The 60948-nt window shown below is 34.9% G+C and overlaps 1 long non-coding RNA gene and 1 pseudogene across 1 annotated transcript; both read right to left on the reverse strand.

Annotated features, from left to right (window-relative positions):
- Positions 1–13832: 13832 nt before the first annotated feature.
- LOC100683192 lies at positions 13833–15115 on the reverse strand (annotated as a pseudogene).
- Positions 15116–43214: 28099 nt separating this feature from the next.
- On the reverse strand, positions 43215–59261 carry LOC111093620. The gene is made up of 4 exons (XR_005382850.1): positions 59158–59261; positions 53262–53317; positions 44062–44222; positions 43215–43356 (listed from the first exon to the last, which is right to left on the reverse strand). It is a non-coding gene; the product is annotated as an uncharacterized LOC111093620 (long non-coding RNA).
- Between the last annotated feature and the right edge of the window lie 1687 nt (positions 59262–60948).

The following is a 60948-nucleotide window of genomic DNA, read 5'->3' on the forward strand; positions in this document are numbered from 1 at the left end:
TGTTCATTGGCTGCCGGAGGAAACAATAGGGGGGATGAGTTGTGTTGTTACTTTAATATAAAAATATATACATAATAGTGAAAGTCTCTCCATTTCCAACCACTCATTCTCCTTGAGTAAATGTTAATAGCAGTTTGTTATGTATCTTTCTAGACATATATCTTTCAAAATTAAACATTAACATGTACATTTAACCATTGATAAGACACTATAATTTCTGCTCCGAAACAGGCATATTTTCTTTAATTGTTTTGATAGCTGTCTCCTTCACAACGTGCCCCAAGTTTGAATTCCAACTAGACTGCTTAATAGTTTTATGATTAAGGTAAGTTCCTTTGTCTCTCTAGACTTTGATTTCCTCATTTGTAAATGGGATAATAATTGCTGAGGAGAATCAATCAACCTGGGATGAGTTAGGGAAACTTATACTCTATAAGTAGAGTTACTATGCATCCTTGCTTTTCCTATTATCCCCAATTATTAATAGTGCCCCTTTTCACTCTCAGAAATGTTCTAGTTTGAATGTTAAATGATATAGCCATACTTACAGGGTTGTTGAGAGGATTGAATAGGATAATGTCTGGTGTATTGTAAGAGTTCTATGTATTGAACCTATGATAAATTATATATATAGGGTTAAATCAACATATACATAAATCGCTTTAATGTTTTTACCTTCATTTACATATTTGACTATTAAAAACAAATTAGATATATGTAGATACATCTACACAATATATATCGGACATATATCTGACACAAAGTCAGAATTATTTCAGATCCAATAGATTTTAAAATTGGAACACATACGACAGGATCAAAACCAACTCTATGGTATGATTAAAATAGATTTCATAATACTTATTGAACAAATTTCATTATCTAACTAAAATATTGCAATATATGAACAGAAGCCATTATTGAACTGACATGCAATGATTGCACTTTCCATTTTGTCTATATGTCTTATATAAAAAAAGAAGGAATCTTTATTAGTTTACATCTCTTCATTAAAAAGTAATTTTGGTCTTCTGCAAATTTAATGTGTTTTTATTTAAATGAAAACACAATGGACAGATAATGCCAGTATTCAGGAATTAAAGTACCCATTTGGGGGGAAAAAAGGCATTAAACAAGCAAAAATGAAAGCCACAAAGGGGGAAAGTGTAATAATTAAAATTTTTCTTGGTCTGCAAGAAGTGCCTTTAATGTTTGTACCTTACAAATAGGAGGAATGAAGGGGAGACAGTGGGGAGGAGCGAGAATCCTCAGATGAGTGACATACACCTTCCCTCCCCCTAGAAGGACCCCACACCCGCCCAAATCAAACCTCACCTCACCTTAGGAGATATTTCTGTGTGCAGAAGGTTAGGTGGGGAGATGAAAACCACAGAAAGGAATTCTAAACACTTTCAGATATGGGGAAGAGTAGGGGAGGGAGGAGACGGTGGGGGAAAGAAAGGGGCAGCAAATGGACCCCGGCTGTGTCCGCCAACTAGGCCAGCACCTGTCATCCTGTGGCCAGGGAGGGGGTCCAAGACCACCACACTCTGGAGAACGAAACATGCTCGCCCTAGCACATGCACACCCAGCACGCATGCACACACAGGCTCCACGTGCATCGGCGTCCCAGACGCACAGGGACCCCCACGGACACACACAACGTTCAGGGTACACACACGGACGCACAGCACTGCCACATGTTTGCCCCAAGGCTGCAGAACGCAGGACCTGGGGAGAGGGAGGGAACGAGGTGGCCTGGAGCTTCACTTCTCAGAGGCCCTCCTCAGGGCCGGGGACCCCCACTCCCAACTCCTCCACGACTCAGGCCACGGGCCCACACTGTCTGGGTGTGAACTCTGCACCGGCCGAGGCTGGCACCCTTCGCTGCACACGCAGAGGGGCGGCGGGCGGGCTGCGAGGCCAGCAACACGTCTGGCCGACTGGAGGGGAGCCCTGGCAAGGTCCCGGGCTGCAGCACGGTGAGCCGAGCCCCCAGAAGTTTCCCCGGCTTCATCCTCAGGGTCAGGAAGGCGGCGTGGGGGAAGCGGGCCTCGAAGTGCCCATGCCCTGGCCCTGCCGCGTGGCCGGAACCAGCGCTGTCCCCATCCCGCCCCGTCGCGCAGCTTCCAAACACTCTCACCTGTTGCCGGACACTGTTGCTTCTCTCCTGTTGCTTTTCGCCCAGGTCGCTCCGAGCGTCAGGACAGCACGGAAGGCAGCGCCCCGGCGCCCCCCTGAGCACCTGCTGCCTGCAGGTGGGTGTGAGGCGGGTGCCCAGCGCCCCCTTGGCCGCCCCCCCGCGACGCGCGTTGAGGTAATCGGGGCCGTCTCCAGCAGCTCGGAGGCCAGGTAACTCTTGCAGGCATCCAGAGGTACAGTTCTTTTTTTTTTCTTTTTTTAAAGATTTTATTTATTTATTCATGAGAGACAAAGACAGAGGCAGAAGGAGAAGCAGGCTCCCTGTAGGGACTCAATCCCAGGACCCCAGGGCATCACCACCTGAGCCGAAGGCAGACGCTCAACCACTGAGCCACCCAGGTGTCCCCAGACGTACGCTTCTTGTAAATTAGAAGTACTGATCATGCGAAACCAGGTAACATTCAAAAGTAGACTTTTAAATTAGTAAATTAATAGACTACATAAAGGACTAGAGAAATTGTCACAGCAAATGCATGAAACTTGTTTTGAATTTGTCTAATAGAAATAAACATTCAAGAAATGATGATTAATGATTTTGTAAAGCACCCAATGAGGGATGTATTGAAGGAATAGGTCATGCTTTGTAGCTTTTGGAAAAAGGAGAGACTATTCTGAGCTGACCTCTTCATTAACATTCAAATAAAGTGGAATAGGATTGTAGCAAGAAGAGCAAAGGCAAGATAATAAAAATGAAGACAAGTGATTCAGCTTAGATTGGTAGGTCAAACATGTAAAATTTAGAAAAACAAAAGTAATAACTTTGCTGTGTTTGGCACAGGAGTGAACAATACTTCAGGGTAACTAAACATTTAAATATTAACCAATAGTTTATTTATTATTATTATTATTTTTTTTTAACCAATAGTTTAACCAAAAAATCTTATTTAACTCTATTGGGAAGGCAAGGAATTGGAGAAAGATGAAGTAGAGATATAAAGGAATTAAATTCTCAACTGTCGGATCCCTGGGTGGCGCAGCGGTTTGGCGCCTGCCTTTGGCCCAGGGCGCGATCCTGGAGACCCGGGATCGGATCCCACATCAGGCTCCCGGTGCATGGAGCCTGCTTCTCCCTCTGCCTGTGTCTCTGCCTCTCTCTCTCTCTCTGTGACTATCATAAATAAATAAAAATTTATAAATAAATAAATAAATAAATTCTCAACTGTCAAAACATGAATTCATTGGATACTATTTAAGATCAAAAATCAAAACAGTAGTATAAACATGTTGGTAAATATCAGAAGAATGTAGGTGGTAGTCAATTTAAAAGATAGGAAAATAAGGCAGGGACTGCTATGTTTCATTTTAAGTATATTATTGCTCCTGATTATTATTTTATTCATATTTTATAAAAGGGAAGTATAATATAAAAAAGGAAAGCCAAGTAGAATTCTAAATAGTTAGTACTTAGATTTTTCTGCAGTAAAATTTTAGTTAAGAAACTCAGGTGAGGGACACCTGGGTGGCTCAGAGGTTTATTAGCTCCTGAGTTCAGCCCGGGGTGTGATCCTAGAGTCTTAGGATCGAGTCCCATATTGGGCTTCCTGCTTCTGGAGCCTGCTTCTCCGTCTGAGTGTGTCTCTGCGTGTCTTTTTCTGTGTCTCTCATGAATAAATAAATAAAATCTTAGAAAAAAGATTGCAAACAAACAAAAAAAAAAAAAAGAAAGAAAGAAAGAAACTCAGGTGAAATTGAACCTGGGAAAAACACTGGATCCAGATTCGTTATACATCCTGAATATTAGGATTGAGAGTTTATTTCACAGGTAAAAAAATAGTAATAAAAAATTTGTTATATTAAATATGTTTTAAAAGAAATTTCTCAAAGTCACAAAATACTTTAGTCATTGGTCTAAATTCATAACGTATTCCATTACTTCAGCAGTAGCAAACAAATCAGTTTTTATGTTTCTTATAAAAATAACTCTTTTTATTAAATTTATGTTACAGATTTGAGTATCTAGAGCTTTGGAGTTTATTTTATATAATGGTTCCTTGTTTCATATAAGTTTTCATCATCAAAGTTAAAGTTTTGTAAGATCGAAGTATTTCTAGGTCACAGTAATAAGCAGAATGAAACACATCTGGTACAGGACAGTTTTTCCAGATATAATAGTTCAGAGTCAGACAATCTACAACCATAACTGCCCAATGAGAGATTTATCCACTTAGATAGAAGAGCTAATGTGGTGACCTGCATCAAATCAATCTGTATGTCAGATCCTTTCCATCACAGTAATGAAACATTAAAATAATATACTGCAAGTTACTGTATGTGACTTCTAACCTTTGCATTATTATCCAGGATTAAAATGTAATCATCATTATCCTCCTACTTATCCTTAAGTCTCTCTTCTAATGTCCTTTGCTGCCAAACAATTTTCAAATTTGTTGTTTAGTCAGCTTCTTTATAACTTTGAATGTCCCACTTCATCTTATAACTGTCATTAAGGTGTGATTTCTGCCCTGATAGGAATGGGGTCTGTCAAGTTAGTATGCAAGGTCTTAAAAGAAAAGAAATTTTGATGGTCTCTCATGGACATTCTGCATAGAGAATTTGAAGGCATAGGTAATGTCTCAAATATTTCTGCTGTTTAATTTTATTTATAATTTATATTCCATATTCAGAACCCCTCCCTCATAATTTTTGAATCACTATCTTATTCTTCAAATGTTAATGTACTTTAAGGGTCAGAAATAATTTTAGTGATTTACCTTCTAAAATGCTGTTATTTCATGTAGTTTCTTAGATAGACTCTGTTCTTTGTCCTCCTCAATTTTGCGGTTCTAGTTTAGATTTTCATGCATTATTTATACTAGATCAAGTTGCCAGGACAATTCCATTAGTAATTAGAAAGAAAAAACAATTATTTTGTATATGAACTTGTTTTGAATTTCCTTTTGAAGATTGCAAAACACTTTTAGTTCTTAAATCCTTACCATATTTCTAGAGTTAGATGGAAATTTGTTATTAGTACTTTACAAATTCAGTCACTGAAGTACAGAAAAAAATCAGTAAGTTGCTCAAGGCTTTGACTTTCCAAGTAGTATTTAGGGCTCATGTCTTTATATATCTCAATGAATCCACAGAACCCCAGCTAATCATTGAATTATTGAGAAAATTATAACTTATAATGCCAACTTATTATTGGGAATCTCTGAAAATAAAAAGGGTTACAGATTTCTAGATAGTTTCTTTTTGAAACTGAATTCTAAAAGGGAACGACTCAGTTTCTACTCAGAGATACAGAGATCTAGAAAGATTATCATTCTTAAGCTTTTCAGCAACAAAAAAGCGAAAGGAACAGGAAATTCACAACTTTTTTTGACCTGTCAGAGTGTGGAGGTGCAGAGCACAAAATCTTTTTTCTTTTTTAAAGATTTTATTTATTTATTCATGAGAGACACAGAGAGAGGCAGAGACCTAGGCAGAGGGAGAAACAGGCTGGCTCGCTGTGGGGACCCTGATGTGGGACTCGATTGCAGGACCCTGGGATGACTCTCAGGACCCTGGGATCATGACCTCAGTCAAAGGCGGATGCTCAACCACTGAGCCACCCAGGTGCCCATGCAGGGCACAAAAGCTAAAGACAGACAGTCATTTGCAGGTATGAGACAAAAACAAACCACTTGCTTAATTGAACAAACTGTTCCTGGACTCCTATTAAAAAAAGAAAAGGTAGGATGCTTGCCAAATTGCTGGATACCAGATATGCACAAACTCCATCTAATACAAAAAGACAGGGAAAAACTAGGGAAATTGCAACATGGGAAAAGAGAACAAAAGCAGAGGACACAGAAGAGCACAGAAACCAATGTTGGAGTAGGAAGGAACTCTGAGACCTTTCTCCCTTATTTCCAAGGAAAAAGAGCTTTCATCTGTTGGATAAGGACAAGTTGTCACCTTTAGACACTGGTGAAAATGCATTGATTGTAGCTGAGGAAAAGGAATAGGCGATGAACCTTCTAACATGGGAAGTTAATGCTGGCTCAAAGCTGCACTGGAAGGGAGAGGGATGTTGAGGAAATTGCAACCTGGAGACTCAGAGATAGACCTTCTTAATATTTAAAATTAATTATGGGCACCTGGGTGGCTCAGTGGTTGAGCATCTGCCTTTGGCTCAAGTTGTGATCCCAGGGTCCTGGGATGGAGTCCCACATCAGGCTCCCTGTGGGGAGCCTGCTTCTCCCTCTGCCTACGTCTCTGCCTCTCTCTGTGTCTCTCATGAATAAATAAATAAAATCTTAAAAAATAAATAAAATTAATCAGAATGATATAGACTGTTTCTACCCCCACGACCAAATGAAAAGTGTTGAATAAATGAAGAGATACTTGCAGGAAACAGACCATCTTTGAGGTGTAGCACAAAGAGAAAGCCTAAAGCTCAAGTGGAACAGATATTAGGGGGAAAAATTTGGCAAATTAACTCCTACACTAAACAAAATAATCCCTGAAGGAATTTGAAGCCTATGGTTTACTGAAATTAACCATAGCAACAACAAATTTAAAACCCATTCAATTCCTGGTTAGATTAACTCAACTCCATCCACTGAAGGCCAAGCAGAAGGAAAAGCATTACCATTAAATGACATAAAAACTCTGTTACAATGATAAAGAGTTTGAGGTTCTACCCTACTTGTAGGCCAACAAGTTAGCCTGTCAAAGTTCATGAACACTGGCAGAAGATACAAGATTTCTGGTCTGAGCAAGGGTAATCTTTTCAACACATGGTGATTATAGAATTGGATATCCATATGCAAAACAAACAACATCCTGTAAACATGCTTTATACTTTCCAAAATATTAACTTCAAATGAATATCTGTGTGACTTTCAGTTTGGCAAATAGCTTTCAGATATGATAGCCCCCCAAAAAATTCATAACAGAAAAAAATGATAAACTGCATTATATTCAAATTAAAGACATTCTTGTTATAAAAGACACTTGATATATAGAGCAACTGGAACTTTCATACATTTATGGTGGAATTATACAACCACTCTGAGAAAATAGTTTGTCTATTTCTTATAAAATAGTTTGGCTATTTCTGACCCTATAATCCAGCAATTTTACTTCTTGCTGTTTGCCCAGGTGAATTAAAAATTACTCCATACAAAAACTTGTAAAAAAATATTTGTAGCAGCTTTATGGATGATCACTAAAAACTGGGGAAAAAAAAAAAACAGAAAAAAACTCTGAAGTGTTTAAACAAATTAACAGACCAATGGTACCACTCTATACAGTGGAATGCTACTTAGCAACAAAAAAGAATGGATTGTTTTAAACAACATGAATGAATCTTAAATGCATTTTGGTAAATGAAGGAAATAGGACTTCAAGGCTTGATATTTTGTGATGTTTTCATTTCACTATGAAAAGGCTAAATTAAAGGGATGTATTATTGATTTCCAGAATTTGGGGTAAGAAGAGCACAGGGTAATTTTTGGGGTAATGGAATTGTTTTGTATTGTTGTTGATAAATACAGAACTCAATGAGTTTGTCAAGCCTATAGAACTATACAAAAAGGTGAGTGAATTTTACTCTATGCAAATAAAAAAATCTACCAAAATATAGAGGAAATGCAAGGAGGAATGTAGACTGTGACAAAGGAATCTAACATTATTTCATATAAAGAACATAACAAATTATGGGGGTGGGAAAGAAAGAATCTTATCTAAGTAGCTTTATAAAATAGTGTTTTGATTGGATGTGCAAGCTAGAAACAAAAATAATGGTATACAAACTCTAACTCATAAAGCTACTTCTCATAAGGGCATGGGTTAGAAATCTTGAAACTACTTTATATCTATATTTGAATGAGTAAACAAATATATTATAGATAAGGAATATTGCTAGAGATAGAAGTAAAAAATAAGCAAAGAGTAAATAGAAAAAAAAAAAAAAACACCCCTGTGGTCCCGAGGCAGATCAGAAGTATTAGTATGGGAAAAAAATTATATATATATATATATATATATATATATTCATATATATGTGTGTGTGTATGTGTGTGTGCAAGCATACACACACGTGTATGTATAAATATATGTACATGTTGGGGATTCAGGGGTTTGTATGCATACATGTATTTCCTAGCTCTGTTTTCTGAATGAGCCTACACATAATGACATTCCAGTCCCAATCAGTGAACATATTGCCAGAGGCTGATTTCTAAATAACATTCTACAATAAAGGACCCAGGGCTTCTTAGAAAAGTGGTGGATTTTAAGGATGATACAAGGAAAATATGTTATTTCTGGAACATTTGTAGTCCTAGAAAGTATGGGAATTTCAATGAAAGAAAGAATGGGATCTGTTAAAAAGACACAGGAACCCATCTGAAAGAGCACCAGTGTTCAAAGCTGGAATGATTAGATCAGTGAAGATATAATGGTAATATTTAATTGAAACAAAAAAATAAAAGAAATACTTGTATGTCTAAACTAATGACCAAAACAAATGATGTAATGGTGAAGGGCCAGCTCTTCCTTACAGATTTCCAATTACTGAATTTAGAAAGAACAAGGGAAGTAGAAAAGGTCATTAGAATACCACAGTGATAATCACTATAGACATGAAACACCAGCAGTGGAAATTAAGGAGAAACAATATATATTTAAGGAGAAATGGGATATGAGCATTGTCTCAAAATATTTCCCCAAATAAATATTATTTAAGAAAAATACAATTGTAACTGTACTAGGTAGACATCTGGCAGATACCACCTTCACCAGGTAATAAGACATATTATCCGCATGCATACCTGATATTCATGAAGCGGTGAGGATACCTCATTGATGTGGTGTTCTTTCTCCAAATCCATAATATCAAAAAACATCCAAAACCCCAAATTTGGGAGCATTCTATAAAATACCTGAGCAAAGCTTTTTAAAAGTGCCAAGGTCGGGGCACCTGGGTGGCTCAGCGGTTGAGCATCTGCCTTTGGTTCAGGTCACAATCCCAGAATCCTGGGATTCAGTCCAGCATGGGGCTTCCCGCAGGGAGCCTGCTTCTCCCCCTGCCTATGTCTCTGCCTCTGTTTCTCTGTCTCTCCATGAATAAATAAATAAAAGATCTTTAAAAAAAAAGTGCTAAGGTCATAAAAAGCAAGAAAAGACTTAGGAACAGTTACATAATGGAGCAGAGTGAAAAGACAAAGCAATGTAATGCAGCATAGGATCCTAGATTGGATTTGTGAACAGAAAAGAAATGTCATTGAAAAACTAGTAGAAATCCGAATAAACTCTGTAGTTACTAGTATTGCACCAATGTTAGTTTCTTACTATTAATAACTTCATTATGGTTATGTAACCTATTAATATAGGGTGAGCTGGGAGAAGGGAATATGGAAATCTCCTTACAATTTTTACAACTCTTCTTTAAGTTTAAAATCACTTCAAAATAAAAAGTTAAAATATTAAGTTTCTCAGTGCTGAATTTACTTTCAAATGAGAATCTTTCAGAATCTGCTGTATGCTCTTCTGCACAAGGCACTCTGTATTAAACATGATAAGACCATAATGTTCTGCAGTTAAAGGACCATGCATTTAAGATAAATATTTAAGTCTATGCAATATTTTGTTAAATTTTAGATTATAATAGCATACTTCATGCAACTCAAACCATGTCTTTGTTGACTATATCATTTCAAGTTGATCTGGATATATAACTTCTTTTTTTTCCCAAAGTTTTTATTTAAATTCCAGTTAGTTAAGTGTTATGATAGTTTCAGATGTACAATATATTTATTCAACACAAATACCTGGTGCTCATAACAATAAATGCCCTCCTTAATCCCTATCACCTATTTAACCCATGCCCCAAACCACCTCTCTTCTGGTAACCATCAGTTTGTATTCTATAGTTAAGAATCTGTTTATTGGTTTTCCTCTCTTTTTCCATATTATGTTCATTTGTTTTGTTTCTTAAGTTCCACATAGGAGTGAAATCTTGTGGTATTTGTCTTTCTCTGACTGATTTATTTCACTTAGTATAATATTCTCTAGTTCTATCCACGTTGTTGCAATGGCAGGACTTCATTCTTTGTTTATGGTCTCTTTGAATTGGTATTTTTGTATCCTTTGGATAAATACCTAGTAGTGCAATTGCTGGATCATAGTATAGTTCTATTTTTAACTTTTTGAGGAAACTCTATACTTACCAATTTGCATTCCCATCAAAAGTGTAAGAGGTTCCCCCTTCTCCCCATTTTTTCCTTTGGATATTCTTTCCTGCTTTGTTGAAGTTTAGTTGACCATATAGTTAGGGGTACATTTCTGGATTCTTTATTCTGTTCCATTGATCTATGTGTCTGTTTTTGTTGCCAGTACCATACTGCCTTGATGAGTACAGTGTTGTAGTATAGTTTGAAGTCTGGAATTGTGATGCCTCCAGCTTTGCTTTTCTTTTTTGGGATCACTTTGGCAGTTTGGGGGTCTTTTCTTCCATAAAAATTTTAGTTTTGTTTGTTGTAGGTCTGTGAGAAATACTGGTGTTATTTTGATAGGGATTGTATTGAATGTGTAGATTGCTTTGGGAAGTATAGACATTTTAACAATATTTGTTCTTCCAATTCATGAGCATGGAATGAATGCTTTTCTACTTCTTTGTGTTTTCCTCAATTTCTTTCATAAGTGTCCTGTAGTTTTCAGAGTATATTATAGCTTCTTAAGAATGTATCATGACTACTATCCACTTTAAACATCAAGGCTCGCTGAAGTCAAAGAACATTGGATTTGAAGTCAACAACTGAAGTTTTATTCCTACTTTGCTGCTGATATGAACTGTCACATGATTTTGCTTTAATGAGTTTCAAATTAATACTGAGTTGTAAACTTTTTTTTTTAATTGAAGGGGATTGCAATGATCTTTCTTGGTCACTAAAGATTTATAAAAAATAAAAAGTATTTTCCGAATTATTATATAAGATTTCTGAAAATATGCAAAACCTATAAATATAGAAAAAAAATCACCATGTATTTATTTATCTTTGTTCTCATGCCTATGTTTACATTATAGGAACCACCCTACATAAATGACTTTATTACTTACTTTTTTCCATTAATATTGCAACAGAAAAATTTCCTGTTATCACAAGATTTTTGCAAGCAAATTTTAATTGCTATATAATAAATACTAGTACAATGACACATGCATATATGTGCACTGTTGACCCTTGAACAACAAGGTCATTGGGCATACTGATCCCCCACTCAGTCAAAAATCCTTGTATAACTTTTGACTTCCCAAAACCTTAAATACTAATGTCTTACTGTTGACTAGAAGCCTTACTGATAATGTAAGCAGTCAATTAACACATATTTTGTTTTTTTTTATTTTATTTTTTATTTTTTTAAAATTTTTATTTATTTATTCATGAGAGACAGAGAGAAGCAGAGACACAGGCAGAGAGAAAAGCAGGCTCCATGCAGGAAGCCTGATGTGGGACTTGATCCCAAGACTCTAGGATCATGCCCTGAGCTGAAGGCAGACACTCAACCACTGAGCCACCCAGGCATTCCCCATATTTTGTATGCTATATGCATTATATACTGTATTCCTACAATAAAGTAAGTTAGAGAAAATAAAATGATACAAAGGAAATCATAAGGAAGAGAAAATACAATTATAGTACTGTACTGTATTTATAATAAAAACTGTATATAAGTATACCTGCATGGTTCAAACCTGTGTTGTTCATGGGTCAACTGTATATATCTATAACCTCTGAATATTTGAGTGTTTTCAAGCTTTTTCTTATTCTAAGCAATCCCTCAGTGAACCTGTATATATTTTTCTGTAGTTGGGTTATTATTTTCTATTTGGAATTAATTAATCAAAGGGTGTTACAGATGAGTTTCTCCAGAAAGTTGGCTTTGAGACAGACTGGTGTTTAGGAAATACCCCTGTGGGGCAGCAAAGGGAAGGGTATAAAGTGGAGGGAGAAGCTGGGTTGTGGTATATTTTTAAAGTAATTTCAGGAAAATTAATATCAAACTCTGAAATTGAGATGGCCCTTCAGAGTTGTCCTGAGTTGGGGTGAGGGGCCATGCCTTTATATGAGAGAATAAACTAGTTATAGATACAAGTGCCCAAAGGAAGAGAATGAGACTAGGCAGCAAGTTTTCTTCAACAGTTAGTCTTAAAGAGGATTGTTTCCTGGCAGCACTTCTTTTCCTGAGGGACATACTATACCACAGGGTTCACCATAAGGGTAGTCACAAGTTTCAGAGTTTTTTTATACCTTCCAGTAAGTAGTTCTCCAAAACTATTGTACAATTGCAATGAGCACTGCTGTATTAATTAACAGCTATAAGTTGCCTTAAAATAATTCACATACATTTCTTAATCTGTTTAGTTTGTCTATGGAATTTCATGTAAGTATTTTAAAATATTACCTTTCTTTTTTATATACTCACTTTTATTTGCATTTTATGAAATTTTTAAATGTACTTTCTTTTTTTTTTAAAGTAGTTAACAAAAATTTATTCAACTAGCCATCAGAATTACAGATTACAACAGCCAACAAGATAGATAATTTTTTGCCAAATTCACAGAAATTGAAGATCATTACCTTCAGTTCTGGCAAGGACGCAGAGAAATCCAGCGCTTTTTGTACATTGCTGAGGACACTGAAAAGTCATTTGGCAGTACCTGCCAAAACTTAGAACATACATAACCAGGAGAACCCAGTGTACAGAAAGGAAAGTGTGTTATTTAATGAAAAATACTTTTGTCTCTAGGAGCAAAGAGGAAAAGCAATGTGAAGGTCACCAGAAGAATGGTGGAATACACTGCAGTATATACGTATGATGGAATGTAATGCCCAAATCCAAGCAAGGCCTATCTATGTTAAAATAAATTGTTTTTATAGAGAATGATCCCGTTTCTTAGAAATTCCTATAACAATTTAGATGCATGTCTGTGTTTATAGAAGGCATGAAGGATACATCCCAAACTGTTGGTACCTTCTGATGGATGGGATTGAGCTTGTAGGAGAGGGGGGTAAGGAGTAAATTAACTTTTTAAGATACTTTTGTATGTTTTGAGGATCCATTTTTATTTGATCAATAAAATGAAAAAGTAAAGTAGGATTAGAATATAGAGTTCTTATTTTTCCAAGTGAAAAAATTGATACTAGCTACAATTGATAATTTAAGAAATAGTGGTAGAAGTAAAAACTACCTAAGAGTTATGGCAGCAACTCAGAAGAAACAGAAAACGGGGGTCTAGGGGTTAAGTGGAAGACTTTTAAGCAGAACGAGGCTGCATATTCTCCATGCTTGGGCTTATGAGCAGTATGCCCTACAGAAGGGCTTTAAATGCCTTCATGACCATAGTAATCCATATTAAGAAAGCAAAGCCAGATACGTAAAACAGCCACCACACAAATAATAATTATCTATGTGATAAATTGAAAAGCACTTCTTATACTCCCCATCAGACCTTTAACACAACTTTTAGGTTATCCTCAAGTAGAAAAGTAGCCACATTCAAATGAGTTAGGGTATAAGTAGTTAAAAAGGACCACAAGCTTTATTAAAAGTAAGTAAAGGTAACATAATATATACAAATGGCACATGGTGCCAATTTTATTTGCAGATATTACAATACTCCAATGCATGTTTACAAGTTACACCTTTGCCACAGCCTCGGTTAAATCTTGAACTCCTGCAGAATTTAGCTGTGTCAGAGTGCTGATCTTAGCATGCTTAGAGATGGCATACTTGTTCTTGATAGTCATGTGCTTTGTAAGTCCACGATTCGCCATGACTATATTCTTAGCCAGGTGTTGCATAACATTTAGAAGGGATTCTTCAGTGTATGACAGATAATGCTGTAGAGTTGGTGTCCATTCACCGTTATCGAGAATTTTCAGCGCTAAGCAGAAAGCTCCTGCTGCAATCTGAGAAGGAGGAAAGTGCACCATATCGTAGTCCAACATAGATATATGTTCCATCAGGTATTCGGCCAAAGTATGTTGCTCAACATCAACTTCTCCAATCTTAGGTGCTCTCCGAAGGAAATGCAGGGGTAGAGGGCGGCCCAGACCAAAATTTAAAGATCTTAGAATCTTCATTTCCATCTGTCTGATTTGGTGTTTAGTGTGTTTTCAGTCACAAAGGCAAAGTCACCAATTTCTGGAGGGTACATTTCCTCATATTTGCTTGCAATAAACATGGCAGTGACACCAACCAGCTGCAGCATCTTCTTGGGCACACAGTTATTCTGCATGAACCGATCAATAATGGAAAGAGTCATGTACATGGTCTCCTGCAGTAACCTGAATTTCATCTGAACCTGTACTAGCCAGTCAATTAGGATGGCTCTCATGTTTCCAGTGACTTCACGACCCAGTAGGTGTTTTGGTTTGACTGCTTGTTCTTCCTCAAGTTGTCTCAGATAAGCATAAATATCTTTCACATATTCACTACAAAGGTTTGGATCAGCTCCATCTTCTGCACCTACATCGTTCCCTGCAAGAATTACATCAGAGAAAGCCTGACACAGATATTCTTCTGCAGAGGCACATCCAGATGTTTCCATTGGGCTTGGAGAGGGAGTATCAACCAAAATAGGCTCGGGAGAAAGTTTTTCTTCTTTAACCAGCTCAGGTTCTGGCTCTGGTTCCAGCATAGGTACAGGGACAGGCTCAGGTGCCTTCACCAGAGGCTTTGGTATTTTTTTAGCAATGACTTTTCCAGGAACCAAAGTTTTTGCTTCCTTTTTCAGAGGCACTTTGGCCTGTGGTTGTTCACTGACTTTGTTACCAATATCTCCCAGAGCAGTTCTTGGCCTCAGGCCGGGCTTGGAGGCTGCAGTAGAGGACAGAGGCACCCACTTTGCCCCTGCCATACCGATCTTCGCCTTATTTTCAACATTTACTTTTGTGTTCCTGGTGACCCGGAGCGCCATGGGGAGAGGAGAGCGCGGGAGCCACTGACGAGCCAGAGCTGAGGCCTATGGGTCAACAGCCATTCCTCCGCAAGTACTAAATATGCTTTCTTATCCCAAAATTAGAAAAAAATATCTTACTATATCTTTACTACTTTATAGTTTATTTCCATATATAATCTCACAGAAATTTATTCTTGTATGTAATATAACATAGGAAATATATCTTGTTTCCAAACAGGTAGCCATTTCATGAATAACCAAACCTTTCCATATTGATTTGAAATGTCACCTTTATTACATAGTAAATTCTCATATACACATATTCTCTATGCTTTGCATTGATCTATTTGCCTATTCCTCCATCAGTACCACACTTTCCATTAATAAAGATTTATGGTGCAAGTCTCTCTACATTCTTCTTCTTTTTTTCTCATTATTTTCTCAGCTACTTCACACATTTAATCTTTGAGATGAAATTTAGAATCAGTATGTCAAGTTATAAAACAACCACAAACAAAAAAAGCAAACAAATCAAAAAGAGATTTTGGATGGATTTTCATTCAATTTATGTATTAATTTGGAAAGAATTGGCATCTTTACAGTACTGAGTCTTTTCCTTCAAGGACATGATATCCATTTCATTTACTCAGGTCTTCTTTTATTTTGTCATGGAATTTTTCGGCTGATTTGGTATTCAGCTCATGCATAGATGAGAAATAGAATAACATATCTGTATAAACTGATTTTAGAAAGAGTTTGTGTCAGGATGACCTAGAATGTTGGCAGTCTGTTTCTGTCTAAATGTCCAAACTATAACATCTGTACCTTTAAATGTTTATATAAACTTTAGTCACCCCCAAAGTATAATCCTTCTTCACTTGCTTTGTTTGTTCTTAGATTTAGTATTATTTTGCGTAATAATTTTTGTATACAGCAGTATTTTGGAATCTCTTAATTCAAGAGCATTCACTGATTTAATTAAACTCAAAAAGCATAATAGGTTACTTGAATCCAAGGTTTCTTTTCTATAACAGTGTTCTTGGAGTTTTCTTATTCACAAAGGTAATTTTTAAACTATTATCCCTCAAATCTCTTCTGTTTCAAATTTAGGATAGATATGATTCCCAAAATAAAGTTTAATGTTCAGTTCTGTTTCCTTTTAATAATTTATATTTTATTCTAATATTAAATTATTTACTGTATTTTATGATTACACCATCAATAGGTTTCTTGTGAAAATTTTGGAGAATATAAACAAGCTCTTACCTCAAAATAAATTTGCTAATAATAGCAAACTTGAGAAGCCATTCTTTACAGATTGGAGTATTTCTCTATCATTCTTATATACACATGAATAAGGAGTTATTTTTGTGCCTTTAATAGTTTTTTTCACCTAAAGGTATATTACAAACTTTTCTATGACACTATTTTTAGACATGATCTTTTAAATTGATACATAGTATTCTACCCTATATTGTCATCTTTTATTGAGCTAGTCCACTAGATGTGGCTATTAGGTTGTTTTCAATCTTGTTTCTCATAAACAATGCTGGATATGTTCAGATGTTTATTTCATTAGTATCACTTCCTAACATTGAAATTACCAAAAAGAGAATATGGTCATTTTGTGCTTTGGATGTATATTGCCAAACTGTTCGCTGGGAATTTGGTATCTGTTTACAGTTTCATGTATATATATTTGAACTCTCATTATGTCCCAGACTCTTTTGTAGCAATAGAAACATAACAGTCAATGAAACAAACACATCTAGGACATCTTGGACATCTTGGAGCCTGCATTCTAGGAAGGAGAAGGAAACAATCAGATAAATAAGATTCATATATACCCACATTATATAATTGCTATGGACTGAATTGTCTACTCTCCCCAAATTCAAAGTTTTAATTCTCAATGTCTGTATTTGGAAAAAGGGCTCTTTGGAAATAATTAAGGTTAAATAAAATCATTAGAAAGGGATCATGACAAAACATGAGAGACTCCTAACTCCGGGAAACAAACAAGGGGTAGTGGAAGGGTAGGTGAGCGGGGGGATGGGGTGACTGGGTGACGGACACTATGGGGGGCACTTGATCGGATGAATGCTGGGTGTATACTATATGTTGGCAAATTGAACTCCAATAAAAAATATACAAAAAAATTTTTAAAAAGCAAAAAAAAAAAAAAAAAGGAAAGAAAAGAAAAGAAAGGGGTCATGATCTGACTGGATTGGTGGCCTGATAGGATGAAGAGAGAGTTATCTCTTTCTCCTTGTGTTCACACTGAGCAAAGTCCATGTGAGTGCACAGTGAGAAGGAAGCAGCTATCTGTCTGCAAGCCAGGAAGAGGAATCTTACCAGAACTTGACCATGTTGACATCCTGATCTCAGACTTCCAGCCTCCAGAACAAATTATCATACATTGGGTGTATTAAACACCTGACATTTTCTCACAATTGTGGAGACTAGAAGTCTGAGATCAAAGTGTCAGCATGGTCAGATTCTGGTGAAAGCCCTCTTATTGGCTTGTAGTCAGCCACCTTCCTCTGTGTTTGCATGTCCTTTCTTTAATGCATTTAATGCATGCACATAGAGTGAGCTCTTCTTTTTTAGAGCCCATCATCAGGGCCTTATCCTCATGATGTCATCTAAACCTAATTATCTCTCAAAGGCTCCTCTTCAAACATAATGACATTGGGGTTTTGGAAAGAAAAATAAAAAAACAAATGTTTGTATATGTTATATTTGAGATGCTTATTTGACATTTAAGTAGGAATGTGGGTTGGATATATAAGTCTGGGAATTAGTGAAGAGGTAGAAGCTGGAAGTCTTCAGAATATAGAGCGCAAACTGTGACACTGAATGATCACTAATGGAGAGAATTAGGGTAGAAAGGGTAAAATATCCCAGTGATTGAGCTCTGGTCCACCTTTATATTTCTAGTATGGAGAATTGAGGAGGAACAAGCACGGAGTAGGAAAGAAAGGCCAGCGTGATGGTAGGAGTGAATCCAATGAATGAAAGATCTTGGAAGCAAGTGAAAAAAAAGTGTTCCAAAGAGAAATGGCCAAATGCTGCTTGATAGAGCAAATTCAATGACCATTTCATTTATTATTCATTGGAGGTTATCATTGATAACCCCTATAAGAGCAGTTTCAGTGAAGCAGTGGCAAATCCTACGTGAGGTGGATTCTAGAGAAAATGAGAAAACACATGTATAGACAATGCTTTCAGGAAGTATTGCTGTAAAAAAGCACTTGATAATTGGAGTCAGTATCTAAAGAGAAATATTTTTAAAAAGTGATGTTTTAACTTTTTTTCTCATGTGTTTGCACATTTTTTATTCCTTGAGATGGGAAGAAATATATCTGATAAGAATGATCCAATGGAGAAGGAAAATGGATGATGTAGAAGAAAAAGAAGTATTGTCCTCAAATAAATGAGAGAGATGAAGGGACGATTTATTGGCAAAGAGTATTCATCCATAAAAACAATGAGACAAGAAAGAGTATATGGGTTCTGATGAAATCAGGTGAATGATCATGCTTTTCTTAAATATTTGGCAACGTTGAGAATGATTTCTTTTAAAAAATAGGTAAAAAACTCAAGTCATCCAGTTGGAGATAGGCCTTGAAGCTATAAAGCCAATGATCTTGAGATTTGCGCCAACATTTGGTCAAATAAAGAAGTAATCAGAAATTTGATGCCTTGCATTAAAAAATGAGAGAATGAAGCAAATTCACAGAAACAGCAAAAAATCCCCAACACTTTAAAAATTGACTGTTCAAACTCAGAAATTAATGACTTTGATACGACATTCTCAGCTCTTCATTGTACATTTAGCAATTAGGTTCCATAAGAGTCCTATGTATCCATCTAAACTTGAGCTAATTTGCCTAGAAGTCTATGCTTGATATCATATGGCCCAAAACTAAGTCATGTGGTATGTATTTGTGTGTGTGTGTGTGTGTGTGTACACATGCATGCCCAAATGTTGGTTGGTCTTTAAATTTTATTATGGAAACTTCTGCTTCTGACTATGACAAAATAGAGCACACCAGACCATCTTAATGACAGCAAATATAAAAACTAGAGTTAAAAAAAAAATCTTCAGTTTGTTTGCAGACATCAGAGAGCAATCAAGACAGCCAGATCTTGATAGGTGCAATTTCTGCAGAGAAGGAAACATATTGAGATGACATCTACATTTCCTCTTGGAGCACTTGCTTATTCTAAATAATGGACATAAATGCCAAAAATAAAGATGTATCCTAGAGCCTGTGGCAATCTCTGAGGGCTATGTAGATAAAAATTAGAGCTCAAGCCTGCCAAAGCAATCATGATATGAAAAGTCAAAATCTTGGGTAAAAGAAAAGTATTAAAAAGTTAGCCTGATATCTTTCCTGCAATTTTACTTTGAGTCATTTGCAGATTTTTAAACTGCATATGCCCAGGGCAAGTTATTTGGAATCTAAACAGAGCATAGTTAATTAAAGGATAAAAAGTTAAGCAATGAGTGCAAGAGATTATTTGTCTGGAGAGACAAAAGTTGAGCTCTCAGGACTAAGTATAGGAGACCTGGTAAGCAATCCAGACTTTCAGTTGAGATTTCTTCTTTGGTATTGCCCTAACAATAAGAGAAATCCCCAAATATGTCAGTTTCCACAAAACAAGATATCTAGCTAGAACTAAGTCATGGTGATCCTCCATATTCTATGCATTTTCCAGAAGTAAATATATCAAAACCAAAGCCAAAGCACAAATTATAAAATCATCCATGGACAAAAGACCCATTACCTTCAAGGAACAATAATAAAATTAAAAGCCAACTTTTCATCTGAAACCATGGAAGCCAGACAGCACAATGACATCTTAAAGTGCTAAAAGAAAAGAACTGGCAAACTAGAATTATATGCTCACTGAAAATATACTTCAAAGATCAAGTGAAATAGACATTTTCAGAAAACAAAAAAAGAGAAAATTTGTAGTAATAGTCTCTCACTAAAAGAAATATTAAAACTATTTTTCAGGAAGAAGGAAGATGATTTTGAATTGTTGTAGATTGTAAAAGTGGCCAAAATGTTGCAGAACCTCCCATCAAGGTCTGAGTCGATTTTACCCCAAAGTGAATCTATTTGCTAGGTTGTTATAAATTGAATTATGTACTCTTCCAAGTTTATATATTAAAGCCTTAACCCCCAGTACCTCAGAATGTGACCTCATTTGGAGACAGTCTTTTTATAGGTTATCAAGCTAAAGTGAGGTCATTAGTATGGTCCCTAATCTAATATACCCTTGAATAAAAGGGAGATTTGGACACAGAGGTATGGAAAGACCATGTAAAGAGACACAGGGAGAAGATATTGACAAGCCAAAGAGATAGCCCTGGATAGTCTTCCCTCACAGCTCTCAGAAGGAACTAACACTGCCAACACCCTAATTTGGGGCTCCTACCCTCCAGGATTGTGAGAGAATAAACTTCCATTGTTTAAGCCATCCAGTCTGTGGTACTTGGTTACAAGCAGCCCTAACAAACTGATATACAGGTGCACTGCTTTTGGTCAATGGAAACTGACAGACACAGAGGCTAGAAAAAGGACATGAATTGCTCTCTTGCCATCTTTGAAACTCTGAAACCAGCATGTGAAAACTGGTGGGCCAGCCTAGTGGAGGATGGAATTCCACATGGAAAAAAGTCTCAGCTACAACTTTCCAACTGAGGCATATCCTGATAATTTCTGGACAGGAAACAGGCCATTCTCAATCACTCTGCAATCAGTTGACCTACTGACCACAGCATAAGAATAACCTAGCTGTTAGCTAAGCCAGGTCACAATCAGACTGATACACAGAAACTTGAGCCTAATAAAATAATTGTTTTAAGCCAACCACTAAAATATGAGGTTGTCTGTTTCATACCAAAAATCTAAGAAGTACACAGGAGTAAGAAAATTCAGGAAAAGGTGAAGATCTGTGGAAAAGGTAAATAAGTAAGTAAATAAAATTATTTTGATTGTCTAAAATAAATTAATAATGTCTTGTGGGCTTGAAAATATGTATCAAATAGGATAAAATGCAAAATGCCCTCAAAGTGTCAGGATTATAAATAAATGGTAAAGTGTTATTAGGTTTTGCCTTTATGAATTCTGTATTTGTTTGTGTTTTTAGGAAGATTTTCTCTGCAATGGCATAAATATTTGGCTGTTTTTGGTTTTTTATTTATGTGATTATGGGAAAATATATATATATCTAGATATTTTCTTCTAAGACATCTATTTTGTGTATCTGTTTTTATTTAAATATTCAATAATCTTTTTCAATTAGCTACAGCTTATTTTGAGGAGTGATATAGAATGCAGATGTTTTCAAATAGTTAACTAATTGTCCTAGTACTTTTAAAATATTATTCTTTTTAAATACACTTAAGATATCTATTAAGATATCTATCATATCTATGTATATATTAAATTTTATTTGTAGGGGTGATATCATTTAAAAACATTTCTTTTACTCCCCACAATAAGCCATATGTCCTACTAGTAATACTGCACAATTTCCACTGAATTTTCTAATGAACTTCAATTCTCACTGACATCCTTTAGGAACAGACCCTCATCACTTCACATTTTATATTCTCTACCGGATCTTCCTATTAGCAAAAGGCTAAAATAAAATACTCTTCTCCTTCATATGCCATCTCTCAACTTACAAACTTAACTCATTCTAGATCATTAATTAGGCCTACCCTTGAGGTGCTTGCATAAATTTTGCTTAGCTTACCTGTTGGAAGCAATTCCTCCTGGGTCTGTCATGTTTCTGTATGCCTGAACAGAGGATTGGCAGTTTTTGTTTCCAGACTATTGTTTCAAGGATATTTGTATAGCAAACAAACTTGAAAGATAGAGATGGTATCTCCTGGGGCAGAAATAGGTGTGTTTGTTGTTTGGGATAAAAAGGATAATATTCCCCTCTAGAATGAAATTTAGGCAGGTATTCTAGTAGCCCCCTTTAAAGATTAGAGTTTCCTAGGTTCAGGGTTTCTTAACAGTGACATAAACTCACTGCATCTACCTGGGCTGTTCACATTATATCAATGGGACTGGGAACAAGCAGAACCAAAGCAAACATGAAGTTCAAAATCCTGTTACATGAATAAAAAAAGTCTTTTTTCTCTGACTCAGGAATCTTGTGTCTTGCCAGGAGCCATAAAACTGTAGTAGGCTAACTTGTTAGCTTGCAAGTAGGGTATAATTCCAGGCTACTTCACTCAAGTAATAATACTCTTATCTGTGGAATTAGTTTCATAGTCTACTATTGGACTTCTAAAATGGTATGTTCAAAATCATTAGGTTCCAAGGTTGAAGGACACTACAAACATTTTCTTTTGCCATTTCTTTTTTATTGAGTTATAAGTGCCATATAACTGCAAATTTAAAGTGCACATGTTGATTTGATACATTTAGATATTTCAGTGTGTTTACACTGTAGAGTTAGTGAACCCTCTATTGTGTCACATAATTATCATTTATTTTTTGTTGTGACTACATTTAATGTATTTCCTTTAGCAACTTTGAAGTGCATAAACAGAGACAAATAGGCTCATAGCACCTTCCCTAAGTTCCCAAGCACAGTTTGGTATTTCAAACCAGGATAATTCAAACATGCAACAGCTGGTCTATTAAAATGATGCATTATTAAGATAATTGTTATGGATCTCTCTGGCCTTAGATATTACATTCATTGCTTATTTCAGCATTACCAATCTTCTGATCCTTTTGTTTTTTTTCCTCTCTGTTATTCTTTACATGATATTGTCTCATACATTTGAGATGATTTCTTAATATTCTCAAAGGCATAGCCTGAATTTACCCTCAAGTGCTTTAAAGTCTTGACTATTGATGGCATACATTCACCTTGCTCAGGTCCTGAGACTACACTTTAGCATTGACCACATGTGGTACAGTGTGCTCTATGTTCTTAGGCATTGCTATCTGTGAAAATAGTTTGTGTGCATATATGCATATATGTGTGTACATATATTTAAACCATGTATAGTTATAAATGCAGTTATAGTTATATAAAATCCTTAATATATTTAATGAAGACTTTTTACATGGACTTTGTCACTTAATTAATATACCACCAGTAGAAGATTTTATGCTCCCTTTTACAAAAAGGAAGGATTATAAGGCTTAAAATAATTGTTTTTTCAAAGGTATATAGTTATTCAATGATATAGTCTTGAATATAGGACCTCAAATTCCAAATGTCAGAGTTAAATGTAATCATGATTTATATTAATTACTTTGTACTAAGCATTATACTAATGGCTGAGGATACAAAGAGGAATAAATCAACTTCTTTGCCTTTAGGAGATATTGGAGAGTGTCTTCCTAATCTATATTTATCCATTTATATCAGCGACAAGTTTTCCTTCACAAATTCTCAACAGGCAGCCTTTTTATTAGAAGAAAATATCTGTATTACTTTCTCTGAATCATGTAGCATTTAAGAGTGAATATGAGTGAATAGTAACATATTTGTGAGCTGTGAGTGACCAGTCACCAATCTTGGCTTCGAATGTAGGTGTCTTATCAGCAAATTGTGTGGTCCTGACCAAAATCTTAAAATTTCTGAGTATCTTTTATTCTTGGTGATAAATATGAATAACTACTAGAATAGTAGTTGATCCCTGCACAGGCAAAGATGGTCTCTGCCTCAAGGACTTGATTTTAGGTTAAACAGGTTATGTGGATTAAGGAGTGCACTTGTGATGAGCATCGGGTGCTGTATGAAAGTGTTTCATCTATATATTGTACACCCCAAACTAATATTACTCTGTATGTTAACTAACTGGAAGTTAAATAAAGACTTGAAAAAAAATAGCACCTCCTGGTACACTTTTTCATTTTAAAGCCCCTTTCCCAGTTAACAGAAACTGCATTGTAAATATTTTACATGTCTATTTTCTGTTTTCTAGAATCTAGGTAGGCATCATGAGGGCTGGGACTTTGTCTAGCTCTATTGTTTTCTCATGCACAGAGAAGTGTTTGACAGATAGTAAACATTCAGTATAAATGTGTTGAATAAACAAATAAGTTGATATATGTAGAAACTAAATGAAGTGTATACAGGATGCTGAAACACTTTCATGGTATTTTATTCTAATTTTATTCTTCTCTCTCCTTCTCCTTTTATTACAGATGAAGAATTATTCACAGGTGGATAACATAGGTAAAAAGATTATAAATAATAATAGAATATTATGGAAGTATATCATTTTTAGTCTTCTGTAATTTCATTTAGTTTTCACAAATATTTCTTTTCTTCTCCTTCCCTTCCTTCTGCAAATTTACATTAAGTACTCACTGTTCTTTTGTGGTGAGCAACTTCTCATTGCTAGGGTTTCAGTATGCTGATGTGGTTTTTAATTAAATGAATTGGGAAGTTAGACAAGTCAATGATGCCAAGTAGGACCAGTAAACAATCCCAAATTTCTCCAGGAAAAGGATTTGATGCAATTTCAATAGCAGCATAATGGAGGTACAAGAAACAGAGGTTTCCCAATGGGAATAAAGAAGTTGGAACAGAGGTGGAAAGTATTTTGTATGTTCTAGAAACTGTAGTAAGAGATGATGGATTAAATGGTGAAGACCCAGGAATGAAAATGAGAATATTTTCCCACTCCACTATTAAGATGAAGGATGTACTATTGGCAACCTACAGTAATGGACCCCAGGATGGCCTGAGAACAAAGCACGTGATTGAGGACCTGGCAGACCTAAGAATCTGGTATTGGTTTTATGGAACTACACTTAGCCAAGGCTTTGGCAATTTGAGAAAGGAAAACGTCTGTACCCTGAACAACATGAGTCACAGAGGTAAACATAATATTTTTTTTTAAAAAAGAAATATTCATTTTCTGTGTGTAATATCTGATGTAATATTTTAAATTATCACCATCTCTTAAAATACTTCTATAATTTTTGTTTTGTTTTGTTTGGAATTCTTGCTAGGGAGTATGTTAGTAATATCTCAGCAAAGAGCCTTAGGTATAAATTCTATTCCATTCTTTGTCTGGAACTAAGCAAATGTTAGCTAGTCACTCTCCCTTCATTACCAATTTAAGTTTGGAACTAGGTTTTGATTTAGAGGTCATTAAATTTGTTGGTGGTCACAGAACTTTTAAAGAACTGTTTAAGCAATACCTACTGGTTTTGGTCCAGGAAAATTCATACACACAGGCATAACTTTTGTCATATAATTTCAGAAGGACTAGAGACCTTTTAACACCTATCCATGAACCTAACGAAGACTCTAAAATGTTAGTTTCTTCTGTGGGAAAGGTGAAGTCCATGATGCTTTAGTTGTGATTAAGCAGTTACACCCCTATATGTCTTGTCAAGAGGTGATTTCTCCCTTTTGGTATCATCCTCTAGGTTTCCTGAATTTCCCAGGACATTGTCACTTACACTTTTTGTTTCGATGGTCAGTTACTTGCTCTATTCCTGGATTGTAATTTTTGTTCCTCTGGCAAGATGTCTAGACCCCTTTTAAGAGTTGGCACTAATAAGTATGTACTATTTTATTTTTGGAATCTGGATGGAGCCTCATACGAGGGAAAGCAGGATACCCCAAAATATTTAGGCTTTAGTAGATTATTATGAAATCTAGCAATTGTATACACATGTGTTAACAAGCTGTCTAATATGGTTGTGCAGGATGTTTAATGTATAGAGTAAATCCCCATGTAGGACTATGTATTCTAGATTACTCTGAAATGTTTTCTGCTAAATCGTGCAACTCTATTTTGTCTGTTCAGCCAGATCTATGCATTTTTAAGCCAGTATTTTAAACCATAGACATAAGAATGAGAGAATGAACATTATATTTAATAAATTCTTTCTCATTGACTAAAACTCAATACTGTACATTTCACATAATATATTTGGTGTCATTAACTTTTACTTATAGTAATAACTTCAATAAACCAAAGACACTTCACTTAATTACAACAAATTTTTCCAGGTGGTTAAAAAAATAAAAATCAAAAACAATTAGCAAAATCCTGATTATTACATTTGTTTTTTATTTTTCCCTTAGCAACTAAGGTTAATCTTTAGCATATCATATATTTCATATTGGATCTGTTCATATTATTAACGTATTCCTTTTGATTTTTATGTCCTTTAAAGTGGCATTAAACATGAACCGTGAAGGTGCCTGGGTGGCTCAGTTGGTTGAGCATTTGACTGTTGATTTCAGCTCAGGTAATAATCTCAGCATTGTGAGAATGAGCCCAATGTCAGGGTTTGCACGCAGGTGGGAATCTGCTTGAGTTTCTCTCTCTCTCTCTCCCTTTCCTTTTGTCCCTCTCTGCTTGCTCATGTGTGTGTGTGTGCTCTCTTTCTCTATAAAAAAAAACAAAAACAAAACAAAACATGAACCATGATTTGTATTTATGGTTAAAAAGCATCCCTGACCTTCATCTGTCACATTTACTGAATGAAAACATTTTAACATTTTAACTCAAAATGTTTACCTGCTTTTAATCCAATCTAATAATAGATTTATTTGGTATGTATGAAAGCTGCTTATCATAAGCAGTGGTAGTAAGTGTACAGGGAGATAGTACAGAGAATTGGATTTGAATCCTAATTTTGTCTCTCAAATAATGAGAACTCTTTGGGTGGTCACTTACATAAAACCCAACTGAAACTGACTCAAACAAGAATGTAAAAAATTAAAATGGAGGAAGTATTTATTAGTGTTCATATTTTAGCTACAACTCAATTTAGGAGTTCAAATGCTATATTTATATATTTTTTCCTGTGGTAACTTACTTTTCATCATTGGTTCAATTTCTCTGGCTTTGTTTTCATTAGGCAATAGCTAATAGCTCCTGGATTCACTTTTGTGTTCACCGGGATTAGGAAGAACATATTTCTGTGGTAGATCAAATAAAATTTAGACTAATTCTTTTAGTGGTCACAAAGTCCTTTAGTTTTTGTTTGTCTAGGAAACTCTGAATGATAGCCAAAAGAGAGTGACACGATATATTCCATGAGCTGAATGGGAAAAATATGCAACCAAGAATATTTTATACAGGAAGGTTATCATTCAGAAAGGTAGAGATACAGAGTTTCCTAGATGAACAAAAACTAAAGGAGTTTGTAACCACTAAATCAGCTCTGCAAGAAGTATTAAGGGGGACTCCTTTGGTGGGGAAAAAAAGATCAAAAGTAATAAAGACTAGAAAGGAACAGAGAACATCACCAGAAACACCAGCTTTACAGTAAGACAATGGCACTAAATTCATACCTATCAATAATCACTCTGAATGTAAATGGACTAATACTCCAATCAAAGACATAGGGTGTCAGAATGGATGAAATGAACAAACACCCATCTATATGTTGCCTATAAGAGACTCATTTTAGACCTAAAGACACCTGCAAATTGAAAGTGAGCGGATGGAGAACCATCCATTATACTAATGGATGCCAAAAGAAAGCTGTAGTACTAATACTTATATCAGACAAACTAGATTTTAAACCAAAGACGACAATAAGAGATGAAGAACCAAAGACAGTAATAAGAGATGAAGAAGGGGATTATATCATAGTTAAAGGGTCAATCCATCAAGAAGATCTAACAATTGTAAATATTTATGCCCCTAACTTTGGAGTACCCAAATATATAAATCAAGGTAAAGAAACTCATTGATAATACAGTAATAGTAGAGGACTTTAACATTCTACTTACAGCAAGGACAGATTATCAAACCAGAAAATCAACAAGAAAACAGTGACTTTGAATGACACACTGCACCAGATGGACTTAACAGATATATTCAGAACATTTTGTCCTAAATCAACAGAATTTACATTCCTTTCAAGTGCACATGGAACATTCTCTGGAATAGATTGCATACTGGGTCACAAATCACCTCTTGACAAGTACAAAAAGATTGAGATGATACCATGCATCTTTTTAGACAATAACACTATGAAACTTGAAGTCAATCACAAGAAAAAAATTGGAAAGACCATGAATACATGGAAATCAAAGAACATCCTACTAAAAAATGAATGGGCTAACCAGGAAATTAAAGAAGAAATAAAAAATACATGGAAGCAAATGAAAATGAAAAAAAAAATCATAGTCCAAAACCTTTGGGATGCAGTAATGGCAGTCCTAAGAGTGAAGTATATTGCAATACAAGCCTACCTCAAGAAACAAGAAAAGTCTCAAATACACAACCTAACTTTACACCTAAAGGAGCTACAAAAGGAACAGTAAATAAAGCCTAAAGCCAGCATAAGAAGGGAAATAACAAAGATTAAAGCAGAAATAATATAAAAACAAACAAGAACCAGTACAATAAATCATTGAGTTTTAAAACTGGTTTCCTGAAAGAATTAATGAAAGTGATAAACACCTAGCCAGACTTATCAAAAAGAAAAAAGGACCCAAATAAATAAAATCACAAATGAGAGAGGAGAGATCACAATCAACACCACAGAAATGCAAATAATTATAAGAGAATATTATGAAAAGTTATATGCCATTAAACTGGGCAATCTAGAAGAAATGGACAAATTCCTAGCAACATACAAACTCAATGTGTATAGCAGCATTATCAACAATAGCCAAACTATGGAAAGAGCCCAACTGTCTAGTGAATGATTAATGGATAAAGAAGTGGCATATATATACAATTCAATATTAGTCAGCCATCAAAAAGAATGAAATCTTGCTATTTGCAACAACATGGTTAGAGCTTGAGTGTATTAGGCTAAGTGAACTAAATCGGTCAAAGAAGGGCCAATAACATATGAAATTCCATATGTGGAATTTAGGAAACAAAACAGATGAACATAGGGGAGAGGGAAAAAAAACGAAAGAGGGAAAAGACATAGGATACTCTTAACGATGAGAACAAACTGAGGGCTGATGGAGGTAGGCAGATGGGCTGAATGGGTAATGGGTATTAAGGAGTGTACTTATGATGAGCACTGGGTATTATACATAAATAATGAATCACTAAATTCTACTCCTTAAACCAGTATTACACTGTATGTTAACTAAATATAATTTAAATTAAAATTTGTAAGAAAAAAATTGAAATGCTCTAATTGGATATGCCCAATTACCCCCACCCCAAAACTGAGAGAGGTGGGAGTCAGCTCTATTTAAAGTTCATGGAACTGATGAATTGAACCTGGGAAGCCACAATCTCCAGAGGAAAATTGCTTTAATAGTACTCAAAAACAAAGCAAGAATGATGCAGGATTTTTTCTTTCTTTTTTTTTTTTTTTTTTTTTTTGCCAATGTATTCATGCTACAAACCATTTACTGTCTGTGACTTTGGGCAAGTTATTTAATTCTTTGAACTTCAATCTTTCTAACTATCCAATAGAAATAATACTACATATCTTTATGAATTTTTATGACTATTATATGAGATAGGTTTTATACATCCATATATATATCACAATGATTAATATATAACAAATTCTCAATTAATATTAGCTTTCTCTTTTTATGTGTACTTTCCTAAACTGTCTGCTCTCTTATTTCAATGTCAAATGTATTGTGTGGTTATATTTTATCCAAAACATAAAAATCTCTTAGAATCTGGATTAAGCCTGTTAGAATATCCCTTTATCTCATCATCCTTTTTTCATTTTCCTTCCTTTCTTCATTCACTTTCTTTCCTTCCTTCCTTTCTTCCTTCCTTCCTTCCTTCCTTCCTTCCTTCCTTCCTTCCTTCCTTCCTTCCTTCCTTCCTTCCTTCCTTCCCTTTCTCCTCCATACTATCTCTGTAATAGCTATAATTATTACATTAATTTTTGAGAGCAAAGAGGATGAATTACAAGTGCTAATCACAAATATTGCATACTTAAAGCAGTCTGAATATCGAGTTTAGTGTTAGTTTTTGTGAGCAAGAACATTTAGAATCATCTCCCTAATTTGAACAACTATAATACCAATGTTTTCTAAATGAATAATTTCCTGTTTTAATATAATATTATTTGTACTTATCCTAGGTCAATTCATGGTAGTTTACATTATACTTAGCTTAAAATGTTCAGAGAAATGACCTAAATTAAATCAGTAATTCTTTCTGTGCCACTGCTATTAGGTTCAATTACTTGAGGACAGAGAATTAACATTATGGCTAACAATAGTTACTTATATAACATTACATCTTAATGAGGTTGAAGTGTTAACATTGGCCAGAGTTATGCCATGAAACTAGTACACATTAATTGAAAACTATGTTATAATCACACCTCAAATCAAATAGTCCAGACTCTGACAAGGGCATAATTCAAAAGTGAAGTCTCATCGCATCAACTGAGAACACTGCAAATGAACCTTGAAAGTTTTCACAGATTCATTAATTCTTTAACACAATTATGTGAAAATTAGTTTGAACTTCAAACAGCGATTTTTAACAAAACATTGTCCATGCTATATGAGAGTTACTATGAAGGGAATGATAGATACAAACTATAAAAAGTAAAGATTTTTTAAAAAATATTTTATTTATTTATTCATTCATGAGAGAGAGAGAGAGAGAGAGGCAGACACAGGCAGAGGGAGAAGCAGGCTCCATGCAGAGAGCCCAATGTGGGACTTGACCCCAGGACTCCAGGATCAGGCCTGGGCCAAAGGCAGGCGCTAAACCGTTGAGCTACCCCGGCTGACCTAAAAAGTAAAGATTTTAAAAAGATAATCTTTGCTTACAACAGTTAAGCTCACTTAGTTTTAATTGCATAAAATAATGTAACTTGAATTTGAGCAAAATATCTACCTATTGAGTTTAATTTTTTTCCTGGATATTTTGAATGTATATTTTAGCAACTTGTTTCTTCATATTATGCATATCTTCTAAGAGAATGCTTTAATACATTACAAAAACACAGTTTTTAAATAAAGTGCAATTCATTTGTTAAAGTATTGTAAAACTTGAAAACTCTGACTTTATAAAGTGCAGAAAGACTTGTTTTTATGTAGAAATATATCTTAATTCCAAATCAAATGCCATTTTGTTATACCTCTTTTACTTTATCTGCAGAAGAATGAACTATCACTCTTATTTTTAAAAAGATTTGCAATCTCCTGTATTTAGAACAGCAATTTCATGGTGATTCTGCTGTTATTTATTGATAGCATTAAAGGTGGGAGTGGGTGTTGAGGTATAGTTGGGGCTCCTTAGGACCTCCTTAAAATTTGTCTGTGATTGGCAAGTCTCTGTTTCTTTCTATGTGTTATTTTTCAAGAAACTTCTATATTGGGGAATTTATACCACCTGATTTGATAGCCTATATCTCTTCTTTTTCTCACTTTCTTTGGTCTTCATTTTTAAGTTCTATATTCTAGCATATTCCCTTGCTTTTGTCTCCCGAGCCGTCTACTGATTAAAAATAAAAAGAACTAACAAACTATTCTGGAAATTTTGTTTTAAAACATGTAAGATCAGGGGATCCCTGGGTGGCTCAGCGGTTTAGCGCCTGCCTTCGGCCCAGGGCGCGATCCTGGAGTCCAGGGATCGAGTCGAGCGTCGGGCTCCTACATGGAGCCTGCTTCTCCCTCTGCCTGTGTCTCTGCCTCTCTCTCTCTCTATGTCTATCATGAATAAATAAATAAAATCTTAAAAAAAAAGTAAGATCAGGGTGGGTGGGGTGGTCCAGTTAGTTAAGTCCAGTCTGACTAGGCTTAGGTCGTGATCTTTGGGTCTTGGGATAAAGCCCCACACTATGCTTCTTGATCATCAGATAGTCTGCTTGTCCCTCTCCTTCTGCCCTTCCCCTTTCTCTTCTTGCTCTTTCTTTCATACAGATAAATAAATAAAATCTTAAATATATATATATATGTATATATAAATGTAAGATCAGAATAGCCAAGTCAATCTTCAAGAATAAACTTGCTATATTGATAGTATCAGATATTAGTACCTAGTATTAAGCTACAGTAGTGAATATAGTGTGATACCAATAGAAGAGAAGACCAATAAATAAGGACTGATATTCTACAAAGAGACCCACACATACATGGTTATTGATTTATGACAAGATAGTATTGTAGTGTCAGGAAATGGGATATGTTTTCATTTACCAATAACTATAAATATTGAATATTTATGTGAAAAAATGTTGATCCTACTTGATACTGTATTGCAGATCAAAATGTGATCAATTAAATTGTAATGTTTCTACAAGAAAACAATGAAAGATATTTTAATACATTAGGATATGTAAAGATTTTTTAAGAAAACATAAAAAATACAGGCAGAAAATTGGTAAATTGGTCAACATTGAACATCAAGAATTTTTGTACTTCCAATGTCATCGTGGAAAGAATGAAAATTCAAGCCACCCATTGGGAGAAGATATTTGTCATCTATTATATGACAAAGAACTCATATCCTGTATATTTAGAGAAAAAACTCCTACAAATTACTAAGAAAAAGAGAAAATTCAAAAGAAAAATAGCAAATAGTATGACTAGATACTTTATAAGTGGCCATCAAAATGACTGATAATCATATTGACTAATGGTAAATTTGTTAGTCCTTAAGGAGATATAAATTAAACTCCCATTATAATACTACCATATACCTATTAGAATTACAAAAAAACAAATAAACACACAACAAAAAAGCTGACAACAAGTGCTGACAAAGATGTGGAGCAAACAGTTGATGAGATTATAGTTACTACAATCATTTTGGGAAGCAACTCGCAGTATCTCCTAAATTAAACATTTGCATATGCTTCGAAGCAGCAAATCTCCCAAGTATCAATGCAACAGAAATGTGTGTAAATGTGCAAAGACAAGCTTAATTATGTCCACTGTTTATAATGGCTCCAAACTGATAGCAAGTCAAGGGAGTAGAAGTCATAAATTGTGGTATATTCCTACAAGGGATTACTATTCAGCAATGAAAGTGAACAAAATGATAACTGAGCAACATAATATGAAATACAAAAAGTATTAAGCAAAAGAAGCCAATCACAAGAGTTTATATTATATGAATACATGTAAAATGAAAAAAATAGGCATATCTAATTAGCATAGTAATATTTGCTGGGAAGAGAGAGATACTGGAAGGGAGGATGGCAGGAACTTCTGTGGTCCTGATAATATTCTATCTCTTGATGTTCATATCATTATAGGGATGTATTCACTTTGTTAAAATCATTGATTTGCACAGCTTTTGATTAGAGCACTATTTTGCATATATATTATATTTGTTTAAAACATTATATGAATTTCTAAGACATCTCTTTACTTATTTCTTTTTATTTTTCATATGAGCGTGTTCTTGTTTTATAGATGTACTGTCTTTTGGATCTCTTGTGCAGAGTGAAATTTTAAGATGCTAAACCCTCATATATTCTAGGATTTTGTTTCCTTCAGCTTTTTTCTATTTGTTTACCTTTATCATTTTTTTCCTGCAGTCTACATCAGATATGTGTTGATGTACAATTTCTATTCCTATTTAAAATGAAATAGTGGGAAGCATTATAATGCACTTAGTGTACATGGGAAGTCTTATTTATCTGCAAAGATGGGGTTAGGGCAGATGAGCAATTAACAAACTATTATGTTGGCATTTCCCAAGAATACAATTAGGAAAACTTTCCTTTGAAACACATTCACGTGGACTCCTCTGTTTCTTCTTCCTAAAAAAAAAAAATAATAATAATTTTGAAAATAACTATGTTTTTGCATTTGTCCAAGATTAATGCTTAGACACTGTTTCCTTCCACTCCTGATAGTGAGTGCTGGTTTTATATTTAGGTGTAGGACCTGTAGGCAAGAGACTCTTGAATATTGTTGCAATTAATTCCCCAATTGTAGTCCTACATCTTATGTTTGCATGACAGCTTGTCCTAGAAATTTTCCAAAAATTTTATTGGGAGAGCGGTTCTCTACTTTGTTATAATCCCTGTACTCATTCTAATTTACAAAACCTTCGCTTTGATTCTTAGTCACTGCAATTCCATTCATAAGCCCTTTCCAGAAAATATTTGAAATCTTTCATCTTTTGGTAATCTTTCATTATTATAGGTTTATACTTCTAGTATCTTCTTACTATTATCTTTATAGTATTGTTGGAAGGAGAGTATAAATGTATGGACTTTATAACCTTGAGGGCAGCCCTAGTGGCCCAGCAATTTAGTGCGGCCTTCAGCCTAGGGTGTGATCCTGGAGATCCAGGATCGAGTCCCACGTCAGGCTCCCTGCATGAGGCTGACTTCTCCCTCTGCCTGTGTCTCTGCCTCTATCTCTCTCTGTGTCTCTCGTGAATAAATAAATAAAATCTTAAAAAAAATTATAACCTTGAATCACAAGGCAGATAAAAATATGTTTAAACACACACACGTGTATGTGTATGTGTTATAGTTAAAAGAGAATTGTAATTAGTCAAAAGATAAACCTGGATTTAAGCTTCACTATAGCCATATATCAAGTAGTCAATCTTGACTAAGTACCTAACAGTTTGGAGCTTAATGTGTTAATCTAAAATATGGAGATCTAAAAAATGTTAATCTAACACATGAAACATAATGCATAAACTTTGAAATGCTGCGTAGTTGTGAATGACTTATTTTGTATTTGTTGAAAATGAGTATCATTAAGCAAAAATATAAAAAAGCACCATATTGTATAATTAAAAAAAATTTTGGTTCGTATTCAATACAGTAGTAATTGGTGAGTCATGCAGATTTTATTCTTCCTAACAGTACTAATTATAATAATGAAGTTATTCTATCCATACCATAATATTTTCCTAAACCAATTAAGAAAAAATATTAAATTATAGTCTCTCTATTTCTGTTCAGTGTATTCAAATACCTTTACATATTGCAAAGCTCTTAAGATTAAAATTAGTGCACCATGTTTTTAACTCAGGAGATTGTCAGTATAAGAATAAAAAATATGACATATTTAATACATGAATAATGTGGGGGCTTTGTACTCTGTTAAATTAGGTAAAGGAGAAGTATGCTTCCTAGAATTCTGTCCCCTGTGTAGCTCTAGATTAGTATTGTTCACAGGAGAAATATCTGTAAAGTTTGAAAGGCAAAAGGGAAACAGCAGCCATGTGCAGCCTTGGCAGGTTAGTGTTGGCACTACAAATTTGAGTTGTCACACCTTTGATTAAAATACTTTTGTGACTTCCCAGGCTTTTAAAATATTGTACAAAATCTTTTATAAATATTACAATGGATTTCACTATCGATACCTAAAATCTTGTTTTAAATTTCCCTCCCAATCAGTCATTGAACTCTAAACAACCTGTCCTTAATTTAGTTCCTTGTATAAGCCAAGCATTTTGTCACCTCGGTTCTACAGTCACACATTTCATGGTCCTTCTGCCTGGAAAGATTTTATCTTCTGTTTTTGTCAGTCAGTCTTACTCCTGGAAATTCTTCAGGACTCAGCTCTGGACCCCTACTCTAAGCCAGTTTCTATTCCCTTGTTATACAAGGTATAGATCTCATTTATGGCACTTTGTAATGAGAAAAAATTGTACAATATTTTGTTTTATATGTTCTTCCTTCTTAGAAGCACAAATTGAACTGGAACTGTGTTTCATAGCAACATCTTCATAAGATTTGCTATACAGGCAAATAAATGAAGAGTTTCACGTCTACTCAGACTAGTTATAATTGTTAGAAGTAGAAAGATACATATATTTCCCATAGTGTTATGTTATATAAAAATACTGGGAAACTGTGTCTTTCTATACACACACATGCACAAACATATACACCATACCCTAAAGTTCTGACACAATTAAAATATAGAAATAGTGTATTTTTCTGTTAACACAAAATACACAAAAAGTCATAATGAGGAAGGGGAGGTTTTTTTTTTTTTTTTTTTTTTTTTTTTTTGGAAAGGGAGGTTTTAAAAACAAATATGCTAATATTTTCAAAGGAAAATAAACATAATAGTAAAAGATCATGCCATAATGGATTTTAATTTCATGTTTTATATTATTTTATAATAGCTTGCATGAACTCCATAGCACTGACATGCTAATTAACTTCGCATTGTATTAATGTTATGTAGGTAAAGATAGCTCATTAATTAAAATTAAATGAATATAGCCAGTTACCAAGTATCAATTATGAAAAAAATTATGAAAAATACCTATCAAACATACAAACTTTGTTTTCAATAACTACCTTTATCTTTGAATATTTATTTCAATTTTTCAAGTTCAATAAACTGATACTCTTAATATGTGTTGGTGGATCTCAAATCAATGTCTTATGAAAAAACACATTGTATTTACATTATAATTAGTTTCTACTACATGACTCAAACTTCATAGAATATGTGAATATAAAGAAGACTTAAATACATTTCCGATGTCCAATACTTTATATTAAAATTAAAAAGCTATGACTCCCATGTTGGAGAAACTAATATATTGTCATTGGTAATGGAATAATTTATAGTTTCCAGTTAATAGGCTCATAGTTCAGGAACTAAGCAAAATGGACTATTTTCAAATGCATTGCTTTATAATAGTGAGAAAATTTTCTTTCTCAATGAAAGTATACCAAAATCCCCTAAAATCAGATAAAATTCTTATAAACATTATATTTGTGTTGCTTACAGAAACAATTTAGAGTCTATAAATTATTCATATAGTACAATCTACTTGATTATTCTTTCTATAATACCTCCTCCTTATATAAAATTAGGACTTCATTATGGTAGTGATTCAATGCAATGAATTTCAGTGCCTGAATGATAGTGTGTCTTTAATTATGACCCACGTGTAGGAAATATTGCATGAAGGTAATTATTTGTCTCACAATGAAGAGGTTTGAGATGATCTAATTGATAGTAATGTATGTGCATTTGAGGGGTTTGATTAACATTTTTATTGATCAGCAAGATTGGAATTTAGTAACTGACTTGACAACATCGATTCCACTATAATTTACTAATCACTGCTGTTATTCTAGAAATGTTATTAGTAAGTTGTGGCACCATATATACACCTGTAATTAAGTCACTCATTCAATAAACAAATTTAGCCTCTACCACTATATTAGATGCTGTTTTAAGTTCTGGAAATACAATATTAAATAAGACTAAGAAGTTCTCTCTCACAATAATGCTGCCAATCTAATAACATATACACATAAAGTTTAAATAATAATGTAAGAAAAATGAAAGAAATAAATATTGATAAAAGGAAATACAATCTTGGGAGATGGTTCTAAAATTTGCCACAATACTTGTTTTCTTTAATTCTGACACATTATATATTTTTTAAAAATTTAAATTCAGTTAGCCAACATATAATACATCATCAGTTTCAGATATAGAGTTCAATAATTTATCAGTTGCGTGTAACACCAAGTGCTCACCACATCACATGCCCTCCTTAATGCCCATCACCCAATTACCCCATGACCCCCTACCTCCCCTTCAGCAATCTGTTTGTTTCCTATAGTTAAGAGTTTCTCATGGTTTTTCTCCCTCTCTGATGACTGTCCATTCAGTTTTCCCTCCCTTCGCTTATGATCAGCTTTGCTATTTCTCACATTCCACATATGAGTGAAACCATATGATAATTGTCCTTCTCTGATTGATTTATTTTGCTCTGCATAATACCTTGCAGTGCCATCCACATCAATGCAAATGGTAAGTATTCATTCTTTTAGATGACTGAGTAATATTCCATTGTGTATGTATCTTCTTTGCTCATTCCTCTGTTAATGGACATCTTGGCTGTTTTCACAGTTTGATTTCTGTGGACATTGCTGCTATAAACCTTGGGTGCCTGTACCCCTTTGGCTCAATACATTTGTATTTTTTAGGTAAATACCTAGCAGTGCAATTGCTGGGTTGTAGGGTAGCTCTATTTTTAACTTCTTGAAGAACCTCCATACTGTTTCCCAGAGTGGCAGTACCAGCTTGCAATTCCATGAACAGTGTAAAGAGGGTTCCTTTTTCTCCGCATCCTTACCAACACTTGTTGTTTACTGTCTTGTTAATTTTAGCCATTCTTACTGACATGAGGTAGTATCTCATTGTGGTTTTGATTTGTGTCTTCTTGATGCCAAGTGATGAGGAGCATTTTTTCATGTCTATTGGCCATTTGTATATCTTTTTGGAGAAATGTTTATTCATGTCTTTTGCCCATTTCTTGACTGGATTGTTTGGTTTTTGGGTATTGATTTTGATAAATTCTTTATAGATCTTGGATACAAGCCCTTTATCTGGCCTGTCATCTAAAAATATCTTCTCCTGCTCCATAGATTGCCTTTTAGTTTTGTTGACTGTTCCCTTTGCTGTGTAGAAGATTTTTTTTTTTAATTTATTTTGATGAAGTTCCAAAAGTTCATTTTCACTTTTGTTTCTCTAGCCTTTGGAGATATGTCTAGCAGGAAGTTGCTGTGGCTCAGGCTGAAGAGGTTGCTCTTGTCCTCCTCTAGTATTTTGATGGATTTCTGTCTCACGTTTAGGTCTTTCATCTATTTTGAGTTTATTTTTGTTTCTGATATAAGAGAATGGTCCAGTTTCATTTTTCTACATGTGGCTGTCCAATGTTCCCAAAACCATTTGTTGAAAAGTCTGTCCTTTTTCCACTGGATATTCTTTCCTGCTTTATCAAAGAGTAGTTGACCATAGAGTTGAAGGCCCATTTCTGGGTTCTGTATTTTGTTCTATTGATCTATGGGTCTGTTTTTGTGCCAGTACCATACTGTCTTGATGATTATAGCTTTGTAATATGGCTTGAGGTCTGACATTGTGATGCTACCAGCTTTGGTTTTCTTTTTCTGCATTCCTCTGCTATTCAGGGTCTTTTCTGGTTCCATTCAAATTTTAGCATTATTTGTTCCAGCTCTGTGAAAAATGCCAATGGTATTTTGATTGAGATTGCATTGAATGTGTAGATTGCTCTGGGTAGCAAAGACATTTTAACAATATTTATTCTTCCAATCCATGAGCACGAAATGGTTTTTCATCTCTTTGTATCTTCCTCCATTTTTTTTCATAAGTGTTCTGTGGTTTTTAGAGTACAGATCACTCCTTTGGTTTGGTTTATTCTTAGGTATCATGGTTTTGGGTGCGATTGTAAATGAGATCAGTTCCTTAATTTCTCTTTCTTCAGTCTCATTGTTAATGTATAGAAATGCAACTGATTACTGTGCATTGATTTTATATCATGCCTCGTTGCTGGATTCCTGAATGGGTTGTAGCAATTTTGGAGTGGAGTGTTTGGGTTTTCCACATAAAGTATCATGTCATCTACAAAGAGTGAGAGTTTGACTTCTTCTTTGCCAATTTGAATGCCTTTTACTTCTTTGTGTTGTCTGATTGCTGAGGCCAGGACTTCTAGTACTATGTTGAACAAAAGCGGTGAGCATGGACATTCCTGTTGTAATCCTTTTTTAAAATGTATTATTTATCTATCTATTTATTTATTTACATTCAATTTGCCAGTATATAATATAACACCCAGTGCTCATTACATCAAGTGCCCTCTTTAATGCCCTTAGCCCAGTTACCCTATTCTGTTGTGTTCCTGATCACAACAAAAGCTCTGCTTTTTCCAACTGAGAATGATACTTGATGTGGGCTTTTCATATACAGCTTTTATGATATTGAGGTATGTTCTCTCTATCCCTACACTATGGAGAGTTTTAATCAAGAAGGGAAGCTGTATTTTGGCAAATGCTTTTTCTGTATCACTTGAGAGAATCATATGATTCTTGTCCCTTCTTTTCTCAATGCGATGTATCACACTGATTTATTTCATGTATTGAACCATCCTTGCAGCCCAGAAATAAATACCAGTTGGTCATGGTGAATAATCCTTTTAATTACTGCTGGATCCTATTGGCTAGTATCTTGTTAAGAATTTTTGTATCCATGTTCATCAGGATATTGGTCTGTAATTCTCCTTTTTGGTAGGATCTTTGGCTTTGGGATCAAGTTAATTCTGGCCCCATTGAACAAGTTTGCAAGTTTTCTTTCCATTTCTATTTTTTGAAACAGCCTTAGAAGAATAAGTATTACTTCTTTCACTGTTTGGTAGAATTCCCCTGGAAAGCCATCCACCTTTGGATGTTGGGACTTTGTTGAGATATTTTTGATTACTACTTCAATTTCCTTGCTGGTTATGGGTCTGTTCAGGTTTTGTATTTCTTCTTCAGTCTGGTAGTTTATAATTTTCTGGGAATGCATCCATTTCTTCCAGATTACCTAATTTGTTGGTATATAGTTGTACATAATATGTTCCTAAAATTTTGTTTCCTTGGTGTTGGTCATCATGTCTCATCCTTCATTCATGATTTTATTAATTTGGGTTCTTTCTCTCTCTCTCTCTCTCTTTTTTTTTTTGTGATAAGTCTGGCTAGGGGTTTATTGATTGTATTAATTCTTTCAAAGAACCAAGTTCTAGTTTCATTGATTTATTCTACTGTTCTTTTGGTTTGTATTTCATTGATTTCTGCTCTAATCTTTATTATTTCTCTTCTCCTGCTTGGCTTAGGTTTTATTTGCTGTTCTTTCTCCAGCTCTGTTATGTGTAAAGTTAGCATGTGTATTTGAGGCTTTTCTAATTTTTTGAGTAAGGCTTGTATTCCTATATACTTCCCTCTTAGGATTGCCTTTGCTTCATCCCACATGTTTTGAATAGTTGTGTTTTCATTTGTTTCCATTAATTTTTAAAATTCTTCTTTAATTTAGTGCTTGACCCATTTATTCTTTAGTTGGATGATCTTTAACATCCAAATATTTGAGTTCTTTCCAAATTTCCTCCTGTGATTGAGTGCAAGTTTCAAAGCATTATGATCTACAAATATACAGGAATAATCTCAGTCTTTTGGCACTGTTTGAGAACTGATTTGTGACCTGGTATGTGATCTATTCTGGAGCATGTTCCATGTGCACTCAAGAAGAATGTGTATTCTGTTGCTTTAGGATGGAATGCTCTGTATATATCTTTGAAGTCCATCTGGTCCAGTGTGTCATTCAAAGCCTTTGTTTCCTTGTTAGTTTTCTACTGAAATAATCTGTCCATTGCTGTGAGTGGGCTGTTAAAATAATCTATTATTGTATTATTATCAATGTGTTTCTTTAATTTTGTTATTATCTAGTTTATATAATTGGCTGCTCCCAAGTTAGGAGCATAAATATTTGTACTTGTTAGGTCTTCTTGTTGGATAAACCCTTGCTGTATGATATAGTGTCCCTCTTCCTCCCTTACTACAGTCTTTGGTTTAAAATCTAATATATCTGATATAACAATTGCTACCCCAGCTTTCTTTTGATGTTCATTAGCATGATAAATATATCTTCATCCCCTCACTTTCAATCTGAAGGTGTCTTTGGGTATAAAATAAGTCTCTTATAGACAGCATATGGAGGTTTTGCTTTTTTATCCAGTCTGATACCCTGTGTCTTTTGACTGGATCATTTAGCCCATTTACATTCAGAGTAACTATTGAAGGATATGAATTTAGTGCCATTGTATTACCTGTAAAGTCTCCATTTCTATATATTGTTTCTGTTTTTCTCTGGTCTATATTTATTTTGGCCTCTCTCTTCACTTATAGGATCTCCTTTAATATTGGTTGCAGGGATAGTTTAGTGATCACAAATTCTTTACGTTTGTGTTTGCCCTGGAATCTCTTTATCTCTCCTTTCATTCTGAATGACAACCTTGCTGGATAAAGTATTCTTGGATACACATTTTTCTCATTTAGTACCCTGAATATATCATACCAGTCCTTTTTGGCCTATCAGGTCTCTGTGGATAGGTTTTCTGCCAATCTAATGTTCCTGCCCTTGTACATTAAGAACCTCTTGTCTCCAGCTGCTTTCAAGATTTTCTTTTTATCTCTGAAATGTGCAAGCTTCATATCATATGTCAGGGTATTGATCTATTTTAATTGATTTTGAGGGGTGTTCTCTTACCTTCTGGACTTGAATGCCTGTTTCTGTACCTAGATTAGGGAAATTTTCAGCTTGACTTGCTCAAATATACCTTCTGTCCCTCTCTTTTTCTTTCTTCTTCCTCTGGGACCCCAAGAATTCTAATATTATTTCACTTTAATGTATTGCTGATTTTTCAAAGCCTCCCCTTATGTTTGTTTGTTTAATTGTTTCTCTCTTTTCCTCAGCTTCCTTTCTTTCCATCATTTTGTCTTCTATGTCACTGAATCTCTCCTGTCTCACTTACCCTAGAGGTTAGAGAAACCATTGTAGACTGCATCTCAGTTAAAGTGTTTTTTTTTTATTTTGGTCTGGTTATATTTAATTTCTACACTAAGAGATTCTCTAGTGTCTTTTATGCTTTTTTCCAAGCCCAGCTAGTAGCTTTATAATAATTATTCTGAATTCTATTTCTGACATTTTACTTATATCCATATTGGTTAGGTCTATGGCAGAAAGTATTTACCTCTGATTCTTCTTTCTTTTTTTAAGATTGATTTATTTATTTATTTATTTATTTATTTATTTATTTATTTATTTATGATAGACAGAGAGAGAGAGAGAGAGAGATTGAGGCAGAGACACAGGAGGAGGGAGAAGCAGGCTCCACGCCAGGAGCCCAAGGCGGGACTCGATCCCGGGACTCCAGGATTGTGCCCTGGGCCAAAGGCAGGCACTAAACTGCTGAGCCACCCAGGGATCCCTTCTGATTCTTCTTTTGCTGTGAATTTCTCCTTAGTCAGTTTGTCCAGAAAGGATTAGGTGAACAAGAGACAAAATAAAAAAATATCAATCGTGAGCTCAGCAAAATACACAGTAGACATATCTGAAGAAGTCAGAAACCAAAAAAGCAAAGAAAAAAGATAGGGAAAAGAGAGAATAGAATTACATAGGTGGATAAAATAGTGTGGTCCAGTTGGTCCTGGGTGTATTTTGGTCTGTTTGTTAGAGGACCACTAATTCCAAAATTGTGTGTGTACACACACACACACACACACACACACACACAAAATAACATTGAATACAGTGAAAGGAAGCCAAAAATGAAGAATAGTTATAAAATTTATTTATAAAATTTAAATGTAAAAATGAAAATTTAAAAAAGACTTAAAAAAAATGTTCCTGCTGGTCTTCTAGGGAAAGAGCCTGGTGCACTGATTCTCAGGTGTATTTGTGTGGGGGGAGTTGCACCATCCTGTACTAGGGGGCAAGGTATAAGCTGCTTCATGTTGCTTTACATAGCTTTTGTTCCCTGGAGGTTTTCCATGCTGCTTTTGAGAATGAAAAAAAAAAAAAAAGTAAAATGGTGGTGCCCCAATCTCCAGCCCCATAGACCAACCAAGATCTCAGCTCCCATTCTTCAGTGCACTCTCAGGGAAAAGCAGTTAAGCACCTTTGTGTGTGCTAAACTCTGCAGATTCCTGCAGTGTGCACCTCTGCTGATTCTCCAAGAAGAGGGAGAGAGGTCTCCCCATGGCCCTGGGGCTCACTGGGCCCTTGCTCAGGGAGCAGTTACCTGTTTGTGTGTGTACCCACACTGCTCCTCCCTGGGAAGGAGCAGCATCTCCCAGGGATTGTTGCTTGCTGGGCCCCTGCTTGGAGAGCAGTTGCCAATCCTGCTGCAGTTCATGGTTTATGGCAACACCTAAATGAGAGGCCACTCTGGGGCTTACTAACTCTAGACAGCTTCCCCCACTCCAATACTTGGGAACTCTGCTGAACTTACACACTCCCATTCTTTCTGTGACTCTGGGGATCCTGGGAACACACTGTCCCACCTAGAAGATACTGCCCTGTTTTGCCACCTGAGCACATTTCAGGCAGTGATGTCCCTCACAGGAGCAGACTTCTAAAAGTTCTGATTCTGTGCTCCACTGTTATATCACTTTTCAGTAGCAGGTTTATGGAGGCTCCCCCACCCGTGGTTTATCTTCCCATATAACCCTTCAGATTCATGTCTCCACACCACCTACCTTACAAAAAAGTAGTTGTTTTTCTACTTGTACAATTCCAGCAATTCTTTTCTTAGATCTCAGGTTGAATTCACAGGTGTTCAGAATGATTTGATAGATGACTAGTTGAATTCAAGGGACCAGATGAAACACATGTCCTCTACTCTTCTGCCATCTTCCCCCTGTCCAGCACATTATATAATTTTAAATGAAATTTCATTATGCTCACATTTTGTATATACAGTTGACTCTTGAACAGCATGAGTTTGAACTATGTGGGTTCACTTATACATCTTTAATACAGTTCAGTTATGTAGATGTATTTTCTCTTCCTTATGATTTTATTAATAGCATTTTCTTTCCTCTATCTTACTTCATGGTAGGAATACAGTAAGTAATACATAGAACATACAAAATATGTGTTAATCAAATTTTTATGTTATTGGTGAGGCATTGGGTCAACAGTAGGTTATTAGTAGTTAAGTTGTTGTAGAGACCAAAGTTATATGCAACATCTAACCTCCACATTAATCAAGCATCAACTGTATATATATATATATTTGTATATTTCCATCTATATTGAATACAATCTCAGATGGATCATATCATTTACATTGTCTATCCCTGGTACTCTCTTGAATGCAGAAAGTACTTAATAAAATCTAATTCAGATTTAAATGCTTAGAATCCTTGGGCAAATGTGTGAAAACCAGAAATATGCTTACAAAATTACTTATGTAGCTAAGTACTACTATATTAGTACATCAGCTATGTGAACCTACAGCCATAGGTTGATGATGCATTATCAGTATTATCCTTCTTTTTTAAGGAGGGTAAAGAGCAGGCATAGAGTGATTAAAAGATAAAATTTGGCTGAAGTTAGGTTGTAGAGAATTGGAATATGAAAGACCCACATAAAACAAGGGGAGATACTGAGCTTAAACAATAGGGCTGATCAAGAAATGATAATGAGGAAGCCAGAACAGAAAACAGTGTGGTATCTAGCAGGGGCATCAGGGGTGTTGAAGCTAGGTTTAAAAACCAGCCAAAAATGTCTAGTTATTCTGGGTGATACTTTTTCTAGATTTTTAGGGCTTAAATTTTTGTGATGGAGTCCTAAATATTTTCTTTTGAAATACCTTATGTATTATCCTCCCTTAAAGAGAGGAAGTGTAGAATAGTAGATCCCTTGTGGTCTTTGGAGTCTATAGACTTGGGTTTGCAGCCTTGTTTAGCTCTAGGGATCCTTGGCAACTCTAACTCCAGTTTCCTTACTCATATTATTATGTCTAAAATTATGTTTTGGGGAATATTATTGGATTTAAGTATTCACATAGTGACTTGCATAAAGCTGCTATGTGAAATTCTATGTTTAAACCAGTTAAAGAATAATTTATTAAATACTTTCTGTATTGAAGGACTTATCTTAGATATTGGCAGTTGCTCAATAAATTTTTATTGAGCTATTTTATTTTTTTGTATTCATTTTATGTGCAGCTTCCCTGAATAATATTCATTGTGAGTTCACATATACTTTGTTTTGTTTACTTCATTTTTTTACTTTGTTTTTATCATTTATTTATTTTTTAAAATTTGAGTATAGTTGATACAATGTTACATTAGTTTCAAGTGTACAACATAATGATTTGACAAGTTATACATTTGCTGTGTTTACCACAGATATAGCTACCCCAAGTGTAGCTACCATTATATCACTATTACAAAATCATTGACCATGTTCCTTATGCTCTCCTTTTTATTCCCATGATTAGAAGCCTGTATCTACTACTCCCTCCACCCATTTTGTTGAATGACAAACCATCAGTTTGTTTTCTGTATTTATAGTTCTGATTTTGCCTTTTGTTTTTTTATTCATATTTTTAGATTCCATTTATGAGTAGAATCATGTGGTATTTGTCTTTCTCAGTCTGACTTGTTTCACTTAGCATAATACCCTCTATGTCCATCCATGTTGTCTCAGATGGCATAATCTCATCCTTTTTATGGGTATGTAATATTCCACACAGTTTTAACCCTGAAGTATTCATAATATATCTGGTTTACCATCCATATTCTCCATCCTTTTAAGACAAAAGAATATACAAAAGAACTTTAAATATAACTGGGATATATTTCAAAAAGATATGTAGGAGTTTAGAACTTAATTTCTTCTAAATGTAGGGGATCCCTGGGTGGCGCAGCGGTTTGGCGCCTGCCTTTGGCTCAGGGCGCGATCCTGGGGACCCGGGATCGAGTCCCACGTCGGGCTCCCGGTGCATGGAGCCTGCTTCTCTCTCTGCCTGTGTCTCTGCCTCTCTCTCTCTGTGTGTGTGTGTGTGTGTGATTGTCATAAATAAATAAAAAAAAAAAAACTTAAAAAAAAAAATAATTTCTTCTAAATGTTTGTACATCATGATAAAACACATAGGGAAGAATATGAACAAATGATGAGAAGCAGGATAATTTATTAAGAACATTACCTAATCAGAACAGGAAATATTATTTTATTTTATTTTATTATTTTATTTTATTTTATTTTATTTATTTTATTTTATTTTTTTAAGATTTTATTTATTCATGAAAGACAGAGAGAGAGAGAGAGAGAGAGAGAGGCAGAGACACAGGCAGAGGGAGAAGCAGGCTCCATGCAGGGAGCCTGACCTGGGACTAGATCCCAGGACTCCAGGATCATGCCCTGGGCCTAAGGCAGACACTAAACCACTGAGCCACCCAGGGATTCCCAGGAAACATTATTTTAATTGTTCATTAAATCAATTTCCAAGTAAGGAAAAAATACGTGTGCTGAATTAATCATTTTAAAAATACACTTCAGTTTTTTTCTAATTTTTTTTTTTGTAGACCATTACAGAAATTAGTGTGTAGTATTCGAACTTATGGTTAATTTAGTTATTAAGGACAGGATTCTCAGTGATTCTCTGTGAAGTCTTTATCTCTCAAAAACTTGAGTTTTTGCTCCTTAAAGACCTCATCTGAGCTTTAATTAGACTGCCAATGATCATCCATCTACATTTTTAAAATAAAATCATTAACACTGATGTTAACTGGGGTCTTGTTTGTCAGAAATATTCTTTCTTTTCTTCTCCTCAGTACTTTGTTGATTTGTGTTGGACACCAATTTTATCCCAATGCTACTGAAATATTTCATTAGAAAATTTTGATATCTTAAGTGTACTATAATACAAATAAATAAATGCTTTCATTTTTACCTTTCCATGAACTTGGAAAGGGAAGATTAGTAAGAAATCACATGAAATTAGGTATTTAAAAATATTTCATCAAGTTAAATTACAGAGAAACCTTAGAAGGTCTGGATTTGGGTAATTCAAATACCCTCGTACACACATCCTGCTCTATGAAGGAATTATGGTAAATTCAAGAGAATGAAAAGTTTCAATGAACATATGTAGATTCAGAAATACTTTGATCCTATCTGCACTTTACAGTGCCTTTGTATTGATAACAATGAAACTGACATCTTTAAAACACTTTGCACCAAAAAATATGGATACTTCATTTGGAATGAAAGAAGAATGAAAGAATAAAACATAGTACCAGAAGGTGGGACATAAAAATTTTATTCCTAGCTTTGCCACTAACAGATTTTATAAGATCTAATTTATCAGGCCTGAAGACTGGGAATCTTCATTTTTAACAGACACTTGGGTGATACTGAAAGAGATGTATATTTATTTATACATAATTATATTTACTTCTCCTTTGCTGAAGGAAATTGCCTTACCTGTCTTGCTAGTTAATTCTTTTCTTTTCCTTTTTCTTCACCTCTTTCCATTCTTTTCTTTGCTTTTCTCTCATTTTTAAGTAATCTCTATACCCAATATGGGATTTAAACTCATGGCTCCAAGATCAAGAGTTCCACACTCTTCTAAATGAACCAGGCAGGCACCCTGCTGGTTAATTCTTTTTAATTTTTGAAATTACAAATTAGGAAAAGGAGAATTGAGTTATATGCATAATTCAATCAAAAATGCCTTGAAATACAATTCTCAAAGAAGAGAGTCGAATGTGCAATCTTTCAGTAATCCTAACTTCCAGCAGACTTTTAGCAGGATCACACTTATTAGATGAAAAATGGGTGACTCAAGTCTGGAAATATATTATCAATATATATGAGGTGAAATTAGTTATACTTTAAAGAAACTCTTCCGTTTAATTTTTATGAAGGAATAAAAGTCAAACAAATAAAAATGTGTTAAATATTTGCACTTATTACTATTAGTAAGTGGACATATTTCTGGTTAAAATTTTCTGTGTCAAAATTTCAGTTAGGGAGGAGCTTAGAAGTCATTTAAAAAAATTCTTTCAACAGTACATTTGATAAACATCTCAATTCACTTGCATTTTTGATGAATCAGTAGAATATAAAGTCCATGAAAACAAGGTTTTCTTTTATTTATTTATTTATTTTTTTTTTTTTAATTTTTATTTATTTATGATAGTCACAGAGAGAGAGAGAGAGAGGCGCAGAGACACAGGCAGAGGGAGAAGCAGGCTCCATGCACCGGGAGCCCGACGTGGGATTCGATCCCGGGTCTCCAGGATCGAGCCCTGGGCCAAAGGCAGGCGCCAAACCGCTGCGCCACCCAGGGATCCCAAGGTTTTCTTTTAAGAAGCTAACAGTTGAGAATTAATCCCACGTAGATCACCTAAGGCAGGTGGTGAGAAAATAATCTGAAATTTAAGAAATTGAATCAAATTTTCAGTGTGTCTTCTCTGTAGTTATATGAAAAGAATAGATTGTCATGCTCTTCATTGGTCTTCAAAAAAAAATAGAGATAGCTCTTAGATTTATTTCAGAAATAAAAGAGGTCTAAAGTACACAAATTAACCTATTAAGTGTAGATGCTGAGTATGTTAGTATGGTCAGAGATATCAAATTCAGCATATTCATTTTGGATTTTATGATTACCTAAATCATAAAAGTTCCATGAAGATTTGTATATATGGTTCTCAGCATTTATTACGGCTATTGTTAAATACATATTTGATAAGTAGATGAATGAATGAATGATAAGTAGATGAATGAATGTATGTATGTTATATACATACGTACACACATAATCTGCAATTTGGGAGTGTCTGAATCAAAGTTACTATTAACAATATGTCTTATGATTTGTCTTATTGATTTTAACCATATAAGAAACATTAATTTTATTCCAGGGAATACCTTAATAGTAAATGAGATTATAGGGATGTTTGTTGTTTAGTTATTCTGCTGCGATAATTACACATGTTATTTTCTATAGTTTACTAATGAAAATGGAAGGTAGACTCAATAAAACTCTTTTAAACCCAAGAAGTAAAAATTGTGTTTTATTTCTATTGTATTAACATAATATTTGCAGGATATTTCCAGGTAGACACATGTTTTAAAATCATTCATGAATAACAATAATCAAAAAGAAGGAACAAAATATTTTGTCTTCGGGGGATGTTATTTGCGTTATTTTAGGTTGTTTATTTAAATTATATAGACTGCAGATCACATGTTTGTTCTGTTTTATTTTCTACCGAGTCTTATATTTTTTCTCCTCTCTGTGTAAATTAGCAGCTTTCAAATAGTGTAAATAATATTTTTTGAATGAGTTAGTAGATCAGTAGTGGGTATATTAACACCACTGGGTGACTTAATAGTTAATATATTGTGGCATCTCATAGACCTCTTATCAAGCTATAAAGAACTAAGTTTAGACTCTCAAAAATAAAGTTGATATGCAGTTTACACAACAATAAACTTTAAATAAGCTTAAACATAAATAAATTCTATGAATAAAAAGAAAGTTATAACATTTTACTTGTCTAACTTAACTCCATCACAGAAAGACTGTTTTTTTTTTCTTTTCTTTTCTTTTTTGAATTTAGTTATCACACAATGCAACATTAGTTTCAGGTACACAACATAGGGATTCAACAACTCTATATGTTATGCCATACTCATCACAAGTGTAACTACCATCCATCGCCATACAATTCTATTACAATAACTCTGCCCATATTCCCTATATTGTACCATTTATTCCCATGACTTCTTCCATAACTGGCAGCCTGAATCTCTCACTTCCCTTCACCCATTTTGCCATCCCTCTACTCCCTCCCCTGTGGCAACCATCAGTTTGTTATCTATATTTGTAGGTCTGATTTTGCTTTTTGTTTGTTTGTTTATTTGTTTTGTTTTTTCGATTCTATATTTAAGTGAAGTGGTATGGTATTTGTCTTTTTCTGTCTGACTTATTTTGCTTAAAATAATACCCTCTAGGTCCATCCATGTTGTCACAAATGTCAAGACCTTATCCCTTTTTTATGGGCAAGTAATATGTATCACATTGTCTTTATTTATCTATTGATGGACACTTAATTTATTACTTACATAAAAACAGAATTATAATATTTAACTTCTTGTTATCTTATTTTCCCACACATAAAATAATTAATTCACTGTATATTTACTTTTGTGTATACATGAGGTAAAAGGAAAATAAATACTGGATTTTTTTCTTCCTATTTTTCATTTTGGTGAGTTGTTTTCACTGGCAGAAAGGTCCTGTAAATTATTTGTACAATATAGTATAAACAAGTATGTCTGGGAAAATAGATGATTATTTCACATGAAAAAGTGTTCAATTTATTTCAGTTTATTAGTCATCAAGGACGTGAGAATTAATCCATAATATGTTTTCATTATCCACTCATCTGAATAGCTAAAATTTAAAAAGTTGCAAACAACAAATGTTAACAAGAATGTGGAAAATATGAAACCAGCACACATTTTTGGTAGAAAAGTAAATGGTACAGTAATTGTTACTACATTTTACTTTCATTTAGCTGTTTAGTGGTTTTTTTTTTTTTTTTTGATTGTATAATGTTGACATTTTACCTTGCATTTCCCTGAGAACTGAATTTGGAGCAATTTTTTAAAGTTTTTTTTTTAACCTATTTTCTCTTTATGCTTTCTCTTCCTGTTTTCTGTACTTTTTAAAATTAGGTTTTCTTTCTCAGAGATCTTTATTTATTTTGAATAGAATTTTTTGTCAGATGTATGTACTGCAAATATCTTCTAGTTTGTGGTTTGTAATTTTACTCTATATGTTAAATACATTGTATTTCAATATATTATAGTTTAATGTATCAATATTTTCTTTATAGTTCATATATTTTGCGTCCTATTTAAGAATTATTTGCTTATCTTACTAAGAAAAAGAAGGAATCTTTTTATGTTATCTACAAAAAAGCTTCTGGTTTTATTTTTCAGTTTTAAATCTACAATGGAGTTAATGCAGTTGGCATTGACATTTGTATATGGTGTGGTAAGGGGCTGACATAATGTTTCACATATGGCTATCCCATTGACCCAGCACCATTGTTGGATCAAAGAACATCCTTTTCCCATGACTTTGTAATGCATCCTTCATCATAAATCAAGTGCTCATATGCATGTTCTGGATACTTTATTCTGACCCATTAATTTATTTGACTTTCTTTGTGTCAAAACCCACAGTGTTTTACATATTAGATATTGTAATAAAGCATAATTTCTGATAATAAGAGATCTTTGACTTTGTTTTCTTCAAGATTGTCTTGATAATTCTTGGCCTTTTGGCATTTTAATATAATTTAGAATATTTTGTCAATTACCAAGACTTGTTTGGCTTTTTATTGTAGTTACATTGATTATAGCTAATGTGGAAAGGACAACTTATTTCCAATATTCCCACCACACGTGTTTATTTAGTCTCAGTATTTAAAAGTTTTACATGAATTTTGTTAAGATGATGATGATGATGATTATGTTATATTGTTATTCTTTTAGATGGAATCTTTTAAGAATTTTTTAAAAAATCTTTTAAGAATTTTACTGTAGCTTATTTTGATCTCATAGAAAGAATTGGAAATCATTAATATTTTTTCTAGAAAGAATTGGTGCATGATTGGTGCTATCACTTTCTTAGCCATTTGCAAGGATTTCTCACAGAAGCCATTCAGACCTGGAAGATTTCTGGGAAGATTTTTCTTCCTCTCTTTTGAGAAATAAAGATTCAGTTTCCTTAATAAATTTAACAGTATTCAAAGTTAGTGATTTTTCTGAAAATTTTCTATTTTTATTCTAATTTTCAAATTTTTTATATAAAGTTATTTAAATTATATAATATATATTTAATACCTGTGGGGCCACCTTTCATTCTTTTTACTCCTAATTTTTAGTTTTTTCTCTGTCTTTTTTCTTCCCTCCTCCACTCAGTTTCTGTGTCTTTTTCTCCTTCACTATCTTCTTTCATTCCTCCTCCACTTCCTCCTTCTTCCCTCCCTCCACCTCTCTTCCTTTTCCTCTTCCTTGCTATAGGAATTTTCTGTTAATTTTTGAAAGATTAATTTTGTCATTGTGAGTTTTTCCATATTGTACATTTCTTTTATATTTCATGGATTATTATTGTTCGTAAGTTTAATTGATCACTTACTTTCTTTTGATTTCTGTTGATTTTGATGCACTTTGATTGAATGCCAACTGTTATATATTTAAAAAAAAACTTATTGAGATAATTTGAGGCTCTGCTGATGTTATCTTTCAATAGGAATTTACTTTAGGCTAGGGAAAGAATTTCAGCACAAGCTGAGAATGAATTGATCAGATACAGGGTTTCTGGCTAAGTTTGCCTGTCTTTTTTTCCCTTAATACTATATGATTAGTCAAGAGTATCAACTGAAAATATAATCTACATAAATGGGATTTTTATCATAGTGTGACTTAAACTCCAATGGTTATACCCTCAGCTCTTTGAGACTGATGGAAACTGCTATGCTCCTCAACTTGTAGGCTGCTTCTTGCAAATTGGCAAATGCTTCAGAGAGAAAAGTAATTCTAATTCTTGGGCTTAAATCTCCTCATTTAACTTCCCTCAAATTTCTTGTTCCCCAACTCTTAGTTGCCTTTATGGATTTCTAGGTATTTGAATTAATTAAAAAAAACAGATATTGGAACTTCTGGTTTCTGGTTCTGCATGTAAGGAGATTAGGGTTGTCATTCTGACTTGAAAACATGTAAAAAGCCAAACAAATTGAAAAAATCAACAATTATTCTTAGATTCATAAGAAAAGTGAGGTCACAGTGCAAACTCTTGGACCTAAATTTGGAGAAATTGACAGGCAAATACAGAAAACTACAGCTTACCAGAGCAGAAACTCACCAGCTGAAACCTCCATGGGAACCAGAGTCAGGTAGGCAAGAGTAGGAAAACCAGATCTGTAATTGACAAAGCACTAGATCCTCAGAATAGACAAATTTGAGAGTTAAAAACTACAAAAGAAACCAGTCATGGGGAAGCATTCACTTTTTTTTTTTTTTTTTTTTTTCTATCTCCAGGAGGTAGAGCAGGTTCTCAACAGCAAGTACCAGGTAAAAAGCCTTCATTCCTTGCAGGGGGAAGGAAAAAGCAACGATTTGAAATACCCAGGTATTCTGTTTTTCTTAACAAGATCTATCCCCAGAGGAATCTGTTAATTAAAGTCTAACTTGCTAGGACTTTATCAGAGCCTAACTGACCTGGGGGAAGGGAAGTAACCAACATAGCTCTAGCCTTCCAAAAGAGAAAAGAGAAATACAAAGCAACAGCCTATTTTCAACCATCTGTTTCACATCATGTGAGGGGGAAAAATCCTGAGAAGTACTTGTGAGTTTAGAGGCATAGGCTTACTAAGAAATTGAATCCTCATTATAACACTATAAAGCACTTAGCTCCCCTCCACACACTTATCACCACATTACTAAAGACTTATTTACAGAGGTTCCTTTTACCCAGTATATCATGCCTGGCTGTCAGAAAGTTACAAGGTATACCAAAAGACAGAACCCACAATTTGAAGAGATAGAGCAAGCATCAAAACCAGACATAGTGGGGATGAGATTAATAATTTAAAACAACTACAATAAATATTCTAAGAACTTTAATGTTTAAAGTAGACAGCATGTGAGAACAGATGGGTGTTATAAGTAGAGAGGTGGAAATCCTAAGAAAAAACAAAAGGAAATGTTATAAAAAAAATACAAACAAGTAAAGGATACTTTTGATGATCTGACCAGTAGATAGAACACAGCTGAGGCATGATTCTAAGCTTTAGGATAGATCAACAGAAACCTCCAAAACTGAAAAGCAAAGAAAGACTGAAAACAGACAAACAAACCAACAAACCACCAACAACCCACAACAGAATATACAAGGACCACAGGACAACCACAAAGGAATCACATGTATAATGGGAAAACTAGAAGGAGAAACAAGAGATAAAGGAAGAGACTATTAATATAGTAATGACAGAGTTTCTGCGAGTTAATGTCTGATACCAAACCACAGATGTAGGAAGCTCAGAGAACACCAAGCAAGATAAATGCTAAAACCTAGACATATTATTTTTAAACTATAAAAAAAGATAAAAATTTCCTAAAGAAGCTAGAGACTAAAAACACCTTGCATATAGAGAAAGATAATAAATACAGATGACTTCTCCTAAGAAGCCATCCAGGGGTGCCTGGGTGGCTCAGTCGGTTGAGCGTCTGCCTTCGGCTCAGGTCATGATCCCAGAGTCCTGAGATTGAGTCCTGCATTGGGTTCCCTGCTCAGTAGGGAGTCTGCTTCTCCCTCTCCCTTTGCCCTTCTTATATCTACCCTCCCACTGGTGCTCTCTCTCTCTCAAATAAAGAAATAAATAAAAAATCTTAAAAACAAAAACAAAAAACAACCATTCAAACAAGACAGTGAAATATTAAGGTGTTGAGAGAAAATTAAAAAAAAAAAACCCACTAAGCTAGAATTCTGTACTCTGTGAAATTATCTTTTAAAAGTGAAGGAGAAATATATTCTCAGGCAAACAAAAATTGAGGGAATTTGTTGCCAGTAGTTGTGACTTGCAAGAAATGTTAGAAATTCTTTAGAGAGATGGGAAAAAGAATAGGCCATCAACTTGGCTGTACATAAAGAAGGGAAAACATCAGAGGACTAAGTGAAAGCAAAATACAAACTATTTTATTTTATTTATAGTTTTAGAAAATTTTCTTACTACTAATTGATCTAACAGAGAATTCCTAAGCATCTTGAAGGAGAAGAATAAAGTTGGAGGACTGACACTACCTGACTTCAAGACTTACTATAAAGGAACAGTAAACAGGAAAGTGTTTGGTATTGGTGAAAGAACAGAAAATAAATCAGTGGAACAGAACAGAGTGCTCAGAAATAGACTGCTGTAAATATAGTCACATGATTTTTGACAAAACTGCAAAGTCAACACAATCGAGAAATGATAATCTTTTCACAAATAGTGCCAGAATAGGATAGCCATATGCAAACAATGAACGTAGGCACAGATTTCATATCCTTCATAAAAATTAGCTCAAAATAGGTTACAGACCTAATTGTAAAATGCAAAACCATAATACTCCTAGAAGACAAAATATTAGAAAATCGAGATGACCTTGGGTTTGAAGATCCCTTGTTAGATACAACACCAAAGGCACAATCCACAAACTATGTATTTGATTAGCTGGATTTGATTAAAATCGAAAACTTATGCTCTGTGAAAGATAATCCCACAGAAAACTCTGTGGAGATTCCTCAAAGAGTTAAAAATAGACCTGCCCTATGACCCAGCAATTGCACTGCTGGGGATTTACCCCAAAGATAGTGATGCAGTGAAATGCCGGAACACCTGCACCCCAATGTTTATGGCAGCAATGTCCACAATAGCCAAACTGTGGAAGGAGCCTTGGTGTCCATCGAAAGATGAATGGATAAAGAAGATGTGGTCTATGTATACAATGGAATATTACTCAGCCATTGGAAACGACAAATACCCACCATTTGCTTTGACATGGATGGAACTGGAGGGTATTATGCTGAGTAAAATAAGTCAATTGGAGAAGGACAAAGATTATATGGTCTCAACATTTGGGGAATATAAAAATTAGTGAAAGGGGGGGCAGCCCGGGTGGCTCGGCGGTTTAGCGCCGCCTTCAGTCCAGGGCATGATTCTGGAGACCTGGAATCGAGTCCCACATCGGGCTCCCTGCATGGAGCCTGCTTCTCCCTCTGCCTGTGTCTCTGCCTCTCTCTCTCTCTGTCTCTCATGAATAAATAAATAAAATATTAAAAAAAAAATTAGTGAAAGGGAATAAAGTGAAAGGAGTGAAAATATCAGTGAGGGTGACAAAACCTGAGAGACACCTAACTCTGAGAAACGAACAAGGGGTAGTGGAAAGGGAGGTGGGTGGGGGGTTGGGGTGACTGGGTGATGGGCACTGAGGGGGGCACTTGGTGGGATGAGCAATGGGTGTTATGCTAAATGTTGGCAAATTGAACTCCAATAATAATAATTTTTTAAAAAGAATGGTTACAAAAAAAAAAAAAAAAGAGAGAGAGAGAGAGAGAATCCCACAGAGAGGGATGAAATATTTACAAGACATACTTCAATGAAGAACGGCTATCCAAAGTATATAAAAAACTAAACTCAACAATAAGAACAGAAACTTATCATAAAATGGACCAATTATCTTTTTTTTTTCTTTAACATTTTATTTATTCATGAGAGACACACAGAGAGAGAAAGGAAGAGACACAGGCAGAGGGAGAAACTGACTCCATGCAGGAGCCTGACGTAGGACTCAATCCCGGGTCTCCAGGATAACGCCCTGGGCTGAAGGTGGTGCTAAACTGCTGAACCACCTGGGCTGCCCAAAATGCACCAATTATCTTAACAGACATCTCACCAAAGTGATGTATAGATGGCAAATAAGCCTATGAAAAGTTGTTCCTTATTATGGATCATTAGAGAAACGCATATTAAAACGAGAATGAAATACCACTACATACATATTTGAATGGCCAAATTCTGGAACACTGATAATATCAAGTGCTGACAAAGAGGTGGAGCAAGAGGAGCTCTCATATAAAGCTGGTGGAAATGCAAAATGGTCTATCCACTTTGTAAGACAGAGTGGCAGTTTCTTACAAGACTACACATACTCTAACCATATGATACAACAATTATAATCCCTGGTATTTACTCAAAGAAGTTGAAAACTTACAAAGACTTACATTACACATGGATGTTTATAGTATCTTTGTTCATAATTCCTAACACTTGGAAGCAACCCAGGTGTCCTTCAGGAGATGAATTGATAAATAAATATGGTACATCCAGAGAGCAGAGTATTATTCAGTGCTAAAAAGAAATGGTCTATCAAGCCATGAAGAGATAGAGAGGGGTCTTAAATACACATTATTAAGTGAAAGAAGTCAATCTTTTTTTAAAAAAAATTATTTATTCATTTGGGAGAGAAACAGAGATAGTGAGAACATGAGCTGGAGGAGAGGGAGAAGCAGGCTCCCCGCTGAGCAGGGAGCCTTATGAGGAGATTGATTCCAGAACCCTGGGATCATGACCTGAGCCAAAGGCAGAAACTTGACTGAGCCAGCCACACAGGTGCCCTGAAATAAGTCAATATAAAAAGGCTAAATACCATATAATTCCAACTATACGACATTCTGGAAAATGCAAAACTATGTAGACAGTAAAAAAGTCAGTGACTGTTAGGACTTAAGGACAAAGGAGGATGAACAGGAAGAATACAGAGGACTTTTAGGGCAGTGAGTATACTCCATATGACGCTATAATGATGGATACATGTAATTTCTTAGTTGTCTAAAATCATGGAATGTACAGCACCAAGATTGAACCTTAATGTAATTATGGACCTTGGATGGGTATGATGTGTCAATGTAAGTTCGTCATTGGTAAAAAAAAATGTACCAGTCTGGGCAACCCAGGTGGCTCAGCCGTTTAGCACAGCCTTCGGCCCAGGGCATGATCCTGGAGACCCGGATCGAGTACCACATCGGGCTCCCTGCGTGGAGCCTGCTTCTACCTCTGCCTGTGTCTCTGCCTCTCTCTCTCTCTCTCTGTGTCTCTCATGAATAAATAAATAAAATATTAAAAAAAAAAGGTCAGTGGAATAGAGTTAAACATTACTCCTACACGAGCTTCTGCTTTACTCATCAAGTTCTAAGCTGAATGGAAAAATATGATACATGTGAAGTTCTTGTCCATTTTTAACTAGAATAAGAATTTTAAGGAGTGACCTCTCCCTTTTCAGCCTGACCCAGGACTGAAGGAGAACTGCAGAGGGTGAATTCATGTGGCTTTACATGGAGTCTTTTATCAAAGTTAAGTACATGGTCTGGATCTCAATCAATACAAATATTGAGAGTTTCCATTTACATAGTAATTAAATTTTTGTGAGCATTGGATCTATAACTTAGTTCACTAAAATGGGAAAATATAATTTATTTTTATTTTACTGAGAAGAATCTAAGAGGTAATCATTGTTTTGTCCAATATGTTAAGACTGATGAATACAGAATAAAGATTAGAACTGAACACTACTGACATGATCTAATCTTTCCCTACTGTCATGCACTGCATATTGTGCCCTCCCCCCCCACAATTTTACCAGTATGTAGAATATTGCACACACAGAGATCTCCTAGAGCTTTATACTGACAGAAAGGAGCTCTGTCTTATTCTCTGTACTCAAACTCCAGATTTTGTTTACAAAAGGCAAATCCAATCAGTGCTTTTGGAGTTTATGGGTCTTTATAGGATCCTTTCACCCTATAAAGTATTTCAAGTGGTTTTATTTCTGTCTTATCATTTCAAGTTTACACTATAATTCAAACAGCTCAGATCTTAGATAAAAACAAAGGATTAAAAGATGATTGCCCACACTGCAGTTTAAACAGACACTAGAATTTGCCCTGTTCTCTGCCACAACACTGTCAAATGTCTCAAAAAGCAGTGTACTAAGTCTGTCTTTGAATCTAATGCTTGAGTTAAAATTCTTTGGTTTAATGAAGATGAATACCTATTTTAAAAATAAATATAAATTTGGAAGAATTACTGAATCAGTATATCTTCATTTTATGAACTATTGATTAGGATAGATAAAATAAAAATCACACCCTTCTTACACATCAGGGATCATTCTTCTATGAGGGAGGATTAGCAGGTCTCTACAGAACAATGGACTACACGTACCAGCTAACTGTGACTTTCCATGTGGGCATAGTAAGTGGTGGTGATTTTGTCATCGTGGAAGCATCACTACCATATGAGGCTGTTCAGGAGGTGGTAACACAGGCCTGTGGAGACAAGTGTATCCAAGCATGCTCTCATTATTTTACACTCTGTATTGATTGCCTACATGGTCTGAATTGAAATGGAGTGGGAGAACAAACATGGGCGTATTTGCCTGGCTGCTTGAATGATTCAGATTAGGTTCTTCTGCCGGAATGCTCTGGCGGGTGGGAGCTATAGGTCAATAACCTTAAATTCAGACACAAAAACTTTCTCTGAGTTGGAAGGCCTCAAGGAGAAAAAAGGGAAGGGATAAAATTTTTAGAGAAACTTCCAATCATTAGTTTTTATATAGGGATTGTGGCTTCAAATGAGCAGCAGTTTTAAATATGTTTGATCTATAAAAAAGCTATTCATTTAACTATTTTGTAGCCCTTTGCTTCTACTTTCCTCCCTCCCTGCCCTCCCCTTCTCTCTCTCTCTCCACTCTCCCTCTCAATCCTCTTTTTTATCTTTTTCCAGAGCCAGGCTGAATTCTAAAGGATCTCTGCCCATTTCCTTGAAGGCCCTGATGCATTCACATCACGTCTCACTTCTAGAGCTAGGTATACCCATGAGTGTAGATAGTGTTTTCATTGTCAGTGTACACCAATGACCACATCAGTTAGTGAAGTCAGATCCTCTCTGACTGCAAGTATAGAAATCCCTTCAAATATAATATTCCCTGTAGTGTGTTTCCGTGGCAATTTACTTTCTCTGAAGAAAAACTCAATGTCTGAATCCTTATCAACTGGCCTTTTTTTTCCCCCTTTCCTTCTCTAACACGCATAGTATTGTTCTCGAATAATAACTGGTTTAAGAGTAATTGCAAACACCTCCAGGGTACTTATTTGGGGAAAAAAAACTTCAATGACATTTTCATAAATTTGTTGTTTCACCATGCATACTTCTGTAAATGGAATGACTCTATGGGGATAAAATATCGTGAGGATTGACAGGACAAACACTCTAATATACTTGTGGGTGGAATGCTGTTTGGGAAGTAGGCTGGCAGTGTGTACACGCTTTGGTGAAGCTACTGTAAGGCTATGTTTTTATTTATTTATTTATTTAATTTATTTGAGAGAGCAAGCAAGAGAGATAGCACAAGCGGGAGGGGCAGAGGGAAAGACAGGGAGAGTCTCAAGCAGGCTTCATGCTCCGTGCAGAACCCAGAACCCAACACGGGCCTCCATCAAATGACCCTGAAATCACGACCTAAGCCAAAACCAAGAGTCGGATGCTTAACTGGCTATACTACCCAGGCACAGGAGTAAGGCTATGTTTTTATGTGCATGATGGACTTACTGATTTGGTAGGTCTGATTCACTTTATCACAGGGCTCCACACTGTAGTGTTGGTATTTAGATCATTGCTCCTCACCTGGCTGTGATATCGGTGGTAAATTTTTAGTCAAATTCAATCCTACTGTGCCAGCTTGGCTTCAAATCCAAATTCATGAATATGGGTCTGATTTAGGATGGATTTTATGTCATTACTTCTGTTGTTTGTATGTATATAGGAAATTTCCTCGTTGCTATGGAATAAAAAATATGTACTAATGTTTATTAATTATGTACTGATGCAACCAATGTTTTAAGCATTTTACGTTATCTTATTTAACCTTTAAAACAACACTATGATACAAATATTATTATACCCCTATATTATTCATAAGGAAACTAAACTCTGGCAGATGAAGAAGAACATTTT

Source organism: Canis lupus, chromosome 32, assembly GCF_011100685.1.
Source record: "Canis lupus familiaris isolate Mischka breed German Shepherd chromosome 32, alternate assembly UU_Cfam_GSD_1.0, whole genome shotgun sequence".
Classification (NCBI taxonomy): Eukaryota; Metazoa; Chordata; class Mammalia; order Carnivora; family Canidae; genus Canis; species Canis lupus.